Source organism: Oryzias latipes, chromosome 14 (assembly GCF_002234675.1).
Source record: "Oryzias latipes chromosome 14, ASM223467v1".
Lineage (NCBI taxonomy): Eukaryota > Metazoa > Chordata > Actinopteri > Beloniformes > Adrianichthyidae > Oryzias > Oryzias latipes.
The window spans coordinates 24,410,521-24,482,609 of NC_019872.2; the positions used below are offsets into that span (position 1 = coordinate 24,410,521).

Below are 72,089 nucleotides of genomic sequence, written 5' to 3' on the forward strand. Positions count from 1 at the left end.
TCTGCACATTGCTTTAGCAGGTATGTCAACAACTCACAGGAAGTAGCGCGTCCCCTCTCAAAGCGTTTTAATGGGGGGGCTGCAGGTGGCTGCGTGGTCGCATTATTGCCCCGTGAAAAAAACGCACACAAAGGCGCGCTGAGAGAAACACATGTGCACACAAACACACACACACTCTCGCCCTCCATAACATCTGAAAATTCCTCCGGATTAGTCTTAATTCTTATGACAGATGGACGAATGGAGCTGTGTGCACTTGTTGGTCTGTGTGTGTGTGTGTGTGGGTGTGTGTGTGTGTCCACTAGGGATCAGTAGGTGAAACCTGCATCCAACAAGCTGCTGAATGGGACTCCAAGACACCTGTTTGAAGCAACCCACCCCCACTCCTCCTCCGCTCCTTCACGACACTTGATATGTGGAAAGCGAGAGGGGGGGGGGGGGGGGGCACAGAGAGTGAAGTGGTGGTGGGGTCGAGACAAATCGAGGAGGACGGGGGAGCTCGGGGAAAAAACAGCTGGATCAACTGGATGTTTCCGTTTTCTGTTTCCTGTCGCAGAACTGTCAGGACGGCTTCGGCAGAACTTCCACTTCAGAACCGCAAAGCTGGGGCTGATTAACACCAGCAAACTGGGACTGCCGCATGACACCAGATGTCCGTACTTTCAGTTGTAACTGACAGCATTTGCTGGAAATTATGAATAAAGAAAAAAAAACCATGTTGTGAATATTGCACCTGGGAAATGAAGGCAGTTGTTTCATATAAATGCATAGGTGCCCCTCCCAACAACCTCTTAGAGGGTTAAACTCAAGTGGTAATCATCTTTTGATCTATTTTAACCCTTGTGCTATCTTGTGGGGTTCAGATGACCCCACCCTTACTTTGATGTGTTACCCCTACCATGACAAAGGTGGATAAAAGTGGAAAGATTTCATGTTTGAAGAAAAAAGGTTCAGCACAGTGTCTAGTGGGGTCCAGATAACCCTACTAGTGGGGTCATCTGGACCCCACAAGATAGCACAAGGGTTAAAAGTGTTCCTAGTGGTATTTTAATTTTGATCATGCTGTTTTAATCTGAGTTATTTTCTAGGACATAGTTTCTGCAGAGCAGCAGTACTTCAATAGAAATTCACCTTTGATCTGTGGGCGGGACCATTAACTCCACCATCACGTTGTTTACATGTTCTCCCGCTAGCTTACAGCCCCTCACAACCACAACCTAACATTACCGGTGCAACAAAAATAGTAAGCAATTATGGAGCTATCCAACCGTCCAGTTCTGAAACAGATGACAGCTCAGACGAGGAAAACAAAGACATACGTGAATCTATTTGTGTTCAAGCGGATGCCTTAGAATGGAGCGGAGCAGGAAGCTGCTACACGCTTTTTCAAACAAAATTTTTTCATTTGCTCCTGATTTACAATGACTTGTTTCATGGAGTTGAGACTTGACTCAGGTCACTTTCTGTTCCCAGAATTTGAGCTTTTACCTTCAGGCAGACGATTCAGAGCAGTCAAATACAACACAAATCGATTCAGATCTTCATTTATTCCAGCAGCGTCACCCTGCTGAACAAGAACTGATTAGTTCTATTTGCAGAAGGAAATCTTTGTAGAGCAGTTGTTATAGAAATAACTAAATTGGTGTTCTCAGTTGTTGTAAGGAGCTTATGGATTGACCATGTTGGGTTCCAGTCCCTGGTTTTAATATTTGTTGTATCTTAATGGAGAGTTATTGTTTTGCGAATTGTTAATGGATTTTACAATTTTTTTTACCAAGGTGGTTTTTTGGGATCGAATTAAACATTTTACAATTTTTTACTTTTTTACTATTCCTGTTCTCAACTGTGTGGGTCAGGCCTGGGGGGAAAATCTGTATACTCTGTTTTTATTTATTTACTATGTAATCGCTTTATGCTCTTTTATCATGTGTGTGATGTGTGAACAATGAAGGATGTTGTACAGTTTGCAGCTCTGTGGCCCAGAACAAATTTCCTCTTTGGGGAGAATAAAGTTTACCTTACCTTACCTTACTTTTTGGGGAGTGTTCGCCCATCTCTGTACAGTCTTGGTTACGGTCTACTGCAACCACAAAATAAAGGAACCTGAACTTGATCGTGTCTCTGCGTCTCCGTGTGGTGAAGGGATGCCACAACACATTTTAGAACATCATGTGGTTTGATTTGCTATCACACTGCACTTTCAGGAGAGGACCAAACATGTAAGTGACATAAACTACATGCTTGTTGGGGGGGGGGTTACTCCCCAAAAACAGCACAGACAATTCAAAAGTGTTTCTGCATGGCACAAAAACTTCACTTCAGTACTTCAAACGTCTTGATTTTGTTTTCATAAAGTAATATTTACTACAGTTGTAGTCCTAAAATCTTTTGGAAATATGTATTTTGTGATTTCTGAGCAGACTCTTGCAGAATAGAAAACAAGAATGAAGAAAAAACCAAACACTTTAGCTATTTCTCTTTCTTCACTCCAAGTCATCACTATCACCGTAATTTGTCCTTCGGTGTGGGCTGGATCCTCTTCCTGGATTCTCACTGAAGTGAACCGTACCGGAGTTCAGCAATGAGAAAACTGACACACTGGAGCTGAAGCGGGTCAGAGTTTGCTGTTGGGTCTGCACCAAAAATAAGGACCTGACGAATAAAGGAAGGAAACAAATTCAGGTGTCGATCAAGAGCATCAAATGTCCGTATTTACCAAACACCTTTCAAACGATTCCACTCTTTACCAAGTCCCAGACTTTATGCAGCTAAAACAACCAGACACCTCTTTCCTCAGCTTAGACTGTCCAGAGAAGAACAGCACTAAAGTTGTGGTCAGACAACAGGTGAGCGGTTACGCTCTCAGGCACGTCTCATTGATATTCTAACCTATTGCTCTTTCCCACAGAGAGGAATCCCCTGTGGAAACGCATTACTGCCTCGCAGCTCCCCTCTCTTTCAAGCTTTGATCCTCACAATGTGCATCAGATCACAGGCGAGGCGGGACGGCTGTTATTCCAACCATCTGAGAGCAGAGAAAGTATCTGTGCGCAAAGAGAAAACAGCTCTGTTCACCTCTTGAATAACGATTTTCATCAATTTGCTTTTATATCCGACACATTTTTTCTCTCTCAATTCCCATAAAACCTGCATATGTTCGTTCAAGTGCTGCTTTGTAATCAGCAGCTTCTTCTCCTCTTCATCAGTCAAACCTGAATAAAAGTGAAAGCTGCGATAAGGAGAGGAGGGGAGGCTCCCAGATTCACGCTGCGCAATTCCAGATCATGAAAGGAGGAAAGTCCTGAGCACACGTTGGAGTAATGGAGCCCTGTCTTCATCCAACACCTCTGTTTTGACTGACCTCTAAGTGTTTAAGGAGGCAGGGGTCACTTTTCTCCCCCACACTGTGGTAGGATGAGCTGCGGATGTGGGCTCGCTGTGCCGGGAATTTCTTCTTCACCTGGGGGGTGGAGGATGTGTTCCAGTAAGAGGGATTATGCATATTGCCAAATGCCTGGAGATGACACTCAGGAAACAAAGCCTGACCTAAAGGAAGACTTCCCCAAGATGAAAAAAAAAGGCTTTTGTGGAGAAATTATCAAATGTTTTCAGAACAAAAACTAAGATTTAATCTAATAATTCATACAGGTGCATATAAAGTTTCAAAAGTAAAACATACATTATCTTGTTCTGTATTTTTTTCTGACTTGTTCTGTCCAGCAGCTGAGCACACAGAAGCTGAAAGCCTCAAGTGTTGAACAGGTTGTGTTGTTAAAACCGGGTTTATGAAATCTTTTGACACAAGTTGAAAAGCTGTATGAACCCCTGTTGTATTTTAGACTAAACTTCATTTTTAATTATTATTTCATTGTGTCGCATTTTCATTCAGGCCGTGGACAGATGAATGAAAAGGAAGAACAAAGGGAGGAAATAAAGAGCAGAAAGACAGAAAACTACAGAAAGACATGAAAGAAGACGAGGATAGAAAATATATACTGAGGTTTATCAATATTTCTAACATGTAAATATTTACTGAACGTACTAATTCCACCTTAAACGACCTATATTATGCAAAATCAACTTTTGAGCTTTAAAGTCTATTATAATTGTTCATTCCTCACCCCCCAAAGCAGCATTTTGATCCATTCCCACCTTTTTGAGTATTCTTCTAAAAAACCTGCGCTCTGAGCACCAGCCCCTCCCAATCCACGATAAAAGCCCCCCCGGGTTCTCAGGGATTTGGATGTTGCTTGTTTTCATGGGCGGAACGCAGAAAGGCCGACTCTTCGTTGACGTCACAAAATGGGCGGCACCCATAGGAGCAAAAGCCGGTGCCTCAGAGATCGAGTCGTCTGGACTGTTGACCCTAGATACATAAAATCCTCCACCTACTTCACCTCTTCTCCCTGTAACCTCACTTTTCCACTGGAGTCCCCCTCATTCACACACGCTCCCCTAACTTTCCTCTCATTTCCAGGGCAAACCTCCTCCTCTATAGCTTTGTCCTCCACTTGTTCCCTGCTCTCGCCACAGATCACAACACCATCTGCAAACATCCCAGTCCACGGTGATTCCTGTCTAACTTCATCTGTCGGCACAGACATCACAGACAATTGTACGTTCCATTTTTTATGATGTCTCTTAACCCTTGTGCTATCCTAGGCACTTTTCCATTGGGAGTTGGGTCATCTAGACCCACTAGACCAGGGGTGTCAAACTCATTTTGGTTCGGGGGCCACATTTAACCCGTCTGATCTCAAGTGGGCCGGACCAGTAATGTAAAGGCAAAATAACAGCTTTGTTATAGTTTTTTACTCAGGTGGAAAAAAATGCCTCAACCAACATAGTAGCCTAATCACTTGGGTCCAATGGATCTCAAATAAAATTAATTTCAATTAAAGAAAAGTTGGTCTATTCAAATTAATACAGACGGAATATTTTACATCTGACACTGAAGCAATCCAGAAACTTTTCTTTATGGTAAGTCCCTTAGTGGTGCTGAATGTCATATTCTTTGAGCACTGCGATGTTGATGACATACAAAGCATTTGGGTTTTGCATTCAGCTTCGTGAAAGAAAGAAAAGACTCTGTCCATTTTTCCTGGAATCTCTTCACTCCACTTCACGTTTGACAACATTTTGGTCATTAGGGTGTCTCTAATGATCATCCTTATAGCAAGATAACAGCGGTACGGCTCATAGGGAACCAAGGTGCATCTTACCCAGACGCAGAGCTGTTATGTTTCGCTTTTGGCACGTGCAGAGATATGTTGTTTCAACTGTTTTGCCTTTCCTCTGCTCCCCCTAGTGGTTGAATTGCACATTTCGGTTATTTCTTTAAAAAATCATAACTCGCCACAGGAATGGACTACAAACTTGCTTTCTTTTTTAATCATCCCTATGATTTTTACTCTTCATGTGTGGGCCGGAGGAATCCACCTGGCGGGCCGGATGTTTGACATCCCTGCACTAGACAGTGCTCTGAACCTTTTTTCTTCAATGATTTGTGATCTTCACTGGTGTCCATGGTACATGAAATCTTTTCACATTTATCCACCTTTGTCATTGTAGGGAAAACACGTCAATGTAAGGGTGGGGTCATCTAAGATAGCACAAGGGTTAATGTGGTGAGCCTCAAACTACAGCTGTGCTTCTGCGACCCAACAACCTGCAGCACCCATAGGGGCCAACCCCCTCATACGGGTGCATTTGACTGAGGCTTTATATGAGCTCAACACAATCCACAAACCATTGACTCCATCACTGACTCCCAAAATAGGTTATTGATCCTATTTTTCACCGATTATGCAATCCTAAGTGCTCATAAAATAGGCAGCAGTGGGAGGAGCCATAAAGATGCTCCTTTTGCTTTATTTCAAAGACAAAATTAATAGTTTTCTGGAATTGTTGATTCTTCAAGTATTCAATTAGATAAAAAGCAAAATAACATTTTTTAGAATCTAGCAGAGAAAGTTGTACTTTGATGCAGAATAGCTCCCAGCTCAGTGGCCACTATGAGATCAGCCGTTTTTCAGAGGTTGTGGACCAGCCGTCTTCAAAGAGCCTCTGCATCCTAGAATAAACAGGAATTTATGCAGCTGGAGTAAAGAACACAGAACTTCATTACTGTACTCTTAGTAATGAAGGAGCAGCTTCATTTTTCTTTTCTTTAGAAAAGACTCCATGTCTCAAGCTCTCCCTCAGAGTCACCATGAAGAGCTTTTGTGTTTCAAATCAGGGGGGGATAAAGGAGCATGTTAGGCCCCAGATCCTTCCTAGAGGGTTTTAGGAATGAAGGGATCTTTTGCCTTTGGTGCTGATAATCGGCAGCTTCTCTCATTTCCCTTCAGCACAAAAAACTCCTCTGTTTGCCTCCTTATTCTCAGAGGGAGAGTGTTCACCTCCCCGGGGTGAGCCTGAGCCACCTGTAAGCCCGGATTTAAGCTCAGGGAAGATGAAGCCGCTGGCTTTTTAGCTTTTCTGGTGTTGGACACTTGTAATCCAGCATCTTTCATCAAACTTTGGTTTCTAGCTTTTACTGTAAAGCTGCAAGCTCAGAAATTGCAAAATATACATTTCTAACTTAATTTAGGATCATCACTGTGGTAAATGTGAATTTATAAAAACAAAATCAAGCTCTTTTGGGTGTTGAAGTAAGTATTTTGTGACATCTTGTCTATGGAGAAGTACATTTTAACTATTGGTGGACATAAATGATCGAAATTGTAAATAATTTAGTCTTACAAATTAATTCAAATTTAGCCATAAAAGATAAGGGAACTCAAGTTCCAGCAGAAAAGACCGGTTATGTTATATTAATCAGGTATCACCAGGTGTGGGGAATATGGGTTGAATAAAATGCACTAAAAGAAAACTGCCCATAAGTAGATATTGATTACTTAAATAAACGTAGAACTGTAAATCTAGAAGCAATAGAACATAACCTACAAAAAAGAAAGGGCGTATAATAAAAAATAAGCTTTTTCTTCCTTCGCTGCTTGTTAAAAATCTGATTTTTCATCAAACTGAGGACTTTATTCCAAGTTCAAAGCTTTTCTTTGCAAAGGACCAGTGTCTGAACAAACCCACCTATATGTGGCATTCAACCCAGAAAATATTTCATTTCACAGTCTAAAACTGTTTTTTATGCAGTACGTTAAAACAAGAATATGCAAAAAAGGTGGGAGGAGATTGTGGGTCAAGCTTAGCCACTCCTTCTCCATCACTTGGCTGGGGGCGTTCCTCCTAATTCTAGTCTTTTGGGTTCTTTTTGTGGCCCAGATAAAGATGTTGTGTTGTAGTCTGATCTCTCTTTTTGAGAAGATACAGAGGTTTGTGCTTCAGTCTATGCAGAAATCACACTGCTGCTTGTTGTTTAAAAGTTGGTGCTCAGTGTGCACAAAGCTGAACAACGGAGCAATGAAGGTAGCTGATTTTGAACAAAGGTTATTTTGTCATGTGTGAGGTTTTTGATTTATTTATTATTTCTCTGTTCCCTCAAAGCGGCAGATGTCTGCTGTGTGCAGAGTCAGAAGCTGCACCCTCTGAAGTGCTCTGTCCCCAGGAGAGTTTGGACTATCCGGATTGTTTTTTCCCCATTTCCATTTTCCCCAGAAATTTTTTTTTTTTTTTTTTTTTTTTTTTTTTTTTGCTGTATACTTGTAAGGATGTAAAAGTTTACTTCAGGTATCAGCATTGGCCTTTTAACTCTTTTAGATTGGAGCTTTAGCTCCAGTGTTGACCTTCTTTTGACAATGGTAACTCTTTATGCGATCAACGGGAATTGGTTGATTTTGTCGTGAAGAAAAGCAGCGCTGTTATGCAACACTTTACGTTAGCCCGTATAAAAAAAAAATTCTTTTCTCTGCGCCTGAATCAGCAGATTCCTGTTGATTGCGTAAATGACGAAGATTTACGATGTTTCAAACAACGTGAGTTATTTTGGTGTCACTGGCGAGATCTCTGGTGTTAAAGGGTTAAGGTGTCCTTTGAATTTGGACAGCTCTGGTGTTTGTGTAAAGATTCTGGGTTCAGAATCACTTTTATTAATGACACACTCATTACACTTCAAGCATTTAAAATTCCCTTCCAGATATGTTAAACAACAAAAAGTCCGACCCAGACCTTCTGATAGCCTTCATTGGAAAATAGTTAGTTTAGTTTTTTTAGTTTAGTTTAGTTTATTTTTTCACAATGTGTCAAAAGTAACAAATCCTCTCACAATACAGAATGTGGAAAAAAATGGACATCCTCGAAGCAACTGCTTAATATTAGGGGTCCAGCATTTTAGACAAGCGTAAAAGAATAAGAGATGAGTGGCGGAAGGAAAAGAAAAAAAACAGAAGAAAAGAAAAGAAAAGAATTGCATAAATAAAATACAATAAAAGTACGAGAAAATGATGGTAATATAGTGGAAAGTGTTGGACAATGAGTACAATGAATTTGAACAACATAAACTCAGGCGTGTGTCCATATAAGTGTCAAAAACAAAGAGAAATCACAAACACATTAATAGGTGGTTTTGGTCGGAGCAACATTTGTGGAGTATGTTGACAATGATTGCTATTTCAGTTTCCTTTTAACCCTTGTGCTGTCTTAGATGACCCCACCCTTCCATTGACGTGTTCTCCCTACCATGACAAAGGTGGATAAAGGTGGAAAGATTTCATGTAATCCATGGACACCAGTGAAGATCACAAATCATTGAAGAAAATAGGTTCAGAGCACTGTCTGGTGGGTCTAGATGACCCAACTGTCAACGTTAAAGTGCCTAAGATAGCACAAGGGTTACACATGTATATTGCAGCAGACTGTTTAACGTAAAATACTGGACATGAAATCCTTCCTTTCTTAAAATTCAGCGTAAATTCTGACTCATCTGACAGAAACTTCTGAGTGGATTCAAACTGGAACAGTTTACTCTTTTAGAGTTTTTTGATTCTACATAAAAATCTGAAAACGTGTCGTTGTTGTCTTTAGCAAAAGAACACAAAGAGTCTTGGTTGGCCTGAATACGTCCTGTTCCTTAAAATATTTCTGAAATGCAGTGCTGGTATCGAAAAAGGAAGTGCTTAATCTCTGTGGCCTTGGGCTGTGACTGATCTGCCTGCTTCGCTCCGCTCCACCCGCATGTGAAGGAGGAGACCTACAGAGAGCTGGCGACAGGCGGTCAGGCGGAGGTCCGAGATGTCAGACAGAAGCCGCGGAGGCCGCCGGCAGACAGGCAGACGGTTGGGACTGCAGACAGGCCGGCGGTGGGCGTCTCTCCGTTAACGAGGCCTGACAGTTTCCGTGCAGGCTCATGCCACAGTGAAAGGGCGGATCGGCTCAGATTTGGGGTGTTTGATCTGTTGGCTTGGGGCTGGTGTTTGAAGCTGCTTTTGCCCCTGTTTGCTTTTTGAAGCCCCGTGGTGTCAGACGGCCCCTTTGGGCTCAGGCCCTTACAGTATCTCACAATGCCATTCAAAAACAGACCTGCTCGTTGCTCGCCTACCTTGCTATGATCCTCATGAGGGTTTGTTTTTCTGCTACTTCTGGTAAATCTAATTGAGCAGCCGGAAGAGGGTAACTTTTTGTCTTTTTTCTTTTTTGGCTTAAGCCAGGAAATCCGGGGTTGGCGATTCATTGTCCGGCCAATCACTCACTGCTCCCATTGACGCTCTTTATCCATCTGTAAAATCTAGTTTGGTGGAGAAGTGTGTGAACGTGTGAGTGTGTAAAGATGATGTGGGGGGTTACAGGGGCAGTTATAAAACAAGATGCTACCCCCTCCTTCTCAGTTGAGGCGGGATGGGTAAAAAGGGAAGACGTATTGACATAGGAGGGATAAAACGCTGCCGTGTTTGCTTCCTGTCAGCTTCCACGCTCGGGTCTTGATGGCGCATTTCCCCTCTTCCACTGTGGACGTTCTGCTGTGGTCAACAAGGGGGCAGATTAGCATAACAGCCTCGGCAGGAACCCTGTCAGCATTAAAACACACACTTCCCAGTGGAAGCGGTTTTCTGCATAATCTGTTCCTTCCCCACCAGATTCCCCCTCCACTCCTTAACAGTAATACACCCCATTATCTCTCCCTTTTTGTCTCTCAGCCTAGAAAACAAGCCGCAACTGTCTTTTAGTTTTGTGTAAAGAACAACAAAAAAAAGACAATAAACCTGATTTCATTTCAAGTGCAGCCACTAGACAAACTTATGAAAGACCAACAAACTTTTTTTTTTGTTTTGCATTTTTGGATTATTTCCACTATTTTGTTTTACCAGGTTCCCTTATTTCTGAAGTCAAACTCTAAAGTTAGTTTTCAGTAATTCCATAACCAAACTCAGTTCAGTTTGTGTCGGCTGATGATTCATACAAACCAGGTTTAGCCCTTGTGCTATCTTAGATGAGCCCACCCTTACATTGAGATGTTATTTCTACATGACAAAGGTGGATAAAGGTGGAAAGACTTCATGTAATCCATGGACACCAGTGAATATCACAAATCATTAAAGAAAAAAGGTTCAGCGCACTGTCTAGTGGGTCTAGATGACCCAACTCCCAATGTTAAACTGCCTAGGATAGCACAAGGGTGCCCAAAATTTGATTAAAAACTAAAAGACTGTTTAAGAAAATATTTTTTAACCTGCATGTTGCATATATTAGAAAGAAAAGAATTCAGTGGATAAAACGATGATCTAGAGATTTTTGCATTTACATACTTAATGGTTTTACATCAGCATAGGAAGGGCTAGACCAAAAAAAAAACTTATGGATTACTCAAAGGGGATTGTTTTTATTTTTTTAACTTTTGTAATAACAGCATGGGTGGGACTATAAATTTGCTTCTTTTCACTCATTTTCCAGTAATAAATCAAGTTTTACTTGACTTTTTTTTTGTTTATTTTTACCATTCAATTCATCATTTTTGAAATGAGTTTGATACATCTGTGTGATTTTTTTTACCGTTATTCCTCCAAATAATGTTTGAAATAAACAAATCAATCAATATAATGAAACACATTTTGAGAAACAACAGATCAATCAAATAAGATCACGAATCACACAGACAACAAACCACATCAACAAAGCAATCAAAACATAATAAAGATCACAATGAGAATAAAAGTAGTGTAGCGACCTGGGGGTTAGCCCCGCCTTCAGCCCCTAAGGCTCATGGGAAGTGGGGAGCTTAGGGTGAAACCTTGAGTCAGAGGGCTGGAAGCTGAAGTGACCCTCCATGCTGTTTGGGCTGTATGTTTACAGGAATAAACAGACTTGTTGCTTAAAAGCTAATATTGCCTCTCTCTACGTGTCTTCCAACCTGAGACTGTCCGGGGTTGTGCGGTGTATGGGGCACAGACAGCTCTCCATTGGAACCTCTTCATGAGCAGTTGTATTTGCTTCCCCGCTTAAGTGACGGCCCGGCTGGATCGTTACAGTAGCAACAAAAAAAATTAAATTTTTTTTTAGAAATTAAATCAAATTCCAGGAACCAAACCCCAATTAAATTCACAATTTCAATTTGGAAATTGATTGCTGGAAATTAGTTTTATTTTCCAAAATATTCAATTTCTGTTTATTTATTTTTGTCTTTTGATTTCTGAAGTTTTGCTTTATTTTGATTTATAAAATGTAATATGGCATTTTTCCTATTTGTTTTTTTTAAATATTTTTTTTTATTGTCGTGATCTTTAACATGTTTTTTGCATTGAGTGATTTGCACTTCAGGGCCACCATGAAGTCTTTCAAAATAATTATCCTGTTATTATTGTATATTCCTATGATAGTATGGTGAAAAAACGTAGTTATTTATGATAATTAGTTGTTCCACTTCTTTAATACAAAAAATTGTATTAATGGTTTATAAAACCTAACACGTGGAAAACATTTGCATTCTATTTAAATAAGTTTTTTAACTTATCTGTGTCAAAAAAATTTACTTAAGAAACTTGCATGAGTCTTATAGTATCTGTTCTCTGCTTCAATGAGTTCATTTACAGTGCAGCTCTAAAGGCATTTACTGATTAATCTGTATGCTGCTGCTGAGGTGATGCATTTTCATATAGTTATAACTTCTTGATATTCCTTACCACGGTAAAAAGCTGGAGATTAACAAGTAACTTTAAAGTGAAGCATGATAGTTAACAAGGTATTTATGCAGCTGTTACATTGAAATCACCTATAACTAGAATAAAGAAAAGGTAATCATTAACTGCCAGTTTATCAAACTGAAATGAAAAAAAAAAACCTGTTCATTTTGTTGTTTCCAATCTTTTTGGCTCAATGAGGAAGTGGAAAGTTTTTTTTTTTTTTTATATTAGTGCCAGAGATCAGGAGTACCGGGTCAGCATGTGCTGTCTTTGACAACTGCGGCAACTGATAAGCTTTAAAATGTCAGATGGTGAACCGGGACAGCTTGATGTCTTTAGCAGTTACATCTGCCTGAGCTTTATTTGAGCAGCTGCTGCGTGAAACAGGAGTTGGAGCAGCTAAATCCCATTTCCTTGCTACTGTAAGAAGATACCGTTTGCTCTGCAACCCTAACATTTCTGCAAACCCCAACATTTCTGCAAACCCTAACATTTCTAGTAAACTTACCGTGTTGGCTTTTCTTCTGAAACCTGCAGCATGTTTGTAAGATCTGAGGTCAGAGCTGTTTTTGTGGTTAATCAGTTGCGTAACGGCAGAGAAAAGGGATTGAAGCGGAAATGCTATTTTTCTTCACTGAGTTTTCTCAGTCGAGGTCTTTGTGTCTGTCAAACATGAAATACAGGGGGGGAAAAAGCCAACAAAAACACGTGAAGTTAGCACATCCTTTTGTTTGGGGATATTTGACGCATATCAAGGCCTTTCAAAACCATTCGGCTCTGCCAAATTCCACCACAAAACCCATCCGGAGGGTGAGATGGCAGACTCTTCCGATGAGGATAAAAAAAAACATGATTTGTTTTGCTTGCAGAGTCAGTCATATTCTCATGTTCCCACATCCGGATCAGGAAGCAGCTCTGAGCGCGGGGAACAGGTGGATCCACGGCGCTGTCAGCTGGGGGCACTGATGTGCATGGAAAGGACAGAGAACTGCAAGGCACCTTTCTCACCATGAAAACGAAAATCTGTTTGAATTCAGCAAAGATTAGCATGTTTAAGTTATGAGTTATCATGATGGAAATTCTTTCCTGAAGACCCACACTAATAAGAATAGTGTTTTTAACATATTCTTGTGGCGTTTTTCTGATGATGGAGGACACATGTAAAGAAGATTAAGATCTGAGTCTTTCTTTATTCAAATTGTTGGGAATTAGGAGCAGATAGAAATGCAGTCGAAAAAAGAGCATCATTCTGATGCATCCACTAGTAGATGACCAGATCATGTACCTCGTCCGAGCTGGAATCTGGCTCAAAATTGTACGGCTAGATACTGTAGCTCCAATATGGCTGGCCATTTTCGTTTCACCTGTAGTGTTAGGTTGGGGATGTGAGGGGCTGTAATGGGAGAGCGAGCAAACAGAGAGCTGTCATCAAAGGGGAGGGGAAGGGGGTGAGGGTCCTCCACACAAGGTGATTTTCAAATGAACCCCTGCCGCTCTGCAGAAACTATGTCCTAGAAAACGACTTTGACTAAAAATTGCATCATAATTAAAAGACCCTGGGAACACTTTTACACTAGTTTAAAAGAGGATCAAAGTGAGTCTTTAATAACCAGGTTTGATTTTTCAATCTTTCTGTTTGGTCTTTTGAGGTTTTTACTTTTCCATGTTAGGCCTTTTTTTTATATTTGAACAAATATTTAGTGACTATAAAACAATAAACATGTACATACAGTTAGTAGTGGTTTGTTGTTACTTTGTGTAAATTTTTCTAAAGTAGGTTAATTCCCACCCTCCTTTTAGGTTAAAAGACCGACTCTGACCATATTCAGATATATTGTAAAAGCATTTAGAGTGGTCTTTTAATATTGATTATGCCGTTTTCAGCCAAAATCCATAAACCTGTCTTGTTTTCTAGGACAAAGTTTCTGCAGAATAGCAGAAGTTCACTTGAAATTCACCTCTGAGTTGGTGGGACTATTGGTGCATAGCAACCCCGCCCCCTTACCCGACTTGTTGCCAACGGTTCAGATCAGGGAGGTTGTTGCTCACCCGAATATTTCCTACGTCACAAATATGATCTTTTTTAAACAGCATTTTTTTTGTCTTCTCCTGATTCACATTGATTTGAATAAAGAAATACTCAGATATTCAATTTGGAGCTTTATTTTCTTAGTATATTCAATTCAACTTTATTTGTAAAGCACATTTCCTGCTACAGAGCATCTCAAAGTGCTTCCCATAATAAAATAGACATTATTAAGATAAAAATAGTGGTTAAAATAGGAAACATAGTAAAAATACTACTACTAATAAAATAAATTAAATAAATAAAAACACAAAAAAAGCCCAACGCCTACACATCCCACCAGTACAATCAAAATAAATCGAATTAATTGTTAATAAGATTTATAAAATCAAATGAAAACACAACGAAAAGTAAAAATTATGTAAAGGCTTCACTAAAAGGATGCGTTTTTAAGGTTTTTCTTAAAAACCTCCACAGTTGATGAAGCCCTCACCTCCTCAGGCGAGGCCCACACTGCTGAAATGAGGCGTCATCCTGGGTTTTAGTTCTGACCTTGGGACCACTAGCAGACCTCCACCTGTGGACCTCCACCTATATGTCCTCTGTCATCAGAAAAACGCTACAAGAACATGTTAAATTCACCAAAAAACATCGTTTTTTTCTGCAGAAAAAGAGCTGTTGCATTTGGCTGACTGTTGATTGAGATGGTCATGGGTGGACTCTCCAAGTGGTGGACGGACCGTGCTGAAGGCCAAGGCAGGGGGAAGCAGATTTGAGCAACAGTCGGAATGCACACTGTGGGCTTCAGATTTGGTTTCCCGCTCTTGGCCCAGAGCTCCGGATAGATTTCATTGCACCAACAACCTCAGGCCAAAGTTAATTAGCAAAATATCCACACCAGGATGTCAGTGTCCTATTTCTGCGTGAGGCGTCTCTGTCATCATTAGGAAGCTGAGGTTTCCCATCATGCCTCGGTATTTGCTAAGAGTAACGGTGATGAAAAAGACAACGGCACATGAGTGAGAGTTGTGAGAGTTAAGCAAATTTAGTTTAAAGTGAACTTTAGACTCAAACTATTCATGATGTCACAGAACCTCATGGAAAAAAAACAAAAACAATGCACAGGAACTGAAGGTTTGAGTCAAAAAACCACAGAAAACCTTTATTCCATGAGCTGGACAAAGAAAATGTAAAGTTTGTTTTTAAACTAGATCTAATAAATAGTAAAGAAAATAATAATAATAATACAAATTGAATTAATATTCAGTGTAAAAAATCTACGTTTAAAAGCACAAATTCTTAAGCCAATATTAGATTAAGGAAGAATGCAGCAAAAAAACACCCTTTTCTTTATGTTTTTAATGTTATATCATTTTAATATGAGACTAAAATTTCTTCTGTCTTGTCACCTGTTTGGAAGGGCGTGGCAACAGGAAGTTTGAAATGTTGGGCGTGGCCTGGAAGGAAAAACAGCTGAGTAACGAGTCTGGAGATCTGGAGCAAGACAGTGGGATTTCTGTAGATTTTCCTGAGAAATAACCGATTTAGATTCTTTTCCAACCCATTATTTCATTTTTGAGTTTGATCTTTTTGGACTCTCAGTTGTTGCATGTTGGATTTACCTCTCTGGACCATTTTTTCTCCAGAACCGCGCATCATACTTTGGACCGGCACCTCTCCATGTGACTTCCTTTGGTGAGTTTGATGATTTTGAGCTCTCAAAAGGGGCTTTCAAAAGCTATAATTGCTGGGTTTTGTTAATTGGTCATAGACGGTGTCAATAGAAATGGTGAGCCGCAATAGTGGGTTAAAAAAAACACCTGGGAATTTCCTTATTGTGAAAAACGTTTCTCATCTACATGGAAAGGCTTAACTCCCCATTAAAACATGGTCAGCCAATGGTTGTCAGCCTTACGCCTTCATAATGTTTGCAATTAACCTGAAGGGCAAAGAACAATTACGGTATTTTGGAGTAAATTATTTTAACATACTGCATATTCTTTGGAGATGTCATACTCTTCTGAAACCAGCCCCTAGTGTTTAAGGAGCTGCACAATGTTCTTTTATTTTTAGCGAGTCTCAGTTCACTGAACCAGGAGTGTCTGATGGGGAGCTGGACTCACCAATCCCTCTGGGGAAAAGGAGGCTTCCTTCAGTGTGAACATTTGAAATGGTTTATTTTAAGCAATCACGGAATAATGCACAAAACAAAACAATAGGCATTCATACATTCTTTCAAAGATCACACTTAGGATAATTAGATTTTTAGATCAAAGATTGCTTGAAAGGGAGTGGAAGGAAGCAAACTTGTATAACCCCACCCCTGTTCAACACATGTCTCATGTGTGATTGGGTTCCCGGGTTTGATTCTGTGAAATGTGTGAGCAATATTGTCAATTGTTCAGTGACAGTAGCCTGACTGACCTCTGAGCTTAATTGTCTGTTGCTTCTCACTCTCTTTTTTCTGTTAGACCACTGAGACACAAAGTTCGGCTGTGTCATGTTTTTCTGTTTACTGGTAACTATTAGTGCAAAATGAACATGGTATTCCAAAAGTAAGAAAACAAATACCCTGGTTTAACTTTTTTCACGGAAAAGTACAACAGTTCACCCCATGTCATCACAATAAAACCTGCACAGATTTAGAGTTAATAGTAGCTGCTTAAGATGGGTATTGTGATCTGAAGGACTGCAAGTTGTTTCTTGACTTAGTTTGAAAGAAAATAATCAAATATATCCATTTATTGCCAAATAAAATCCACTGAGGCATTACCCCGATTCGTAATTTTGGTAACAACTGCCTAAAGCTTGTTAGGGATGCAATATTGCAATCAAAAACAATATCTCTTGGAATAGACCACATATCTGTTGCAGGAATACAGCAAGAACTACCAACAAAACGCCATCTCTAATTGATCTAAATTAAAGATCGCCTGCCTGACGCTCCGTACAGATGTGCGTGTTTGTTTTCTCTGTGCATGCATGGGTTTTCTGCGGGTTCTCCGACTTCCTCCCACTGACCAAAAACATGTTATAGGTTAATTAAGGATTTGAAATAGTCCCTTAGGAATAATTGTAAGCGTACGAGCTTGTGGCTTAGTGGTAGACAGAAATGCACCCTGCCTTTGTCCAGAGTGTGCTCCAGGACGCCTCGTGACCTTGACGGGGACAGAGAAGGTGTAGATGATGGTTGGATGGCTGGATGGAGGCCAACTCTTAAAATGTCGAACGCTTTCTCATTGTTGAAACACTAATGAAAGCACAGCAGTTTAACCGATGTCAGTATGTTCGGCAAAAAACGGATTCAAACGTTTTCTGAAGTTACGAAGCGATATCCTTTTGCAAAAAAGGACAGTTAAAAAGCAGAAGCACTAAAAGATTTTTTTTTTTTGCAAGTTTGTATAATTTGAGGGAATAGTTTTAAGAAGAAACTGGTGGCAAAATGTCCAAATTGTGATGCTAACATGTTGAACAACACCAAGAGGAACTCCCATCTGTCTTTCAGGATATGTTGGAAGCTCTTGTGAGATAGGTGCAGCCCCATAAAAGAGGAGCATTTTACTGATGCCTTTTAAACAAGAATACAAACAGACTACAAAACAGTTTGCATCACGCAACCATCACCACACTCAGCAAGCATAAACACACACACACACACAGACACAGGAGGGCAGCTGAGAAGGAAAAGTTACAGATAAGTGGACTAGTTGTGCAATGATTGGAAAACCTGTGCAATAGTTGGATGAGCTGAGCAATAGGTGGACTACCTGTGCAACAAAGGGAAGCACTTTGAGCTGCAACGTGCGTTTTAATCAATAAAGTTTGATTTGATTAGTATGACGGGTAGTCTTTTTGTGTTGTGTTTTACTTGCCCTAATTTGCTTATTACATTGTGTTGTGTTGCTTTATTTTCTGTATACGTGACTAAAATGACACTCTGACACTTTCATTCTGCATGTAAGAGGTCATAGTTACATCATTATTCTATTCTATTTTTTCTTAGCAACAGCTCATATGACCTTAATATCTGTTGTCAAGATGGCGTGCAGCTTCATTTGCGTTTGTGGAACCACGATCAGCACACTTCCTGCCAGTACATGTGGCAAGAAAATGAATTTGGCTTGTTTGTTTGATTGATTTGAAGCACACAAAAAGTTGTTGTCTCAATCAGATTCCTTCACTACAACAACTGATGGTCTTTCTAACCAGTTCTTCAATAAGGAATCCCAAAAAGTGCTTGGCCGTAATGGTGTAACTTTTGGTTTTGTTTAGAAATATGAAACCGAAAATAGAAGAACATTTTGAAAAAGTGATTTAAGAAATTAAAATGTTATTACTTTTGGAAGTTTTGCCAAAACTAAAATAATTGCCATAATTCAGTTTCAAATTATTTTGCTCACACCCAAAGATACATTTTTTTCGTTCAAATTTTTTGTTCAATGCAAACAAATTAAAAATGAGGAGAAATGCAGTTTTCTTCCGGCGTGAAAATCCTTTTCAGCAGACCTCACATTAATGAATCATGGGATTTCTAGTCTGAATCTTGCCTGCAGGTTAAAGGTCAAAGTTTAGCGGCCTATGCATGACCACTGTGATCTTACCAGCAATGAAGCTCAGACTTTAATCTTCACTTGCAGGCGGACAGACTCACATGGTGGGAGCTCTTAATCGACCACGAAAAAACCTTCAAAAAGAGGAAAGCTCAGGTGAGGAGTGAATGAACACGTGAAAACATTGGTAGCCTTTAAATGACAACATACAGAATAAATGGTATTTGTGGTGGTCACAGTTAACAAACTTTGGAGATTTTTTGTTTTTGCGGTCGGCATTTGCAATGCAAAGTGCACACTTGTCAGAGGACAAAGTGCTGCTGCATATGTGAATGTTTGCAACCTGTCGGACAAAACTTGATCCGCGGTCCTCTCACCCGCCTTGTGCTGTTTTGAGCCTCGGGGGACACGGGATCAGTGTGTTTGTCAAAGGTCAAACACACCAAGCTCACCTTTCTCTGTCTAACAGGGACAGCCGCCTGGTGAGCTCCAACAGCAAAGAGCAATTCATGCAAATACAAACAAAAAAATGTATGTCTGTTACGTGTTTTACCTTGACTTTGCACAAAATTTAACTTAATACTTTAGAAATATATATTTATTTGCTCTATATTCATGGTTGGTTTCTAGTGGCTCCACAATAAAAAACAAACAAATGTATGCTTCTTTGAAATATTCAGGGTTTATTAGTTGTATCATTGGCTTGCTCTCTCTGTGGCTCATACTGGGAGTTCTGAAGCGAAAGAAAAGCCCAGCGGGACGGAATGATGGGTGGGAAAGCTGTGTCAAAGTAAAATACCGTTTAGCAGGATTGCACAGTATTAAATCCATTAGCATCAACTTTTGCAATAATTCCATACTTGTTTGAAATGGAGACTTTCCAGCTGCCCCGTGTTGACTTGGGCCTCAAAAGTGGCTTCCAGGGACGTGTGACCTCCAGGGTTCAAGGATCAAGGTTCAGGGAGTCGACACTCACCTTCTGTGCTGCTGAGATGAGGACAAAGCTCACATTGAGTTTAGGTGCTCTTAAAGTGTCTCTTTAAAATTTACTGATTTTCTGTTGCAGCAGGAAAACAACTGTATATTTTATGAGAGTAGGAGAGACCGCTCCTGTTTTCTGCTGCAACATTAGTCAAGCTGTGCTGTTGAAAAATGCCCACACTGTATTTGTTGTTCCAGAAAGGTTCATTTTTGCTACAGGCCTTGATTTGTAATGTTTTTATGAAGCCAAATTTGACAAAAGGGCCTGAAGGAAACCCCAGAAAAGGGCAGAGATTTACACCAGCAGTGAGGAAAATTCACGAATAGAATAAAAACAAGATCATTTCCTGTCATATGTATACGGTGGAGAAGGTCATAGAAACATTAGGGGAATGATGCTATTTATAAAAATGAAACCAAAAACTGCACATTTTTATTTAAAAAGGATAAAGTAAAAAAAAAAAAACATCAAAAAATGTTCTGATCTCAGGAACATTTTCTGGCAGCAGTTTTTTGATAGCTGGCAGATTTTTATGAGTCAGAATCTCTAGGCTGTTGCAGATTTTTGTATTTCAGCCACAGAAGTTTCTTCTAGTGTTAAAATGTTTAAGGTCATAAACCTGCGTCTGAATTAAAGTCCACAGTTTGACTTAAACTCCCCGATGCCTAAATTCTGTTGTTTCTTAAGGTCATTTAGGGACAGAATTCTTTAAATACTAATTCTATAACCAAATGGGTTTAGGTTTAAGGTCTAAAGCTTTTTGGTAATTTTTAAATTCTGCTTCTTACTGTAGTGCTACTCAGACCACACTTTACCAAACTGTGACTTGTTTCACACAAAATACTCTTTCTAGCATTTGTGACTAGAAACTGTTAGGATGTACAATTATAAAGCAAGTGCTGCTATTTACTCCTGTCAGCCACAAAGTCATCCTACATCCCCAACATGCAACTAGTCTGTTTTGCCTTTACATAGAACCAACAGGTCCTTTAATGCATCGTTGCTCAAAGGACATCATAACTAACTCTGTCATGTCTTACCCTCAAATCATAACCGTTTTCAAGTCCAGGGATCGATGCAGAGACACTCCTCTGCCAGCAGACTAAGTGTTCTGTGCTCCTGAACAGAACAACAGACACAAACAAACTTTGCTGCCAAAATGTACTGTGGCGCAGAATAAATGATGTACAGACTAAGTCCCCGATTCTTTAAGCTTTGCTGCTGTCCCAGACTACCAAACTACCACCACCGTGTTTAGGTATTGGTGTATTCTTCTATTGATAAATGCTTTGCTGGTTTCATATGTAGATTCAGATGATAGGAAAGCAGGTAGATAAACTAAGACAGCAGGTTTTGTTGTATGGTTATGCAGAATGTGGTCTAATTACCGAAAGGTCCTGATGGTGTCACCATGATGACGACACATCTGATTTAACACAGACACACACAGAGAACAGAAAGGAGTGGTAAAAACCCAGATTCTGAAATGATTTTATTCATGACGATAACTGATTCAAATGCAGTGCTTGAAATTTGGGACTTTTGCATTCATCAGAAGTTCCTAACCTTTTTCCCAGCCGTCTCAGGAACATCTAAGGGCTAGAATTTGACTAAACTCTGTTGTATTATCAGGACTTTAGTCAATATTTTTTCCTAATTATTTACATAAATTGTAGGGAAATCTTTCACACACTCCTTCTTCAACAGAGTCTTTAATCTAGGCCTTTTGTCCAGGTCCTGACCCACAGTCCTTCCACTCTCAGCCTTCAAAACAACAGCTGGCAGGGAGGAAGGGTGGGAGATAAGAGAGGCCAGACGGGAAGGGAAGTAAGTCCGAGTGGAGAACTGAAAGAGTGAAGTAGATCAGCAAGGATACCTTCTGGAGTAATGAAGATACAAGGGAGGATGGAGAGGGGATTTACAAGGAAGTGGATGACACCGTTAACATCCACCAGCAGGAGAAATTATGGTCCAGATGTGCTACAAAACTTAACTCATTTCCATCTATCCAGGCACCTTCTTCTAACAACTCACAAAACATGTCAATTTTATTTTCAGAAGTTAGACCTTCTGACTTAAAATAACCTGTAGATGTTTTTAGATTTTGGGAAAACTTATAGAAATGTCTTTAAAAGAAACAAAAAAAATTGTTATTTATTTTTTTATTTTATTTATGTATTTATTTATTTATTTATTTGTTTTATTCATTTTTAACATGTCCTGTCCAACAGCAGGGCAAACAGATGAGAGCTGAAGGCCTCTTGTGTTGGACATATTTTACTTTAACAACACGGGTTATTAATCTTCTGACAAACCAGAGGTATGTCTGAATAAACCCCTTTTGTAATCGAGGCCAAACTTTATTCATTTTAATCATATTTGAAAATCTTTTGTGTTGGACCGGACGGAAAAGGAAAGAAGGGAAGAAGAGAGAGGGATGTTAGAGAGGGGGGGGGGGTAGGAGGGTGATAATTTGTTCTATTTTTGTTCTCTGGAATTACTGTCAGATTAAGACATAAACATTTACATAAGAAAAAAAATACAGATTTCTGGTAAACTGGTTCAGAACTACCCTATACTGTATTTTCTTTGATGATTATAATAAGATATAAGATTCTACATTAATCACAGTGAAATTGAACACGTTAAAACAAATTAAAAACAACAAAGACCCAAATTTGAGTCTAAAACTATTCCCAATTATTTTCTTACATTTATTTTTATATTAAAAGTTATTCTTTTGTACAAATTTTAATTTTCTCCGAAAGATAGGAGCTTCTAGAAAATGGAAAATGAGAGTCTTTAATGGAGGCAAGTAAATTCAAAATTCTTCCTTTAGAAAATATACAGCAGGGGCTTTTAGAAGCACACAAAAGCTCCAAATCTTTGTATGAATGTCCATCTTTTTTTCTGAGCTGCCAATGTAGAGCTAAGCATTGGAGCGTGGGGGGTGGGGGTGTCGTAGTGCAATCAGATCCTTGGATCCCTCGCTGTATTTTGTCCCTCTGGCCTGTTTTTCGCTGTCATTACTCCACTTGAGAGAATTAAGAGGAGCCAAGTACCTGGAGTTCAGGAGGTAATAAAGCAGTCAAAGCATAATTAAAGCAACAGAAACACATCCAGTCAGGCGGGTTTCATTCCAGCCCCCAAACACAAGGATTCAGTCATGAAAGACGCATGCGTCCACTCATGACCAAAACAACAATGGCACCCCGCAAGATGTTTCAATCTACGACTATTTATCCTGTTATCTGTTATTTTCAAGCAAATGTTGTCAACTTGAATTAACTTTTTTTCTGTGAGGCCAATGTTTGGTTTTTCTGAGTCGCACACGGTAGTGAGGCTGAGCGTGCTCTGTGTTTTAGGGCTTATTTAATTCTTTCCCCATGAGTAATCTTTTTCATCCGATGCTAAAGCTCTCTCTGAGAGTTTCACACTCCTGTCAGATTCCTGAAAGGCTGACTGTATCTGGGTGGGAATCAGTTTACACCACTGCGTGATTTCTTTTTTTTTTTTTTTTACTGTGAAAGATGGTTTTGTGTGTGTGTGTCTGTGTGGGTGTGTGTGTGTGTGTGTGTGTGTGTGTGAGAGAGAGTTTGCAAGCAAGAGAAACCAGATGTGCAGGCAAAAAAGTTGACCAAAAGTTTAGTTGATGTGTGAAACTTGTAGGTCAATTCGTTGTATCAACAGTTGTATCTAGAAAGCCATATTTCTCATTTTTAATCCTGTCCACCCCAAGGTTTTTTGTATTTGGAACTGATTTATTTCAGACAGTCAGAGGAAAAAAACACTACAAAAGAGATATATATCTATAAATAGATATGTCAAACTCTGGATACCGACTAAAACTTCCAACGTTAAAAATAACCCAAGTTTGGTTGTTTTTAACCCTACTGTGAGGTTAAAAAGGGGCTAACTTTTTTCTGGGTTATTCTAACTTAGGAAAATGTTAAAAAGTCGGGAAAAAAACATTATTTGGGTTAAAAGGCAATCACTATAACCTCGAAAACTTAGTATTGCTCCAAAAAGTAACCCCAAAATATATACGCACATGAATTGGCCCAAGAATTGGGTTGTAGAAATAACCTGAATGCTTTAAGAGTGTAATAAATTGTGACTTGAGTAAGAAATCGAAAAATGAAAAGTAAAAGAAATACACATTGAAAAAAGGTTGGATAAACAAAGGACGGACTTACTTTTCCAACCTAATTTGAACTATTTACAGAATGAGTTTTTCTTGAATAGATGATTTCAGCACCACAATATCTAAAAAAAACACAGCTAACCTACTGTTTCCACTCAACTGGATCAGCCAGTGTCATCAGAAAATGTAGCACTAAAGTGATCTTTGCAAACCTTTGTGGATGACTGGGAGCGAGTCAGAACCCAGGGGATGCTGGGTAAACCAGAGACGGTCATAAATGCAGACAGCCTCTCACAGAGGCAGAAATGTTTGTTCATTATACAAATATCTGAGTGATGGGAGGGGACGGTGAGGTCTCACCACAGAGAACATTCAGCGGTTGAGGAAATGCGCCGCTCAGTTGCCAGTTAAAAATGAGGCCAAGCCCTGCAGTCAGAGTTCATCGTCTCCTGTGAACGGTCAACAGCTCAGAGAAACGACACAATCACTGTTGTGGACCCATCCTAACTCCAGGTCACCTCCTCTTTCACAATGTATTTATAAAACAAGAGAAATACCCGGTTTAACAGTTTAAAAATGTAAAAAAATTTCAACAAAGCTGTCTGCAAAGAAGCAAATCTCTCTTTTTCTAAAGTGTTTTTTTGCCATCCTTTGACCTTTTGAGCGGCTGCAAAACCTTTGAAGCAATCAAATCCCTTTTTAATGGAGCACATTTGGTTTGATTTGTTTGGCACTTTTGAATCCCTTCCTGAAGTTTGCTGAAGATCAAAAAATCCAGCGCTGGTCTGTTTCAGAACAGGTCTCGGCTCACTCGCTAAAATACTCTGCTGTGGATGCTGACAGGTCATCCAGAAGGCCAAAGGGACGAATATGTGGGGCACAAAATTACAAGACAATTCCACCACATTTAGACATTTCTTACCATGTGTGCAGAATTTATGTGGCTTTTTTTCAGTATTTATTACAAATAAAGAGTTATAATTCACTAAAGTTCATTGTGTCTACAAATTTAACTGAGTTCGTGTATATATATATATATAGATAGATAGATAGATAGATAGATAGATATATATATATATTCTTTTATCAGACACGGTTTGTTTTTGTCAAACGTACCTTACATGCTTCAGCGGAATACCTTCTGCCTTCGTCAGAGTCGTCAAAAACAAAAAATAAAATACACGGTTAGTTCAGGAATGGCTGGACATGATGAATTTGACATTTATAGCCCCCGTCTAGCATTTGTTTGTGTGAAGCTTCTGATGCTCTGACTACAGCTTCAGTCCACTCTTTGATGCTCCTCAAATTCCTGAATGGATTTTGAGATAATCCTCTCTAGGCTGCAGTTATCCTGGTTACTGTTCACATCATCCAACCATACTTTTACTTTCCACTTCATCTTCTATTAATCTGCTTGGATACAGCACTCTGTGAACAACCAGCTTGTAATGACCTTCTTCAGCTTGGTGACTCCATAAGTTTGACATTTTTTCACAATATTGGAATTTTCAGAGTCACTGAATTTTGTGTTTTCATTCCCCGTAAACCAAGATTGTCAAATTTAAGCTTAAAATGTTTAGATCTTAAATGCATTGATACTCTGTCATAAATAAGTTTGGCTTATTAAATTGACAAAAAGGATAAAAAGTTATTCACTTCTTGACAACACTCTACTTGTTTTAGATCTACCTATAGATCTTAGGCATCTTTTTCTTCTGATTCAATGTGATGGGAAAAGTATTCTCGTACACTTTAAAAGTTTCTCGGGTTTCTCCAATGTATTTGTTGCTGTTAACCAGCACTAATCTGCATCTTCCTGCATTTCCACTGCAGAGAAACCCTCAAACCACCTGTGCAGGGATGAGGTCATGTACATTTCTGCTTCGCTCCCCACAGATTCTGGGCTTTCCTTTCTGAATGGTTTCCACGGCAATATGGCTTTGTGATGCGAAGGGAGGCAGCTGTGCTCATGAAAACACATTAAATATTCATGAAAGTGAGATTCCACATATAAACAGAAATGTTTATGGGTTTTTGTTTTGCTGCTTAACTCTGAAGAAACTGTTTATGGAAAAAAAATCAAGTTTTCGAACCTTTGTACTCGACAGAAAATCCTTTTCGTCCACTCTCTGCAGTGATGTCCTCTGACGGGCTAAGTTTTCTTTTTTTGGTCATGATTTGCCGGGTAATGCGAGGCAGATGCGCGTAATGCTTCTGTGCGTGGCCTCGGAGAGAACGGGAGTGCTCAGGCCATGAGATAATGCCAGACGAGGCCAGCCTTGCTCCACTGCCACTGCGGCTGCTCTCTGTGTGTGACTGCACACACAGCCACACTAAACCCAGCAGCGGATGTTTAACATCCCCTTTCCGCTCAATTACCGCCTCTCAAGGTCACAGATATCTGTCCAAGATAACTTTGAGCTTTCTCGGCCAACTTCAGGTTCTTTTTTTTTTCTTTTTAGCATCGTTTCGATTGTAACCAAACTGTGAGTCAGAGGCAAGTATTTGTTTCCCCCTATAAATGGCTATAATGAGCACCTCTTCCTTGTAATGACTGGTTCTGAGGCCTTATGCATGTTGTACACATTGCTGTGGCATTCTTGGCAGCATTTTCAGGTCTTTGTGTATCTTGGCTCTTTCCTGATCTTCCGCGCTCTTTTTTTTTTATTGGATTCATGATCTTGCAAGTTTTCCTCCAGCTGTTTGTACCATTTGTTTGCTCATGATTACTTAATGGATTTAATGGGGGTGTGTGCATGAGCGGGGCGAAGCTGAGAGAAAGTGAACGTTAACTGGGAGCAGACTGTGTATTCAGGACCTGTGTGTGTGTGTGTGTGTGGATGTGTGTGTGTGTGTGTGTGTGTGTGCACATTCCTAGCAAAGACTCATCCGGCCTCTCCGGATCTCGGCGCAGTGCGTCGCTCTAATCCTGCCTTCCTGTTTTCCTGCAGGAGAAGTGAGGCGGAGAGGAAGAGGAGATCTGATAATTAGACCGATAACAGTCACAGTCAGACGGGCGAGGAGAAGGTGCAGCAGAAGGACAGTTGGTCTCTGAGCTCAATGGACACTTGAACCTTTTAACTAATTTGTGTTCGTTTTGAAATAGTCTTCATACTTGCCATATAGTGGGTCTTGATCTGATTTTTCCAGCTACGCATCAACATAGTAACAGGTAGAAAAAAGAGTGATTATTGGGTCAAGATAAAACAAATCTAGGTTTTTCCCAAAAAGCGGAGACTTTGCTTCAAGTTTCCATAAACAAAACACGAAAAATAAGTCTCTTAATCGAGATGTGATGCCCAGAGAAGAGTTGCCTATCCAAGGTAACCGCTGTTTTATCTTGGAGGATTGCAAACAGGAGCAGTGTGTCATCTGTGCTGTAGAAATGATCGATCCCACATCAGCAAAGGTGATGTTACTATGCAGAGGTAGAGCGGTTGACCTCTGATCAGAATGTCGAAGGATTGGTTCCTTCCTTGCCAGTCCGTGCGTCAAGGTGTCCTGGAGCAAGACGAGGCTCCACGGTTCCAAGTCGGCGCCACACAGACATTCAGTGTCTGTCTGCATATGGGTGGATGGGACTGTAAAGCGTTTTGAACCTTAAAGTAAGGCAGAGAAGCACCTAGTACAGCATTTACAACCAACGGAGGACCTAAAGTCCAAATCACATCAACAGATCACTCAAAGCAAAAACATTGTAAAGATCACAGCAACAATTAGAAAAGCTTAACGACTAACAAAAAAGCAACGTTGTGCTTTAGGGGACATCACTGATTGGAAAAATGACATTTGTTCACCTTCCTCAACACAAAGTTATTTGGCGAGCTCATATCGTCTTTCTTTAAGCTCCGGACCACAGTCACTGCAAAAGTTTGATGATTGCTCCATTTATAACAGTTCAGGCAAAACGTCCTACTGCTTCATCATCCAATCAATGACATATGATCTGTAAACATGGGCTGTGTCTCCATTCCCTCACTAATCCCCAGTGAGTGCACTTTATAGGGCATTCACCTGTTTACAGAGCTGTCCAAATCTACAATTTAAAAATCAAGTGTCCTGAAAATTTACCAGAAGTCTCTGCGAAAACGTGATGTGCATTGGTGCTAATTAGATTGGAGAATATGGACCAAAATGCATTGTTTAAACAATTTGTCATTTGAAAAAATGTATTTATATTTATTTGATATAAATCATTGTAAATTTATTCATCAGAACACAGTGAATTTATTACATTTTCACATTTTCCTCCCTTTTACAATTTTTTTTTTAAAGTAGTGAGAATGTTTTCGAAGTCCTGCATAATACCTATGGTCTTAGACATACTCATTTTAAAACAGTTTTTTAAAGGAACACTTCCGACTTCTTAAAGAAAGAAAAAAAACTGCCTCAAGTTAAAAATCTTTAAAGGGTTTATATCAAATAAAATCAACGTTTTGTTTATTATTATAATGTTCTTTTATCACACATTTTGATCCATTCACACATTTCTGAGTATTGCTCTGAAAACCTGCGCTTTGAACACCAGCCCCTTCCAATACACGAAAAACGAATGGGTTCTCGTATTGTGATGTAGATAAATGAGGAACAGCCCCTTCCAGCAGCGACCCCAGGCTAACACACCCACTTTCTCTGCAAAGCTAAACGGCTAAACACTTTTGTGAGGCTCCACAATCTGCACATCCATCTATGCAAAAGTTCAGATGTTGTTTTTGTGGGCGAAATGCAGAGACGCTGCTGAGGCCGACTTTAGGTTGACGTCCTGAAATGGGCGGTACCCACATGGAGTGAATAACTAATATTTAAATAAAAAAGTGTTCTTGAGTGTGCCAAAGGTAATATATTATTGATTACTCTGAAAGGCTTAAGAAAAACATGATGTAGGCCCTTCAAATAGATTTACATCAATGTTCGCTTAACCAATTTAGCCTGTTTTTGTTTATCTGTATTTTCAGTTTACATTCAGTAACTCATCAATTATCCAGAGAAACTGTTTTTCTAGTGTTTTACTCAAGAAGAGGAGCAGAAAGATTCAAAGGAGAAACTTCATTTCAGCACATCCTTCCCTCAATGCTTTACCCGCACACATAACACACACCCGCACACACCCGTCTTCCTGCTCATGTCTTGGTGTTCTCCCCTTTTATTTTTGAGGATGAGCAGAGTGAGCCGTGATGGTTTGTTTCTGCTGCTTTGACAGTAATGAAGTGTCTAATAGGGTCCTGTCAGCAGCTTGGAGACTCTGGTAACCTCGAGACACGGCGGAGACACGGTTCATGCATGCAGACACACATCCTTTATACAGTCAGACACACCCATCTGGTGACGCCGGAGCAATTACCCGCCACCACCAATTACTGCAGCGCACACATGGCCGTGCATCTGAAGCTGGTCGGCCATGTGTGGATCGACCTGTGATGTGGTCCACGCAGCACCAACAAACAAGAAGCAGAGATCCTTAAAGCGGTGCTGCAGTATGGGTGTCGCAGCGACTTTTATGAGCCTCTTTGAAAATTTGTTTGCAGTTTAATTTGTGCAAGTCAATTTCATAACTTTTTGTGACAATTTATAGAAAGATCAAAGCAAAGAAAGCGTCGCAAATGTGTTTTTACACTTTAGAAATGATCTGGAAACTCACTAAACTGGCTGGGATTTAACGGGTTACTCAATTATGCCTTTATGGAAAATAAAAAAGTGAAAAGTGAGGTTTGTATATTAAGAAAATAACTAAATTAAGATGTCTGACACTCATGACCAAACGTAAATGGTGAATGTATCCCAATAAAGAACAAATTAGTTTTTTCGTCTTAAACGTCTTACTCCAAAGATGTTTTGTGAAAACAGAAGGCCAAGTAAAAAGGGTTATTTAAAAGTATAATAGATTTCATTATTCATAAAATTACCAAAACAATCCTACAACCCACTCTTTTCTGCATCCTGTTTGGTTATTGACCTTTGTCAGTCAATCTCTTCTGTCATGTTTTCTATTTTAGTTTACTAAATTTACACATAATTTTGTTAGCGAGCAGATCTGTTTTTTCATTCTAATATTCTGGATTTTTTTTTTCCTTAAAGGTTTAACAAACCTCACCCTGACTGTGTCCTGCTGCTGCTTTGCTGCTTTGCTGCATCCTCTGTCATTCTGCTCACCTGGCAGGTGTGGCCAATGATCTTGATCAGCACCTGCCAGGTATTTAAGTCAGAAAGTCAGAGGAGGCTCAACCAGGAGGGCAGGCATGCATGCAGAGAGAGCAGAGCAGAGCGGGAGGCTGAGGAGCATTTTGAGTGTGCCGTGCCGTGCCGTGCCGTGCCGTGCCGTGCCGTGCCGTGCCGTGCCTCTTTTTTTTTATTCCCTCTTTGTCCTCAGCAGTCTAATACTGCTGGGTTTTGTTATTTCAGTTTGGGGTTGGACCTTGGTAGTCCTTATTTGCGGGCTTTGTTTGTTTCTTTCTTTAATCTAGCCACAGGGGTTGCAAGCCAGTTACTTCTGTGCCGGTCCCAAGCCCGGATAAATAGAGAGGGTTGCGTCAGGAAGGGCATCCGGCGTAAAAAATTGCCAAAATAACCATGCGAATCATCCACAACGCTTTAGACATACCGGATCGGTCGAGGCCCGGGTTAACAACGACCGCCACCGATGCTGTTAACCTACAGGGTGTCGGTGGAAATTTGACTACTGTTGGTGGAAGAAAGAGGGGAGGCAGAAGGGTCCGTGGCCAGAGAGAGAAGGGAAAAGGCAGGAACATAGGTTTGAGAATAGGGACTCTTAACGTTGGCACAATGACAGGGAAAGGCAGAGAGCTGGCAGACATGATGGAGAGAAGGAAGGTAGATGTACTGTGTGTGCAGGAGACAAGGTGGAAGGGCAGCAAGGCACGTAGTATTGGAGGAGGATACAAACTGTTCTATCATGGTGTTGATAGGAAGAGAAACGGGGTAGGAGTGATTCTGAAGGGGGAGTTTGTAAACAGTGTTCTAGAGGTGAAAAGAGTCTCAGACAGGATGATGAGCCTAAAGTTAGAAATTGAAGGGGTGATGGTGAATGTAGTCAGTGGGTATGCGCCACAGGTTGGCTGTGAGTTAGAAGTGAAGGAGAGATTCTGGAGTGAGTTGGATGAGGTCATAGAGAGTTTTCCCAGAGGAGAGAGAGTTGTTATTGGAGCAGACTTTAATGGGCATGTTGGTGAGGGCAACAGAGGTGATGAGGAGGTGATGGGCAGGTTTGGTGTGAAGGAAAGGAATCTGGAGGGACAGATGGTGGTGGACTTTGCGAAGAGGATGGAAATGGCTGTAGTCAACACTTACTTCCAGAAGAGAGAGGAACATAGAGTGACATACAGAAGTGGAGGTAGGAGTACTCAGGTGGACTACATCCTATGTAGACGAGGTCATTTGAGAGAGGTTAATGACTGCAAAGTGGTGGTAGGAGAGAGTGTAGCCAGACAGCACCGCATGGTGGTGTGTAAGATGACTCTGGAGGTCAGGAAGAAGAAGAGAGGGAAAACAGAAAAGAAGACCAAGTGGTGGAAGCTACAGAATGAAGAAACTTGTGAGGAATTTAGGCAGAAGTTGAGGCAGGTCCTGGGTGGTCAGGATGAGCTTCCAGAGGACTGGGAAACTACAGCAGAGATTATCAGGGAAACAGGTAGGAAGGTGCTAGGTGTGTCATCTGGAAAGAGGAAAGACGGTAAAGAGACTTGGTGGTGGAATGAGGAAGTACAGGAATGCGTCCAGAGGAAGAGGTTGGCTAAAAGGAAGTGGGATGTAGAAAGGACTGAGGAAGGTAGACAGGAGTACAAGGAAGCGCAGCGTAGAGTGAAGAGAGAGGTGGCAAAGGCCAAACAGAAAGCTTACGATGAGCTATATGACAGGTTAGACACAAAAGAAGGAGAGAAGGACTTGTACAGGCTAGCCAGACAGAGAGACAGAGATGGGAAGGACGTGCAACAGATAAGGGTGATTAAGGACAGAGATGGAAAGGTGCTAACAACCCAAGAGAGTGTACAGAAAAGATGGAAGGAGTATTTTGAGGAGCTGATGAACGAGGAAAATGACAGGGAAAGAAGGGAGGAAGATGTGGTTGTTGTGGAGCAGGAAGTAGCAGAGATTGGAAAGGATGAGGTTAGGAAGGCTCTGAAAAGGATGAAGAGCGGAAAGGCCGTTGGTCCTGATGACGTACCTGTGGAGGTATGGAAGTGCCTAGGAGAGACAGCAGTGGAATTTCTAACAAGGTTGTTCAATAGGATTTTAGAGAGTGAGAAGATGCCTGAGGAATGGAGGAGAAGCGTTCTGGTCCCGATCTTTAAGAACAAGGGTGACATGCAGAACTGCAGCAACTATAGAGGAATAAAGTTGATGAGCCACACAATGAAGCTGTGGGAAAGAGTAGTGGAAGCCAGGCTTAGGAAGAAGGTGGAGATCTGTGAGCAGCAGTATGGTTTCATGCCCCGTAAGAGCACCACTGATGCCATTTTTACTTTGAGAATGTTGATGGAAAAGTACAGAGAAGGTCAGAAGGAGCTGCATTGTGTGTTCGTAGATTTAGAGAAGGCGTATGACAGGGTGCCGAGGGAGGAGCTGTGGTACTGTATGAGGTCGTCTGGAGTGGCAGAGAAGTATGTCAGAGTAGTTCAGGACATGTATGAGAGAAGTATGACGGTGGTGAGATGTGCTGTAGGTCAGACAGAGGAGTTCAAGGTGGAGGTGGGACTACACCAAGGATCAGCTTTGAGTCCTTTTTTGTTTGCTATGCTGATGGACAGGCTGACAGACGAGGTAAGACAGGAATCTCCCTGGACAATGATGTTTGCGGATGACATTGTAATTTGCAGTGAGAGTAGAGAGCAGGTGGAGGAACAGCTAGAGAGGTGGAGGTTTGCTCTGGAAAGGAGAGGTATGAAGGTCAGTCGTAGTAAGACAGAATACATGTGTCTGAACGAGAGGGATCAAGGTAGAAGCGTTAGGTTACAGGGGACTGAGGTGAAGAAGGTGCAGGAGTTTAAGTACTTGGGGTCAACAGTTCAGTGTGATGGGGATTGTGGAAAAGAGGTGAAGAGGCGAGTGCAGGCAGGTTGGAGCGGTTGGAGGAAAGTGTCAGGAGTGTTGTGTGACAGAAAAGTGCCAGCAAGACTCAAAGGAAAGGTGTACAAGACAGTGGTGAGACCAGCTCTGCTCTATGGGTTAGAGACGGTAGCAGTGAGACAGAGACAAGAGGCTGAGATGGAGGTAGCAGAGATGAAGATGTTGAGGTTCTCCTTAGGAGTGACCAGGTTAGACAGGATAAGGAACGAGTACATCAGAGGGACGGCTCATGTTGCCTGTGTTAGCGACAAAGTCAGAGAAGCCAGACTGAGATGGTTTGGACATGTTCAGAGGAGGGATAGTGGATATATTGGTAGAAGGATGTTGGAGATGGAGCTGCCTGGCCGGAGGGCAAGAGGACGGCCAAAGAGGAGATACATGGATGTCTTAACAGAGGACATGAAGTTGGCTAACGTTAGGGTAGAAGATGTTCATGATAGAGTGAGGTGGAAAAGGATGATTCGCTGTGGCGACCCCTGATGGGAAAAGCCGAAAGAGAAAGAAGTTTGTTTCTTTCTTTAGTTAGCTTTTGTCAGGCAGCCTTAGCAGGGAGCTGCTGACTCCGACGGTCATGATGGCTGGGTCAGTTGTCTCCCTGACTTATTTTATGTTTGGCCAAGGCTCCAATCCCTCTGTTTTGTCTTTTGTTGGGACCAGCACACCAATAATTCCTTTTTGTTTTATGGGACACAGGTTATTTCTTCCACTCAATAAACTGTGTTCCTAAACTTATTGGTGTCCATCTTTCATATGAATGGCCCATTTGTGATTTCCCCTAGACTGGGACAGGTTTGCCTGTAGAGCCATAACAGCTATCTAGTTGTCCAGTCTTGATCTAGATTCTAGCTCAGACAAGGAAAACAAAGACGTTTAGGGATCTACTTGTCTAGAAGTGGCTGCATCGTAATGGAGCGGAGCAGGGAGCTTGTGGCCCTGTAACTGGCAGTTGTGTCGTTGCTACAGGCTTTTAAAAACAGTTTTTTTTTGTCTGCTCCTCATTCACGACCACTTAAATAGAGGAATACTTAAAAACTGCTAATTTAATCTTAATTTTCTTTTCTGTCCACATGTCCTCCAAAATGAGAACATGCTACAAGAACATGTTAAAAACACCAAAAACACAAGTTTTATTGTAGTGGGTGTTTAAACGAGAGATGATAATGTTCAAATGGAAATATCTGTCTGATAAAATAACATAGTGAGGAGTTTTACAGCCTTAGCATCTGTGATTCTACTGAACTTGTTCTTAGAACGTAACCTCCATGATAGATGAGGGATCACCTGTACATTTAAAGGACAATTAGTTTAATCATAGAAAATAATCTGTTGTCTTCTATGAGAAATCAGATTTTTTTAAAATGGGGACCGAAAGATTGCAACCTTTTGCCCCCTGGCTCCAGAGTTTTGTTTTTTTTTTGTTTTGTTTTTTGTGTAACACTTGGTAATTCCTGGTTTGCCTCCAATTTAGGATGTAGGGCGGGGCTTTGATGTAGTCTCCATACTGAGCAGGATCCTGGTGGACTGTTTGGAGGAAAACGCTACATGAACGAACAGAGAGACACATTCCTTCAAAAACTTTGAAAACAATCAACAAGAAAAAAATTGTAGTTTCAGAAAAAAACAGTTCAACTGTTATGAAGACACTTAACTCATCCACAAACAAACGTTCTTTTAAAGAGAACATTTGGGGAAACCAGATTGGAGCTTTATCTCCTCCGTTTTTTTCCATCTGTCATCGACTGACTCTCTGTCTGAAATTAAGCCCAAGGGGACGGCTGTTACTGCAGGCTATGACAGCATCCTCTGCTAATGTCACCTCACAAACTGAGTCTGTCTGGGCTGTACTGGGGTTCATTGATGCTATTGCACTGAGATAGCTGATCTCAGGAAGCAGCTGACCTTTGCTGAGTGCTGTCTAGGGGATAATTTAATTGAACCTCCTGACCTGAAGCCACTTAACATGGAGCTATAAATTGCAGAAATGTAATATTGACTTAATGTCACTTGGAAAAGGCTGTTTGCTTTGGCGCATAGAGACTGTTCTTGTGCACTGCAACCTTTACCCAATCTTCAAATAATGACATGTAATTTCAGTAAAATTTACATCCAAGCTGTGTACCAAAGGCTGTTATGTACTGCTCGGCTATTTTTGTTGTGCTTTCCTTAAGTCAAAGTCTAAGTCAAAATCGGCTTAATTTTTTTTGTTAATTGAAATTTCAAACTATTTTTGCAAAGGTGAGCAACCACCTGTGCTTGAGTGAGTGTTTATGTTCTGCTGAGGTGAATGATGGAATGTAAAAAAAGAGGGAGTGTGCCCAGTCATCCCAACGTCAAGACCCCTGCCGAAGCAGCAGTGGTAGCCGGGAACCCCCCCGCCCCCCTGCACTGTATAGCAGGAAGATGAAATCTGTCCCCTGGGCAATCACGTCTTACACCCAGACTGGGGCTAGCAGGACCGCCACAGGGGCCCCAAAGAGCGTTGTAAACATTGCCCGACTAGGCTCACCCACTGTTAGAATTTTGGCGAGGCCCAGTGCTCCAGGGCAAGGACCAGAACCAGCACCACAGCAACATGGACACCCCCCAGGCTCAGATGTGATGTGATCCCCGGCTCATGGTCTTGCCAGAGAACTCGGGGATCCCTGTGTGTGGAGAGAGGGCCGCCGGGCCCAGAAAGACAGCACCTAAAGGTGCCCTCGGACGTTCTAGAGGGGCTGGTTCCCCTGCCAGGGATAGGGTAGGGGACAGAAGATCTGAGGTTCTATCTTCCTTGCGAATTGTATGTGTGTGTGTGTGTTGGAGTGTATATTGTTGTGGGGTAAAGGATGTGTGTTCTAAAGGGTGCAGTTAAAATTGGCAGGCAGGGCACTGCTTGCTGGCAGTAATGTCCAAGCGCCCCCCTGCCAAGGGTCCTACATGCCCATGGACCAATTTAAATAGAGAGGGGAGGGGCCCCTTATCCATGCGGCAACCATGGGAGGGGAAAACTGCCAAGTAGCTCCTCCACCCAAGGTGCATCGTAGGGTACCCCACCGAGTCCAGGAGCCCCATCACTCAAATTGCCCACCTCCCCCAGGCCCCGCATTTCCCACCCCACACAAAGAGAGTGGAGTTTGTTTCATATTTAAAGCTGATTTTCTTCTGCAGCTTTTCTGATGAGTTAAACTTTTTAAACTTGTCAAATTCTGAAACAATTACGTTTTTTTAACGCAAATTTATAGCTATTCGAGTTTTAATTTAATTTGTTTTTATGTTGATGACGCCATCCTTTGAGTTTTTTCATCAGGCAAATGTGGTTGGGGTGTGTTGGACAATGTCGCTACCTCAAAGAAGAAATAATTTGAAACTTTTAAGTCAGAACTCATTATGTATTGCTAAAAATGTCTGTCTGTACTTGTTTTTTTTGTCAATAGTACTCTGTTATAGTCACACGCTCATCTTAACCTCTTGGAAGCCTGGTTTCCTGTCTCCGTGCTGCCTGAAATCCGAGCCAAATCAATTAGTCTGAAGAAATTACAGAGCAATAAATAACTAGGGGCCAGTCGGCAGCAGAGGAGTCAAGTAAAGGAGGAAACCAGAGTTATATGGGGCCCCTCCTGTCTGCATGTGCAGCCCATGATGCTGGGGCCTCCAAACTCTTACAATACAACAATACGGGTTTTTATGAGCTTCACTGCATGTTATTTACAGGGCGACCAAATCTGTTGGGAGCATTTCATTTAATGACAGAAACAGGAGACACAAGTTGTGTGCTAGATTTACTGCTTTATTTTAACATTTGAACCAGAAAAGGAGTTGAATGGCAATTCAGTTTATTCAAAGTAATACCAAAGAGTTTCTTCTGTTGAAAATTTTGAATAAAAGGACAAGCTCTTGGGAAACTGTAGATGCCAGATGGGGGTTTGGAGTTGACCCTGCACTGATGTCTGATGTTACTCGATCCAGCTTATAGCAGATTGTCCCAGTCAGTTCATCCGTCTCTAAATCACTCCAGAGATTTAAAATGTGCTTTAACCCTATATAACCATTTGCATCATATTTAAAACATGCATTTCTGAGACCCCTATCTCGTTAGCATGACACAAGCCTACCTTAAAACCCATTTTAAATGATTTGGTTCATGTTTTTTGCCTTGTAGTTCATCATCATTACAATAGAGACAGTAGAAGGACTTTTCCTGCTCATTTCAAAGTTGTTGCTTCTCAAAAACACTTAAGGCGGGACTATTTTTGCTAAATTTTAAAACTTTCTCATGAGAATCACTCCTCTATTGTTACTCATTTGTTAAATGACTGGTTGCTGTTTTAAAATACTGAAAAATATATTGACGATGAAGTCTTTATAACACAGTTACATGTGTGTGGATCAAATTTGAGCCATTGGGTAAATAAGGTGCTTTTTGTCCCAGAATACTCGTGTCAACATTTTTGTATCTTTCCAACTCACCCAACGTATTACATGTCTATTTTTGGGATCTACCTACAAAATGTGCGGCCATTGAATGGGCTTTAAAAGTGAAGCCAGTTTGAACTTTGACCAATCAGGGACTCAGATTTGGTAGTGACGTATGGATGGTGTAGGATGGCGTCCGTTTCAACTCACAGAAGGGTCAACCGTTTGAAAATTGTTCATGGAAGAGAAATTATTAATTGCAGTTTGTGTCCGGGCAGAACTATATTGCAATCATTTCTTATATACTTTGGAATAGAGCTGTGAAAGAAAAAACCTGGAGAAAGACTCACCAAATGTACACGATATCGTCATTTCGCACAAAGCATCTTCCAAATAGATGCATGCACTAGTGTCAGGTACCAACAGTCCAGTGCGAACACTACGGGCTAAAAGGGCGTTCGAGAACCTGCATTCACTGTGTCAAGTGTGCACATAGCTTGAGTGTAGTTTTGCTCCCAAAAGTTTCTGAAAAACTGAGTTTCATCAAATCTAAATTTTAGTATTTACTGATGGGGGGGAAAAGACCAAAATCCCATTATTTAGAATAAAAACAATAAGTGTGTAAAAGGGTTATGACAGTAAGGAAGGCTTGGCTGGACCCATGTCCTCCCCCCTGCAGGCTGTGTCAGCACTGACTCTGCTGTGGACCCACGTGGCTGCTTGTTGTGTTATGGCCGCCTCTCGGCGTGATAAGGCGCTTTTATGTTGTCCCAGTGTTAACTCAACATCCTGCACATACCCTCTTCCTGGCCTTATCACACACTTTGTGTGCAGACAGAATCACAAATACTTCCGGAGGTCAGTAGATAAAGTGGAGCAGCAAATATTGCACACACACACTGACACACACACACAGCTTGACTCAGTTGTGCACGCTGTGTTTGGATAGTCCAGGGTCCACGGTGCTGCAGCAGTTAAAGTTTAAACACTGATAAACTGAGAGTTGCTCCATGCCGACAGTCAGCCTTCCCAAAACCTGTACTGTTTGAGCACATTGTTCCTGCAAAACAGCCCATAATCAGGCAAGTTTATTGGACAAAGTTTATTCCATATGGAGAGGAGAATTCTAGGAAAAAGACACAATTGTGCAGACTTTATAATAGTGTGTGTGTGTGTGTGAATATATATATATATATATATATATATATATATATATATATATATATATATATATATATATTATATATATGTAATATTATATATTACATATATATATATTATATATATATGTAATATTATATATTACATATATATATATATATATATATATATATATATATATATATATATATATATATATATATATATATATATATATATATATATATATATATATATATATATAAAATCACATTTGTGTTTTCTGTTTGAAAAAGAATTCCCACCCATGAGATTAATGTGTAGCAGGATTCTAACATGTCAGGTGACAGGTGGGTCTTCAGGCTGTTGCTCATCCCTCCTGTGATTGGACAGGAGGCTGGGTGCATTCTCAATGGGTCAGGAGTCCATAAAAAACAATCAATCCCATTTCTGCAGAAAATCCAGAATAATCATTCAGCCCTACGTTGGGGACTTCAGAAGTAAACTTTTGCTCACATTTTAGCAAAAACAGTTGATAAATTCATTTGCATTAAGATTTTAGTTTCATTCACTTCTTCAAAGTCTTTATTGCTAAGTTATTTTGTGAATTAAAGCTGTTTTTAATGGTTAAACTGTAAAGATGGTTTGTATGTACTAGGGAGGCCCTTTGTAATACAGTTCTGCCTCTTTCCCTGGATTAGCATGGGTGCACCAATTTAAAACACAGCATTTATTAAAATATCTTATTTTAGTTTTCTAAAAAAAAATGCAAAAAACAAAAAACTTTATTATACTGTCATATTTTTTTCATCTGAATTGATACCAATCCCTACAATTGTTGTCAATAGAAATGTACATCAAGTTAACAGAATATTTAAAAGTTATTTATTTACTTGGGATGTAACGGTTCATTTTAAATACTATTTAATACAATATTTGTGGTTGTCGATTCGATTTACTTTCGATTTTGGTTCATTTTGAACAATCCCATTTAATCCCATTCACTGACCTAAAATCCAGGACATCTTTAGCCAAAACTTCAACCAGTGTAGCTCAGAGATAAATACCTGGTACTGAACAGTGAAGGTGAAGTTTTCCAGATTCCTTGTATTTCTGGCAAAATAATCAAGTGTAAATCAAACATATGTACAGACAAACAAGTCAACAAGAATTAATGTCAAATCGATTCACATTTTACTTTCATAAAGTTCAGCCTAATGTTGTTTTTCCACATAAAATAATCCATAGGAAACATTAGTATACATTCTACCACACAAATCTTTGATAGCGTTTCCACACATTGGACTTTAATGATGGACTGGTCATTTTTTGCTGTCATCACGCATGTGTTGTCCGCTGTGATGCACTTTGTCATTTTTACGTCATAGTAAAAGAAACCTACTGTGTGTCACTCCAAATGGTATTTTCCAATATGGATTTGATTATCTCATTTTGAAACATTTATATAATGTAAAGGTCAATTTGATTCGATTCTTGGATTCGATTGATCTGGTTGGATCATAGGACTAGACATAGATCATAGGACTAGACATAGATTCATCGATTAGTTGTCACATCCCTATTATTTACTAAAAATAGCTGCTTCACTCAGACTTGAGCATTCTCAAACTAAAACCTCTCAAACACTAAATATATATATTGTAAACACAATACACACTGTGCTACTTTGTAAAGTTCACTAAGAACAGATGACAAAACAACTCTGGTATTTATTGATCCTCAAAGGAGTTACAAAATGTGTCTCAAATGACTCAAAGAAGACAAGAATATCTCATCTAGTGGTTTGCAAAAGAACAAAGTAAAAAAACAAAAACAAAGTCAAGATATTTAACACTAAATAAGAGACTCAAAAACCCATCTCCGTTGGATAAAAATGTTGTGATTACATCCAGAACTTGGACTAACACTGATGGGACAGACCTTTAGCATGTAGGACAGAGATAAAAAAAAATGTACTAGCAGTCAAACCTTTTGGTGGTAGGTTGACGGTCTGGGCTACCTTTGTAGATTTGAAACCTGAATAACCTTTCACATTAAAAAATAAAAAAATAAAAATCTGCACTTTGCCACAAATTGTCAGAGAGATTTCTAGCCATTGGTTAATGGAGATCACTTGAGTCATTTAAAGGGTTGATGATCCAACAGGTCCAAACAAAAATCCCAAAGATCACTTAAAACCAAATGTAACAGTCGTTGCTCAACATTTGTTTGCTGCAGTCTTTTGCCAAAATGTGTCTTTAACAGAAAATCTGTGATAAAGTAACAAGTTTACTTGCTATGTGGATGCTCACATACTCTAGATCAACTCCAATCTAAAACCTAAATGGAATTAGCTTCATTTTAAATACTCAACATCCTTTTCATTTTATCTTTAATTACCTTTAAAAAAATGTTAAGGCAAGTTTTCAGGCAATTCTAAGTGCAAGTCTTTACTGTTTGAATTCCTCCAGTGTTGTGAGAACGATGAGTTGAGAAACACAAGACAGACATTGTCAGCAGTTTGTTTTATCTGTGGGAGACATTTTATTTGCTTGAGGATCAAAGCACCTCATCTTCATCCCTTCATAACAACTGTGATCCTTTGATTATTGGAATTTTCTCAGTGAAGATAGTTGCTGTTTGTTCAATAAATTCAGGCATGACTTCACTGAAACTTCATCTGTGTGAAGCTCAGGAACGGATTATGTTTTGACTCACAACAGACGCCATGAACCTCAGCCTCAACACGGTCAGTTCTTTCTTCTATCGGCTTTTCCCTTAAGGGGTCGCCACAGCGAATCGGCTTCTTCCATCTAACCCTGTCTTCTCTACTTAACACCAGCCCACTTCAAGTCTTCGTTCACTGCATCCCATGAATGCAGCTTCCTCCTCTCCTTCTTTGACTGTCACCCTGTCGATGAACAGCACCGATGGCGGTCCTTGCCAACCCGGGCCTCGACCGATCCGGCATGGATATTGTAGGTACAATTCACATATTTGGTTTGGCAAAGATTTTACGTGGCATGTCCTTCCTAACACAACCCTCTGAATTTATCCAGGCTTGGGACTGGCACAATGAGTTGACCATAAACTCCCTGCTCTGTTGCATCCGCTCGTAGACAATAAGATCCATGTACGTCTTTGTTTTCCTCGTCTTAGTTGGCGTCTTGCTCAAAACTGTATGGCTGGATAGCTCCAATATTTCTCACCATTTTTATGGCACCGGTAATGTTGCTTGCTCTGTGCCAATAGTCCCGCCCACAACTGTGCTGGAAATTTCTAATGAACTACTGCCACTCTGCAGAAACTATGTCCTAGAAAAAGACACAGGAGTCTCTCATTGAATTAGTGCAGTCTTCTTGGTTTAGTTTAAAGGCTTGCATTTACACTGTTCTGAACCACACCAGAGTTCACTTGCAAGTGTCCAGGTGAACCAAAGTTGGCTCATCAAAGTTCAGGCGATATTTCTCACCTGCAAATAAAGCTGTAAGAAAAAATTATCTCTGATTTGGGCCAAACAGCTCAATCTGAAAATATCTTCAGAGAATTGATATCAATGTAGACAAGAGGATGAAAGAAGCTGAGAGATGCAGATGTGGTAAGCAAGTAGCTGTTATTGGAAGTTTACTACCAGTTTTTGTAAATAATAATTGCAATGTAAAATGTTGAAATGGCTACAAACTAAGGAAAATGTTTTTATATTTGTAAAAATGTCAGCAGTTCAAACTTATACCGAGTTCTACTTTTGCTCTGAAATAAAACAATCTGTTCATGTCATGTCATTTGAATGACGTGTTAGAAAAAGGCATTGGCTTTAAAATAAAGATGAAAAAATAACCCAACATTCTTGCACTCAGCACCTAAGCACATCATAAAAGTCAGTAAGACCGTTGCCTGGAGGTTTCCGATTAGCCCGGGTGCTGGCTCATTTCACTGAATGCGAACTGGATTAGCTGTCAAACCCCCACAATAAAAACTGGACCCTTGCTGTCTAATCAGGCAAATCAAGGAGGAAGCAAGTCAGCAGATGTGGAACCCACTGAGTCAGGTGCTGCGCTCAAACACAGCCACTCAGAAAACAAAAAGAGAGAATGATTCAAGCGGCTGAGTGAACATATAGAGAAATAATTCAGAAGTGAGTCAAGGCATGAGGACTTTTACAAGATGATGAGTGTCACAAAAACAGGCAGATGGTTGGTTCCAAATGCAGCAAGGTTTATTGGCTCAGCTAAAACTCCACAAAGCTAAACCAGGGTCAGGCAGGAATGGGGGGAAATAACGAGCATGAGAGCATGGGAGAGGAAACTACAATGGTCAGGATCCAGGCGAGGTACGGGACAGGCGGTAGCCAAACGGAGTCACAGACAAAACAGGTGTTTTGAACATGTTTTGTAGCATTTCTTATGATGGAAGACATTTACAGAAAATTAAGATTAAAATGGCATTTCTGATTGTTTCTTTATTCAAATTGTTGTGGATCCGGAGCAGACAAAAAATGGTAATTCTAAAAGCTTGTAGCTGGCGGGAGAGAGTGTGAACAAAGGAGTAATAGGAAATGAGGGGGGAGTCTTACTCTGCACCACAACTAAGAGGCGAATTTCAAATACACTCTGCAGAAACATGTCCTGGGAAACAACACAGGTTTTTTGAATATGGCTAAAAACTGCACATATATATGCATATATTCATAATTAAAAGACCATGGAGAACACTTTGAAAATGGATCAATAGATTATTGGAGTTATATGTCACTTTAGGCTTCAATTTAAGCTGAAGCTCATTTGAAAATAAATGCCGGGTGTACTTTCTTACAAATATGAGCTATCAACTGTACATTTGGATGGACACAGTGTAGTCCCACCATTTGCTTTGAGACTGATCTAAAAACAGATTTTCAGCTACGCGGGCGCCTCCAACAAAAGTTGTTTCTTTGGCGGTACAACAATCTGCACACCATTCTGTCTTATCTTTAGAATTTATCTTTTAACTGCTTTTGGCAGAATCTGGACTCACGGGTGAACACGGTTCAGTAACCAACTGCAGGAGCCCCAAACGAGAGTCAATGGCAGCAGCAATATAATCTGATTTATGAATGCAGACAAAATGTGGTCTTTTTTTCTTGTTTATGTGTGCAGCCCACATGGTTGGCTGTGCTGATTATCCTACAAATCCATCATCTGTACAAATGTGGCTTTCAATTAAAAATGGAGATAAAAAAGTGTTTCTAACAAAATTAGATTTTTTATTTTATTTTGTTGTTGCCATAAATATTTGGTACAATAACAAAAAAGGAGCAAACACAAGTGTTCTTTTTATGCTAAATATGATTAATTTTTTCAAGTGGCTCATATAATTTTTTTATTGTCATTTTTCACCATAAAATGCTTTCAATCACAGATTTTCTTATTGTCATTTTTCACCATAAAATGCTTTCAATCACAGATTTTTAACTTTTTCAACTCTACAGGGAGCAATTGTTCTTGTCAGATTTAAGCTCAGCTTTCAGAGAAAAAGTAGACCACAAAAAGTAGACCACTTTTCTTCGTGTCCACACTGATGTGTGGACACGAAGAAAAGCAAAAGTCGAACAAAATTATGAGGAGAAACGGAGAGGTGGATGACAGACTGAGACAGGAGGGTAGAAGAATGAGGAGATGGGGTGAAAAGTCAAGAGGCGGGTTAAGGGGTCAGCAGTGATCCCAACCAGCCTCACTCTTTCATAATGGTGTATGTGTTTAATGCCTAAATGGTAGATGTGGCTAATGTGTGTGTGTGTTTGAGCATGACTGTGTGTCAGTGTTATCTCCTGTGTACACGGTGTGTGGTCTGTACATGCATGCATGCCTGTTTGTGTGTCTTATCTCCCATGAGCAATAAATCTCCAGAGTCTTGCAGCTCTCCGTGCTCCATCCTGCTTCATCAGATAAAGTCTGGGCCTGCTCTCCGTCTTCATCTCTTAAAGAAATGCTTGGTTTTGAAATACGAAGGGGGGGAATCAATGGATTTTTGGATCTCTCTGTTCATTGCTATATGTGATTTAATCCATTTTTGTTTGTGTATTTCATGTGAAATCGATATAGTCGGAGTCTCATTTCACCTTTTTGAAAATTGTTGTATTGTTGTTTTTGATTTTTATTTTTTTTTTATTTTCTGGGAAAGAAAAAAAACCATAAATAGACAAAGAAAAATCCCTTTTTTCTAAATTGTTTTTTACTTTTTGACAGAGGCTTGCATAACTTCATTTAAAAAAATAAGACATCCTGTGCCACATCCCACTTTTTTAACCCTTGTGCTGTCTTAGATGACCCCACCCTAACATTGACGTGTTCTCCCTACCATGACAAAGGTGGATCAAGGTGGAAAGATTTCATGTAATCCATGGACACCAGTGAAGATCACAAATCATTGAAGATAAAAGGTTCAGAGCACTGTCTAGTGGGTCTAGATGACCCAACTCCCAATGTTAAAGTGCCTAGGATAGCACAAGGGTTAAACAACACGAGTCAAATATGACCTATTCTCTTCCTTCTAGGTCTACTTTGGTGAACTGTCATCCTTTTCCCTACTTTCTGCTGCTGGCAACTTGAGCATAACCTTAAAGTTTTGATAGTATTTGAAATCTGTAGCAACAGCAGAGCGAACAAGGCCTCTTGATTTAATGTGATGTCAGCAGGGTGTACAAAACTTCGCAATTGATCTAACTGCTGTGGGACCTTATCAGCCATAAATGTATAAATCTAACTAATCTATATTGAAAAAAACGCAAGCTGAAACATTTTTAAAACTTTTAGTTTGTTTTTCCTCCCGCCAGAGAGTCACTATACGGGATAAAAGAGGCATATGAAGCTCCAGAGCCTAAGGTTGCAGATCCCTTATCTAAACTAAAAAGCCTTAAAACAGTGTAGCTTTCACAAAGAAAAAGGAAGCACGGAAATAAAAATAAAAAAATAATAAAACAGCAGTTTAACTCGGCTAAAATACAAATATGATGGCGTTAGTGTCATGGTTTGGGGCTACCTTGCAGCTTTAGGACCTCGTTGATTTGACACAATAAAGGAAGAAATGACTTGAGCTCTCTACCAGAGAATCATAGACTATACAAGTTATAGTCCTACTTCGATCATCTTTGGATCTATTGTGAAAGCATTCCCAATGGCATTTTAGTTATGATCATGTCGTTTTTGGTCACACAGAAAAAAAAGCTGTGTTGTTTTCTTGGACAGTTGCTGCAGAGCGGCAGTAGTTCATAAAGAATGTGTGCTTCATCCTTCTTATAGCACTGGCTCCATCCCAACTTGACTAATGCTCACTGAAAACCCCTCCATGTAGTCTGTTGTCTGGATTGAAATAGATGTTTGTCAGTTTGGCCTCATGTGAATGATCTAAAAGCACGCTTGCTCAGTGACAACCCCCTGGTTAAAATTCCAGCTAGGTTGGGAAGGGTCTGTGGGTTTTCTCCCTGCACTCTGGTTTTTTGCCCAGTCTAAAAGCGTGCTTCATAGGTTAATTGGTGATTCTAAATGGTCCTTTAGGCGTGAATGTGAGCATGTATAGTTGTGGCCTGGTGACCTGTCCAGGGTGGACCTCGCCTTCGCCCAAAAGTAGCTGGGATAGGCTCCAGCCTCTTTGTGATTCTGAAAGAGGGATTAAGCAAGTTTGGAAAATGGATGAGTATGATCTAAACTGGAATGGATCGATTTAAAAGATCATTTGTGTAGTTAATGCTTCTTGGCTCTTGTGCAGCAAGGTTGTGAACAGTCGGTTGGTTGTGAACCGTCGCTTTATAAATAAACAGGGTAAAGTTTGTGTTAACAGCTGCTCTTTCTGAAAGTTCTGCCCTAAAAACATTTTAAAAATAGTTTACAGTAGAGCACCACTGTGCAGATGAGAGAGGTCCTGCACCGCAATGACCACAGGCAACTGCCAGCAAGAACATCTGAATATAGAAAACCTAACTGTGCAGCACGGGGGGGTGTATGTGTGTTATTTTTAACAGGAGACACTGAAAGACTGTGACTAAATGAGAGTGTAGCAGAAGCAGAGACACACAGCTCATTTATTTTAAATTATACTTTCTTTCATATAAAAACAAAACAATAAACAAATAAATTAGATATTTCTAAGACGGCTCTCTTGAGGGACGTTTTACAAAGTGATCATTTAGAGTTTATCGGAGGGGGGGGGTGACTTGATAAAAAAAAAAACACTTTATGGATGCAAATTTCAAAGTAAGACTGAGACAACAAGATGATTAACATGCAAGAAATGCAAACATGTGAGGAAAGTAGATCAGAAATACTTCACTGGCAAAAAAACCAACCACTTTTGAAATGAAAACCTTCACTTTTCTCTGCAGGAGACAAAGGTTTGATCTCTTTGTTGGTGCTGCCCAGTTCAGTCTTCAATGCTCATATTTGTTTGGACTCGGATGGCGTTTCCATCCATGGGGGGGAATCAACTACAGCTGGTCCTGATAGCGATGGCAGCTCAGTCAATCTGAATTAAGATTTGGAATTTAAAAAGCTCCTGGGATAAAGAAGAAGGCTTATTACCATAATAAGAGCCTCTTCATTTGCACACAAGTCCAAGCTTGCCCCACAACACCACCCCCCCAGCACTCTCTCTGGTCCACAGTCACACCCATTAAGACTGCAAAGCCTTCATTGTCCAGTTAGACCGTGGACCTGAGGACCCCTCGCCACCAGATTGAGCTGGGTGAAGGGTTACAGCCAGACAATGAGGAGTCCCTACCCCTCCTCCTTTATTTGAAATCAATCACACAGGCTTCCACATTCACAGCCCCCCCCCACCCCCCCCCCCCCCCACCCCACACACACACACACACACACTCACTCACTCTGTCTCTCTCTGTTTTATTCTTGTCAAAGTGGTTTGGAGTGAGATTCCTGATGTTGGATTCTACTGGATGTTGGAGGATGACCACCTGACCACTGTGTTCGTTCGAACCCCAAAACCGTGGTTTTCCTCCAACAACAATAGCTGGCTTCCTCATTTCATTCATCTGTTTGGACATCTGCCTGCTGAAAAATAGCAAATGGAAGTTGTTGTTTTTTTTACAGGAGTTTAATGGCTTTCTACAACTCAGAGGAGTTATTTTTCCTTTTTTTTTGTTGAAGCCAATTATTCCCATCATCTGTTGTTGGTTTGCAATGTTGGTTTGCAATCTGAGGCAGATTTCTGCAGGCTAATAGATACAAGTGAGGAGTTTTGGAAGGAAGGATGAACAGGAAGCTAGCCTGACCGCTGCCGCCGCTGCTGCTGCTGGTTTGGCACTTTTGGGATTAGATTCCTCCTCTCCTCCTGCCTCCAGTACCTTAATTTTTTGCGTCATTCGGAATAACTTATAACACGCAAACGCCTTCCTTTTATTATTATGTACATATAATTATTTTAATAATCTAATATATTCACAGGAAATCGTCAGTTCAGGCACTTTGTTGCCAACACAGCAACTTAGCATGAGAGATCCTGAGATTTAAGACAGTTTTCTTCTTAAATAAGCAACACAAAAGTAAAATAATCTTATATAGAGAGATTTATATTCAACAATCAGCTTCTTACCTTTTACATAGCAAAATAAATCTTTCTTTCTGTACAAAAAATGTCTTTACGACCGAGGTTTCAAACCCTGGCTTTGGGTCATGTTTGCTGAGGAGGGGTGTGGGGTTGTCCATTGTCTTCCTCTGAAGAGGAGCTGGTGAGATTCAGGGGTGTCTTCTGCCTATTTTTTTGAGGTTCCTGTTCTTGGGCACAGCGCTGACGGTCTGTTTTTGTCCTCCTTTCTTCTGCTGGCTTCCTGCAGTTCTTCTCCACCTCTTGATGAAGCCGATGGCCTCAGTGCTCCATGTGCATGTGTGTAAGTATGAGTCTGTGTGCATAAATGCCTGCTTATATCTAAGGGCTTTAACTGGTGCCGTAATGGAGGTCCTGTTAAAAATAAAAATCTTTAACTTAATCTTTATAAATGCAGCAGCAGACCTTTAGTTTGGCATCCAATAGACGTGGCACTGTACAAGAGAAGCACTGGGCCACTCCAGTGTTGGGTTTGAGTTCCTATCGGAGAGCCGTCTTTGTGTCTATCCGGGAGTGCACGTCCTGGTAGCTCAGGAGGCAGGGATCAGTGGACAAGGCATCGTGGGTAAAAACGGAGTCGTTGTCAGATGAGCAGGAGCTGGACGTGTCCTCACAGGAAGGGGAGTACTGCTCGAAAGGCGTGGACAGGTCCAAGTACTGAAAGAAATCAGAGAAAAATGAGAAAAACGCTAATCCACATCGGTGAAATTGTCCATGCAAATGTATAGAATTTACAACCAATACTTTTTTTTTTGCTATCATGTTCACATAAACAAGCATTTCATGGTCTAGTGTCATTTGAAATGAATGTATGCAGTTAAACGAAACAATAACCAATCACTCAGATGAACCCCTAAGACATCTGCTGATGATTATATCGTAAATATCTGATGCTTGGTTTTTTTGTTTTATTGTTTGATGAACCCGGGAACTGGCTCTGTGGTGTCAGTGTGCATCTGGACCACAGATCGTCAGAAAGCATCTGTGTGCGTGGGAGGCCCACCTCGTCAGAAATGGAGAGCAGAGCCTTGTCCAGCTCCTCCACCAGCTTCTTGAACGTCGGTCTCTGGTTTGGAATGGCGTGCCAGCACTCGGTCATCAGCATATATCTGCAAAGGATCACATGTCACAAAAAATATTTCATCAATCTGTACAGACAAAGAACACTTTTATGCATACTTTCTGTTTCTTTCAGTGCATTTTCTACACTTTAAAAACACTTTCTTTTCCCTGTTTTATCACTCAATTATTCCGTGAACCTAATGCCACTTAAACACAAATGTATTTTTTGTTTTGGTAGACCATTTGCTCTTCCTCTTAATCTTCGTTTAGGTATAATTTGTTTAGGAATCAGACGTGTTCAGCAGCTGTTGCACTTGGACTATTTATTCATTAAACATGTTGCTGTTTGGCTAACACTGTTACCAAAAATGGCATCTGATAGAAATATAGATTAGAAAAATATATAAGCGAAAAAGTCAGCATTAATTAAAAATTAAATAAATATACAGGCCTGTAAAAATACAAAGCTTAGCTATTAGCATGTTACATTAGCTCCACCTACAACAAAAAAAGTAGATCACGTTTAAAGACGGGCAAAATTAACCTAAAACTAAGCTTTTACTCTTTGCATTACGAAGTGATTATATGATCCATACTTGACGGAGTGTTTCAGAAAACTGAGGGACATGGGGAAAATATTTAGTAGTTTAAAATTTTGTATGTATGCGTTTGGGTTAAATTGTTATATTGGAAAAATCCAGGGGAATGTATTCTTCTCACCAGATTTATAGCATTTTACTGCAGAAATACCATCCATCTTCTAAACACGTTTTGTCCCTTTCGGGGTCACGGGGCTGCCAGAGCCTATCCTAACCACTTGTTGGTAAAGCCAGGGTACACCCTGGACAGGTTGCCAGTCTGATGCAGGGCTACATTCACACACCATACACATTCACACACATTCACACACCATACACACCCGCATTCACACCTAGGGACAATTTAGAGTGACCAATGAAGCGTATTTTTGGACGGTGGGAGGAAGCCGGAACCGGGACCTTCTTGCTGTGAGGCAAAAGCGCTAACCACTGCGTGGTCAGAACTACCATTTTAGTCAAATTTGAAGGCAGTTTTTACAGTCCTCTGCATCAGTTACTGAAATCCAACTCTTTGTCAAACTTCCACCTCAACTTTTTGCCTTAAAAGGAGAAACAACACTAAGCTGTTTACTGTTTATTAAAATTTGATGCAATTGAGAAGAGAAAAGCTTCTGCTTACAGTTCATGTGTGCAGTTGGAAGGTTTGTCCATGCGGTGTCCCTCCTTTAGCAGTTTGAAGAGCTCCTCGACGGGGATGCCGGGGTACGGCGAACCCCCCAACGTGAAAATCTCCCACATAAGGACACCAAACGACCACCTGACAGACAAAGGGACAGAAAAGAATTTAGTGCTTCAGTAAAATATTTTAAAAAGCACAAATAAAAAGGATCCCATGAACTTACACATCACTTTGGTGTGTGTAGACTCTGTCAAACAGAGCTTCTGGTGCCATCCATTTCACTGGCAGACGCCCCTACAGAGAGAGACCATGAGATGTTGAGCATTGACAGCTTCACAGCACTCCACGTCTTTTTAACACTTGACTGTAACTCTCCAAATTCTTTCATTTCTGCATCATGATCCTCTCCCTCCCTCCTCATCTGCTGGTTTCCAATTAACTTCCATTAAGCCTGCTGCCAGTCAGAGGAAAACATCAGACATCTATCATGAGACGTTTCCAACTAAAAAGGAATTGGGCAAATGTGGTTTTAGGCAACTAAAACATCGATCTGACAATATGTGCTATCCTAGGCACTTTTCCATTGGGAGTTGGGTCATCTAGACCCACTAGACAGTGCTCTGAACCTTTTTTCTTCAATGATTTGTGATCTTCACTGGTGTCCATGGATTACATGAAATCTTTCCACCTTTATCCACCTTTGTCATGGTAGGGAGAACACGTCAATGTAAGGGTGGGCTCATCTAAGATAGCACAAGGGTTACATGAAGGTGGTTTATCCGAAAAGACTTGAAATGACCATCTGATACTGATTCAGTTCAAAACCAAAGGATGTCCAGCTAAGTGTGCCGTGTTTGTGTCTGACCCTCACAGAAAGCTCTCCAGAAACCGTCTGTTTTTTTTTACTAGAAATTCAAAGGACTGAATTCCTGAAAATGCGATTACACAAGCAGTCACTCACATTGGTGGTTTTCTTGTAGTAGTCAATCTGGTGGACTCCTCTGGCCAGGCCAAAGTCTGCAATCTTCATCACGTTGTCCTCCGTCACCAGAACGTTCCTGGCTGCCAGGTCCCTGTGGATGCACTGCAGAAGGAGACACGAAAAACAAACATAGGTTTCAAACATTTCAACATCAGAATTATGAAAACCTCTTCAGAAGCCAGACAAGTCTGTGATTTAAAGAGAGCAAGTGGGGGGGGAAAAGCCCGGAGAGTCTTAAATCTATATAGAAAAATCCACAAAAATATAAATGTCTTTTTATAGAAATCTCTGAGTTTTAAGAACAAACAACACATTGGGAAGGGGAAAAAAGAAAGCTTGCCTACACTGAATGCATGTCATTAAGTTTATTTTGGTTTTCATTCGAAATAGATGTGGGATTTGTGGGAACGTGCAAAATGAACCATTCTTGGTTTGTGGGTCCCCCCATAATGGAGGGTTACTTTCAGGCTCCGGCATTCTGAGGAGGCAGGAGAGCCAGAAACCTGATGCCAGACGATGTCTCTGCTGCCTGTTTGCTAACAGATTTATGGCAGCGCTTAAAAGGACAAAGCCCTGCGAGCGAAAGGACGGACAGATGGATGGAGAAGAGTAAACAGGATTTAAGCTGCAGCGACTCGCTGCTCTGGAATGCCTGTCTCAGACACCGGCTGGCAGACAAAGACGAGTCTATTAGATGCGCACACAGAGAGCATGCTGGGAAAATGACAGACCTTAAACATGGAGTTGAGGGTGGAGGGGTGAGGCACTGCCTTTGAGATTGACAGAAAAATCAATCTGACCTTTATTCTTCTGGTTTTTATGGTTTTGGTGACAACAAACACTTCTTCTCTAACCCTGGAGCATACACTTAGAAAAGAGATTTATAACAACCTCGGCTCTTTTAAGTGAACATACCCTTTTGGAGGCCAGGTACTCCATTCCTCGGGCCACCTGGTAGGCACAGGACAGCAGGTCTTTGAAGGTGAGCTGTTCCTCTGGCACTTTGGTCACATCAAAGGTGTAATCCATGCCTGGAGGTCGCCTGGCCCGCAGGTACTCCCTCAAACTGCCTTTGGATGCATACTCCACCAGCACATAAAGAGGGCCTGTGGAGGGGGGGGGGGACACACCAGCAGGATGAAGAGTGGGGGCTTCTATTGTTTTCACTGCCTCAAGGTATACATTTTACAAGTGACTTGAAGGCAAAGGAGACGTGCGTCTTAATTTGTGTCAGCCAGACGCTCACCGTCCTGTGTGCAGACTCCCAGCAGGTTTATGATGTTCTTGTGCTTGTCCATCACCTTCATCAGCTCCATTTCAGAGATAAGGTCAGCCAGGTCTTTGTCTGTAGCGTCATCTAAGGAAGCAGCGCTCAGATTAGTAATAGGCTCCTCCTCACACTCGGTAGAAATGAGCACTCTACCTACCTTTGAGCATTTTCACGGCCACCGTGGTGGCCTGCTCCGGGCCGTCCTTGTTGATGCCGTAGGCCTCAGCCCTAACCACCTGACCAAAGCAGCCTTCCCCCAGAGGCTTGCCAAGCGTTAAACTACAGAGTGAAACGGCAAGAAAAGAAAATTAGTACACCCACAAGAAAACTGCACAAATCCATAATTTAGCCTTTTGGTTTCTTGAACTAGGGGGTACACAAAGCTAAAAATGGGCTACAGGCCAGTCTATTTTAAATCTACAGAGCTACAATGGGTTTTGATCTAAGAATTTTCTTTCCAATCAGAGATTTTTTCTCTTTTAGTGAATTTTAAGTTCATACTCAATTCCAACACATCACCTGCCCCATCAGTGATGGTGTAAAGTCTTACTTCTCTCTGGGGAACTCCCACTCTGGATCGTAGGGAAGCTCAAACTCCATGACTCCTGCCAGCATGGGGGAGCAGCTGGACGAGAGGCGAGCCACCCTCATCAGAGAGGCGCTGGACTTCCCTGATGAGTTGGACTCCACCGAGTACTAAAGGGAAATATTTTTGTGAGCATGAATGGAGTTTCTGGCTGCAAAAGCTTTTTCTAAGACCTCTTCAAAAAGTCGTACCTGTCTACGAAGAGGGAATTTGGAGAGCTTCTGAACTGGAAGGGCATCAAACGGCTCTCGTCTGGGCTGGACCTGCATCCGGCACAGCACCACAATGATGACCGCCATGATTAAGGCCAGGAATCCACAGGCGTAAATGACGATGTCCGTGTATTTGGTTTCCATGGTTTCCATGGAGTCAGCTGCTTCTTCTTCTGCATGGACACAGTCAATGAGTCAAAACTGTTTGTCCATGTGTCTCATGTAACAAATAGACCTCCTTTAAATTTTCTTGTCTACAGATAAAGACTTTTTTTCCTGCAATCTTTAATTTCTAACCAACTCGCCAGGTAACCGTAGCAGATTTTGGGTCGTACATTAAAGGAAAGAGAAAATATAACTGCTGGTAAAGAAAATCTGTGAAAGTAAAAGACCTGTAAGAGCAAGAACTTTTATTGGTTCTGGTTTACCTGACAGCACAGTAAGCCAGGCAGACTGGTGGGCGTAGCCAATTGAATTTCCAGCCAGACAGGTGTACTCTCCTGCATCCTCCATGGTAACTTTTGACAGGTAGAGCACCTCCACGTCGGACATGTTCAGACTGCCTGTCTGCTCGACACAGAGAAAAGGAGCTCATGAACATGTGTAATTTTAAAGCCAGAACTGTGGACGTTGGGGCCAACATTCCCACCTTGAGGACGTTTACGTAGGGAACCCCATCAGGGGCGAAGCGACTGCCGTTAATTTCAATGTGCTTCAGCCACTGAATGTGAGGCTGGGCATCGCTGTAGACCTTACAGCGGAATTGAACGTCACTTCCTATCACTGCTGTGGTATTGGCTGGTAGACCCGCCTGCAGAATGGGCCTGTGGGGGGAGCGCTCTGGATCAGGAGGGGAAAAAGGAAAAGGTTGAGTAAATGGAGCTCAGTATTTTTTGAGTAAAATATACAAATCTCGAGACACGATGGACAGTGGAATCAAACTTGTGTTTAAGTGAAGAACAAAAACATGCCGACATGTCAGCTTTTGCCATCTGGCAAACACAATTTGTAAACATGAGTCTTAAAGTAGCCAGCAATGGTCCCAGTGTCTATGTGTTTATGTTGTTGCAGAAGAATGGGAAATGCCATTTTGGGACAGCAACTGGGTCCATTAGCCGGCGCGGCTGTGTTTCTGGTCTCTTTGATCTGTGCTCACAATCACTCTCTGATCTCGTTAGCTGTCTCGTTAGTCCTCTCCCTCCCGTCACTGGGCACGGAAACTGACCCTTCGGTGGACAGCCAGCAAACAAATGAACAAACGAACCGCAAAACTCCTCAATTTCTTGTCACAGATCAGGTAGAAAACGGGAGTGGACACTTGACTGTCTAAGTCCTGATTTTAGGGCAATTGCCAGGGGTCCTTGTCACTTTTTGTCCTTCCTTTCCTGTTGGCCCATCCCAAAAAGTGGTCACTTCCAACAATCGCTGTTCCAAAATCAAATCCTGAAAGCTCCTGTTTAACTAAAACTCTAAAGAGTGCTTTGTGTCTCACCCAGAACATCCAGGACATAGTTATGGGAGATGGAACCGTATTCGTTTTCCACCACACAGGTGTAGTTTCCTCTGTCCGAGGGCACGACGCTCTCCATCACCAAGCTCCAGTGCTGGTGCCGCAGCTAACCAAAAAAGACCCAACAGAATAAGCATGGAAACAAAAAAGCATTGCTAGACCTCAGCAGGTGAACCTCCTGACCTTGATCCCCCCGATCCGATGCTCTCCTCTGAATTCCCGTCCGTTTTTCAGCCAGCGAATAGTTGGGATTGGGGTGCCCATGGCCGGGCAGCGAAACCTCACTGTGTTGCCTGCAGGGACGGCGTACAGCTTCTTCTCCATACGCTGGGTGTGAGTCCAGAAGGGACCTGTGCACAGCAACACCAGCGATTAATACCTAGGTCATAATGTGTAGGGGAGATGTTAGATTTGGTTTGAAACTGCAAACCTCTAGAAAGGTACACTTGGTCATTTTCACTCTCAGCAGATGAATCTCCCAATCCATTGTCCTCATCATCATCTCCAGACCCTAAATAGTCTAAAAAAAATGAGTATAGACAAAAATCAAATATGAGACAGCTTCATGGGTCAAAATTAAGTTGTATTCTGGATATAACAGAAATGTCACATTCTGGAAGCTATTGGAAAATACAGGATTTATTGGAAATGAATGAGATTTCATTTAGAAAATTTAACTAACAAATTTAACTTTGCAACTTCTTATTAGTGCTCATTTGTCTCTTTCACTATAGCTGCTTTAATCCAGTGAGATGCTAGCCAAAGTGCTAAACCTGGTATCTGATAAATCAAGATCAAATGTGAAGTTATTCTCCAGGAAGTTCTTTCATTCTGTAACCTAAAACAATAAATGAAGTCCAGTGAAGGGGCAGGTCAAACACGGGGGATTTTCTTTTTAACGTCCTTGCCTGCAACAGTGATGGTGAAGTTCCTCACAGGGTGTTTGGTTCCTCTAAGCGTGCAAACATAAACTCCTGAATCCTCGTAGGTCACGTCTGTGATCTCCACCATGGCGCCTCGCATCTTGATGCGTGTCGTGGCCAGGAGCCGGACACCCTCCTTGTACCAGGTCACAGCAGCGCTGCGCCGTGTGCTCACATCGCAGCGCAGCTTCAAAACATCACCTGGCTCCAAGACAAGATGCTCTGTGGTGTCCTCACTGAGGTCCTCCAGGACATCTGGAGGAACCAGACGAGAGTTTTTTGGGCGTTCATGGTCTCTTTTCTCTAATATTTTTAGTGTTATTGTCATACGCTCAAACATGCCGCTCACCTAAATCAGCCTCTCTTTCAACTTCGACCTCCTGAACCCATGTGCGTCTTGTTTCAGGATCTAAGGACACAGGGACAATGAAATCCCCATAGAGACCAAAAATCCTGATGAACTGACCCCCTCTTTTTTTTTTTTTTCAAATTTAGTTCCTCTGAGAACAAAGTCCCTCCCCTCCCCAGTCGCTCCAGAAAAGAGGAGGAGAAAAGAAAAACACAGAAGAAGAGAGGCAAAAGCTAATGAACATGTTGCAGTGTGACAGTGGAAGAAGAGGAAACTGAAGAGGCGGTGAAGGTTCACTGGAGATGTAAGTGAGCGAAGAGAACAGGGGAGGAGAGTGTTTTTTCAGCCCACACAGACGGTCACCAGCAGCAAAAATCCCAGCTAATGCATTTGAAAAAATGAAAAAATGAATTGTTTGTGCGGAGAGACCCTCAATAACTCATTTTTTCTCTGTTTCTACTTGTAGAAGAGGGCTCTTGGATCAATTTAGATCTAAGGTCATTGAAGTTGATTCATTTTCTACAGAATTTGTGATTTAAACTGAAAAATAAACTTTTATAAGATGAAGAATTCCTACAGTGAAAAACTAACCTGCTAAAGAAAAATGATGCCACATGAATAGAAGGGATTTTACCTGGAATGACAGTGAGCCAGGCGGTTTGGAAGACAAAGCCCGCTGAATTTTCGGCCCAGCAGGTGTACGCTCCCGCATCATCCGGGCTGACGTTTGACAATGACAACACCTCCATTTCTACCCCGTGATTAGAGTCGGAGCTGCTCGTCTGTGCAACACAAGGCAAGAGAAGAGAACCTCAATTAAATCAAAGTCTAGAAGATGTGTTTTAAGATTCTTTCTGGAGCTTCAGGTACTGACTTTAAGGATCTTGACGTGGGGACGACCCTCGGGGGAGAAGCGACTGCCGTTTATTTCCACGTGCTTCAGCCACTGCATTTTAGCGCCAGAGTCACCGTGGACCTTACACAGAAACTGAGCATCACTCCCTACCACTGCTGTGGCGTTTTCAGGCAGACCGGCCTGCAGGGAGGGTCTTCGAGGGGGGAGTTCTGCTTCCAGAATAAGTGAAAATTTTATGAAGCATTTGTGCTTCTATGTGAGGACATTTACTGAAATTGGAAGGTACCTGGAAGGACATCTGCTGAGTTCAATTCTAAACCTTGGGAAGTGCTTCCTGTTGGACGGAGAAATAATTTAGATTTAGAAAATAAAGAATTTATAATTTCAAATGATCAAAATGACTCACCAGGCAGGACCTGCAGCCACGCCGACTGCATGGCCTGGAGAGTCTCCCCGGCATGGCTGCTCTCAGCCACGCAGATGTATTCGCCTGCATCTTCCAGCGTGACATTGGACAAGTGAAGAGTTTTGGTTTTGGAGGAGCTGCTCTGCAGGGGCTGCATGAGGAAAACATTAAGTCAGCGACAGAAAAGTTGTAAATCTGCTTTTTTTTTTTGTGGTGTGAAGACCTGATCTCACCGTCAGAGCTTTGATCTGAGGCTGGCTTGCTCCTGTGCTGCTGGATTCAGACTTCAGCCATTGCACCTTGGTGAATGCTGGCTTGTGGACTTTGCACAGCAGTCTTGCCTGACCACCCAACTCCACTGTGGTGTTCCTGGGGTAACCTGGCACAATTAGAGGCCTAGACTCCTGAAAATCTACAAAAAGGGAGGATTCCATGTTGAGGATGTCACGTGTGCACCAAGATTTGATCCTAAATTGGTTCCTTTAACCATTAAAACAAGTGGACAGTGAGTCTCAAATCGCCCAACAGAACAAGACAAAAGCTGCTCAGACACATTGAGGAGGTTTCAGTTTACCCCTGAGAGGTCCGGTAACAAACCCTCCATGTTCCTGAATGCTCACTGACATTTAATGCCACCAGGATCTGGTGATAGAGTGCCCTGATAACCCAGCTGTTCTGTGGTGTCACCGGTGCCGTTCATTCTCTGGGTCACTTTCTGCGGCCGACCTGCCGGCGTGCTCTCCGGCCGGAGAGCGCGCTCGCTGCTCAATCACTCAGAACGAGCAATTTTCCGGGGCAATTTTCTGTCTGATTGCTTCCTGCGAGCTCTGAGTGAAAAGGCAATCTGTTCCTGCATGGCAGTGAAGTGCTGCCTTCTTCTCTAATCACCCAGAGTGCATGCAGGTAATGCTTTCAGGAACAAATACACTCTTGCAAACCATCTAAGTGGAAAAATCAGGCATGGTTCCTCCTCACAGCGAGGAAAACAAACTGAAAGACACAGGCTGCTTTGAATCCGCGCACATTCTGAACAAAATATGGAGCCGCTAGTCTGTGTTTCGAAAGGCCCGCGTTGATCAACTCTCAGAAACGCTGCCCTGCAGTTGAACTTGCCACAGAGTGTGAATTGTCACCTAGAGGCGAGGGGGCAAACACAACACAAAACACAACACAAACAAACAGCTCGGCTGCTGAAACCCGACCGGTCAGACAGCCGACCCGTTTGCTGGCACTGGAGCCCCGAGCCGGGACAAAGATGTTCTTCATGTCCCCGAATGAGGCACAGACAACAAATGTGCCCACTCTATCAGATCAGTTGTTCTGCCAGGAAGCTACACAATCCTACAGAAGCGCCCTGACCTGTTCCAGACCGACTCTTCGGAGGAGAAAATTAAGCTTATCGGTGAGGAGGAGGTCAGCCTGCAGCTGTGCTTCACCACAGGAGTTGCAGGTGCGTCCCACAGGAAGGGGATGGAGAAGCAGCGGACTGGTTTCCAACTTGAGTGGCTGCTGGTAAAACACCAGTGGAAGGGCCCTGCCACCCCCTCTCTGTCCCACAGCTGGCATGCAGCCAGTCAGATTTACATTTCTGAGCCTTGGGGCCTCGGAAGGATCCGGTGGCGCAAAAAACAGTTTCTAATTTCGTTTCTCCTTGACCACTGCCTTCACCTGGACTTCTTTTTCAAATACCATCTTTCCCAGAAAGAAAACAATCACAGACACAAAATCTTTCAGTTTAACCAAATGGACACACTCAAACCCAAAAGGTCTACCTGCGATACATTATTAAAATGATCAAACTAACCTTTATTTCTTGTCTCTGCAACCGTTCTGGCTGCAGCTCCTCCCACCAGACAGACCAGCAGCATCCAGAAAGAACAGACCTTCTCCATCTTCAGGAAGCAACGAAGTATCGATTAAAAAGACAGAGCTGGAGCGGCCTCACAAGCCAGTGTCTGGCATCGGCAACCTCAGGAACCCCTTAATCTCTGAAACCTGGATCCTGCAAATGCAAAGGAGGCAGAGGATTGATCTGCTGATCAGAGACTTTCTGAGCTGAGAGGAAAACTCTTCTGCTCACTTTTTCAGCAGATGGCAAAAACACAAACAAATTGCTGCAGACAGAGCCGCCTTTGACTGTGAGCAGCTGTATCCTCAGCCAGATGTCCCGCTTACTGTCTCACTCCTCTGCCTTACATTGTCCAGGCTCTCCTGTTGTTAATGGGAGGGGGGGGGGGGTCTGTTACTGCCTGTTGTCAATGGATGGAGCTCGCTCTGTCCAGGGATAATGGGCCCTTACTAGGAAAACACTTGAAACGTGCCAGGAAGCTGCAGAATCCAGAAGAGCGGTGAGCTCTGAGGAGCGGACACTCATCTGTCTGTTTGCTATTTTAGGGTAAAAGTTTTAAAAAAATCCAAAAACTGTTAAAGTTATTTGCCTTAACTGGCACTTTTATTATTCTATTTAGTTAAGAATGTCATTTTTTGATCAACTTCTCCTTGAAAACTATCTTAAAATGGGTTTTGTCACAAATTTGGGTCACACAAAAGAAATAATTAAATGTTTTACTGCCATAGAAGACCATTAAAGTGCGATCGTTTCAAAATTTCATTTTATTTTAGAAAGTAGTTTTGCAGGAAATACGTGACCCGATTATTTCCCATTGGAGTGGAGCTGACTGTGTGAAAGAAAAGTCACCTTCAAGGTGAAGCTGCTGCTGCTGCTGCAGACTGTAAACCCTGACGAGCCGTTAGAGACCTGAAGGGACGTGACAGTGATTTTTCTGTTCCACGCTGCGCCAACTGAGCACAGGCGCCAGACGCTGGTGCGCGCTCCAGGCACCCAGGCGACGCACACACATCCAGCACGCGCACTCACGCACGCAGCCTGCTCGTTTAAAGAAAAGACTTGCTGAATGAATCGTATTTGTCCTCCATTAAGGACAGGAAACATTTTCCTCCATGTGTCCTGCTGCTGCTGCTGCTGCTGATATTTGCGCTTTCAGCTGCGCAGCTAAATCATATAAATCGTTGTTTTCACCTTTAAACCCAAATAAAAAATTTTTTATCTCCATAATAACACATTTCCTCAAAACGCGATAAACTCGAAAGCTGTCAGGAGTGACTGGACTCAGTTTCTGTTGGTCTTCTTGCGCGTGCGCGCTGCTTTCAAGCACTTCTAACACATAAATCAGATTATTAGTTTGGTTTAAAACAGATTAGAAGTGAAATTTAACCAAAAGTTTTAAATAAGGCAAACTTTCAGTGCTTCTTAAATCAAACAGCCCACAACAACCTCTCAAAATCAGAGACATGGATTTCTGATTTTACGCAGAGCCAAAGTTCAAACTCCGCTTTGTGACAGTACGGCCTGTTTTTTTCCCTGACAAATGCTTCCCCATTGGAGCTTCATGGTTGTCCCTTTTTGCCTCAGTGAAAGGCAAAACACACATTTTTGCCGTGAAGCTCCTGTTTTGAGATGACCAGACTTGATTTCGTTGAGTACAATTAAAAAAGGCAACAAACAACGAAGAGACGGGGCTTTTTACGGCCAACCATGAAGATATCCGCAGTTTGCATTAACCTGCTGAACTTAAAGTAACTTTTTTGATACGCTAATCCTCTGTGCAGCCTGAAACTAATGAATGAAAGAGCTGCTTCATGACTGTTCTCACCCGCCTACCTTTCCTCCTGGTCAATCCTCCTGAAGATGACTGGCACCGCGAGAGAAAATCACTCCTCTTCCCGGTCAAAACGAGGGAATATTGAAATCCTCATTTTTAAAACCGGGATGTCATTCTCTTCCAAAACGTCAGGGTCTGATTTGTATCCGGTTGAAGTTAAAAGTCGGTGTTACAAATCCATCCAAAGCAGCTCCTGCGACGTGATCGGCAGCTGCGGGGAAAGAGGTGAGATCCTCGGGGCAAAGTCCTTCGCCTACAGCGCTAATTCCACGGATTACAACAGGGTTCTGAACCCAGAAGATGTCAGAAATCAGCGTCTAGAGTTAAAAAATAAAAATGTTTAAAGGATCCAATGAGTCCACATAGAGCGCCTTTCTTGAATGCTTCTTATCGTGCGTCTTTACGCAGAGACTTTACAGCCTCTCTACTGCAGGATACTGTATTTTAATTTTGCAGTATCTCTCCACTGGAAACTGAGAAGTGAAGCCCAATCTCCTCAGTCCGTTTCCCTTTAGCTGCGCTGAGAGCAGCGAACCGTCCTCCGCGCACCAGACCCGACACAGGCGCTCTGACTGCAGCTCTCCGGATGGCAGTCACAACAACAATGGTCTGAGAGCCGCTGAGGGGGGAGCAGCAGAGGGAGGAGAAAAAGACGGGAGGGCTAAACCCCCGTCACCCCCCATGTACAAAAACACCCCCTTCCCTCCACAGAGCCGGCACACACAGGACCCTCTGGCTCTCCCTTCTCTCCACGAGCGCGCACAGATCAGCTGCTGCCCAAAAACCAAAAACAACAGAAAAAAAACGTTTCCCATTTAGGAAAAACTTTCCCAAAACCTCCCAAAGCCTTATTGTCTTATTTCTGGTTAACTTCGCGCTCAGTGACACCCTGTAATAACACAACTCGCGCCCCTGAACGACTTCACCATGAAGTCGCGCATTTTATTGCGCGTTAATGGCTCAGAGGATGCATTCAATTAAGCCGCTTTTGTGAGCCCGCGTGTGGAATCGCCTCCATGTTTTAATTGCATCAATGAAAGAACGTGATTGAATAATCCCATTAGCTGCAGAATGGAATCAAGATAAATCCTGTGTTTTATCAGCTTAACGCGCTGAGCCTTGTTGTCTACCCTCATTCAGATGGAAGCTTTGTTTCACTTCAACTCCTCGGATATTAAACTATACATTTAACAGAAAAATGAATCCAAGCTGCTCCGACGTGACATTCTGAACTCTTTGAGCAACAAGAGGAAAAATGCACAGAATCGCTCCTCCTTGCCTTAAACTGTCCACTCCTTCCCCCGTTTAAACATCCTTCATCAATAAAAGCAGGAAAACATCAACAGGAGTTGTATCCTTCAGAGTAATTATCAGATTAACTCTAATCCCCCAAATGAGGAGTAGATTTAATACTTTTGGTACAACCCACGATGTCTGTGGGCAGTAACAAGTTATTCATGTACACAGTTACATTTAATCAGGTAACGTCTTCTCAAACTTGTAATGGTAGGAGTTCCTTTCTGGCGCTTGTGCTTATATTTATGATTAAAAAGCACAACGTGTTGTGTTCCTCAACCTGTATTACGACTACAACAAACTGCATGTCTGCAAAGCAGCACTGATGAGTGTGTTTGGGGATAAAATCGACACAAATTTAGGACTTGAATATATATATATATATATATATATATATATATATATATATATATATATATATATATATATAGAGGGGGTGCTTGGTGTTCTGTTCTTTATAAAGAAACGTATGGATTAATTATTGGATGTCCACATCCACTGATAGGATTTAAAAAAGTTGGTTTATCATGCATTTATGTATCTTTTTACACATATTTCTGAGCTTTCCTATTTCTTATTTTTTACATTATATGCAAATTTACTTATTTATATGTTTTTTGGTTTAAGATAAATTACTCAAAACATATACTCTTAACTATCTGAGGTACTGCTAATCTTACTAGAGTAAAAGTTTTGGATTATACAACTGCATCTTTGTGTCCCATTTTAAAAGGGAATCTGTTTTGAAAGAACTGCTATATTTTTCTGCATCTTTAGACACTTTAAAGCAACATATTATACAACATAAATGTAAAAAATAAACACATTTTATCCCATTTCATCCTCAGTTGCATTCGAATCATGTCATTCACTAGAAATTTTAGTCGTTCACTAAGAATTTTCTTTAAAGAATTGTTTTGCCTCTGCAGGACATGTTTTTTTTTTTTGTTTTTTTTTTGCAAAAGTCCTGGCCCTCGTTTAGTTTTACCTGCCTAAGATCAATGAAGCACTTGGCCTCACATGGAAATGTCTGAGTTTCTAAACGCCTGCTAAACTCAAAACCAAACAGATCCTGAAACGGTAAAAAGAAGCCGCTCGCTCCGCTTGTGTTTTTATTTGCGGGTCAAACTCCCGGAGTATGAGTGTGCTGGGCAGACATTTATGTGCTGAAATGAACTCCAGATTTGACCTTTGACACCTCGCAGTGCCGCTCCGGTTCAGACGGAGTCTTACAGCGAAAGTCAAAGTACACAAATATGCGAGTTCTAGTGGAAGTCATAAAGCAGATAAGAGCCGTGCTAATGCCAGCCGGCGCTGTGCAGACGACCGCTGCGCCTGTTACGCCCTACCCCTGTGTTTGTGTGTGGGGCTTGAAGTCACTTTACAGCTTCCCGCTTTTCCCTCATTTCTGAGGATTTAAAGACGGTGCTCAAATATTTGAGACACAGACTTTGTCAGTGCGCGTGCTGAATGTGTAAATCGTCAGGTTCTGAGAAACTTCCGCTCATATTTTATTCTCTGAAGTGAAGGGGCACAGCCTGTGCGTCAGTGTGTTTACTGACTGCACAACAGATTCAAGTTGATTTCCAAGTTTGTCTTGAATAGGGTTCAGGCTGTCAGCAATAGACTCCCGTGTGTTGGGAGGGGACGGCAGTCTCTTAACGCCATTGAACCTTGTTGTTGTGCAAATGAAACACAGGTAGGATTGCAGGGGCCTAAATTGCTTCACATTCACACATCACTCACAAGATCCCTGTAATTAAGGCCCACGACACACCCTCAGCCTGAGTGTTTGTAAATAGACCATGATGGGGGGGGGGGGCTTTATTAGTTGAGGATCCAAAGATGTGCCAAGAACTAAATGACTGGACTGTTCCACTTTGATATAGCAGCCCGCGGTCAGCTGTAAAAACTCGATTCAGTTTATTTATTATTGAGAAAACGTAGTTCAAGGAGCTATTCTAAAAAATACCAATACAGGGAAAAAAAGCGAAGGAAAAACAGGTTAAACTAGGATATATGTCATGAGTTTCTCGTGAACTTCTGCCGCTCTGCAGAAAGTCTGTCCTAAAAAACAACAGTTGTTTTTGATTTTGTCTAAAAGTGGAATACGTATAATTAACAGAAGCTTTAACATTAGTTCAGGAAAAGGCTTAGAGTGGGACTTCATTGAGTTTGAGCAGAAACTCGTTTTCTTTTTAGCTTTAATCATCCAACTAGTATTATTAAAAGTAAAACTAGAAAAATCTGATTAGTACTATTGCAATTAAAAAGTAAAAACACTCAAAGAAAAAAGATAGTTATGGTGCAATTTGGTTTTTAAACACATTAACATCCCTTTCATACCCACTTGTAGAAAGAACACATTTGGTTAAAAATGTTTATTAAAAACAGTTAACACAGGTATCAAATGTTGCTAAAATAATTGTACTTTATATTCGAAAACCTCTCTTGTCCTGTATGAAATCATGATTGTTTTAAAGCGTATTTTCTTCAAGCGTCTGCAGAACCAGGCCACAGATACTTTCTATGCCGGATTTTCAACAATCAAGACATTAAGAATAATGTGACTTTTATTTTTTCTGACACAAAGAAGCAGTTAAAGTTTCTTTCTATTTCTTGCAACTTCTTTAGCTTTAAAGATTTTTCTGTACCAGTTAAGGCTCTGTTAACAACTTCAGTTTGCACAGAAACCAAAACGAGAAGAAATCACGAGAGTTTTGATGTTTATCCAATAGTTAGAACTCTGATTTACTCAATTTTTAGCCGTAGTCTCTGCTAGTCTTTTAGCAACAAAATAATCTAAATTAATCTAATTTCCAAGAGAATTTAGGCTCCAAGAGTATTTCTGCCTCTTGAAACTTGAAATATAAGGTTTTTCATCATTAATCCTGGCATTCTCTTTTTTAAATCCTAGTTTACGTCATTATTTAAAGGCTTAGTCAGGATAAAAGAACTTTTTCAAACTTTGTAAAGTGGACCCCCCCCCCCCCCCCCCCCCCCCCCCCCCGGCTCCTTTACCAAAACCCGCCTCTCGCTTTTATCTGATGACATCAGAGTCAGAGCAGATCCCGGTGCCCTCAGGTCCAGATAGCATTGATAGCCTCCTGCATACTGATGGAAATGGGGAATACCAGGGCCGGTTGGTGCCTGACAGCTGATAGCAGATTGGGATGGGGGTGTTGGGGGGTGTTGGGGAGTATAATTATCACTCAGTTGTGGTGAGGTGGTGTGTGTGTGCAGAGGGAAAGTGAGGTGGAATAAAGGTCAGGAAGAATGTGTGAGGTGTGGTCAGTCGCTCATTTGCCTGATTCCCAGCAGGGATGCAACATAGACACATCAGCCTCCATTCATATTTAGATTTCTGTCTGTTTTAAAAGAGGCTCCTGTTCAGGCAAACAAGGGTGCACCATCCCTTTGTTGTGCACCAGGAGCTCCTATGATGATTTAGAAAAAAACATTTGCAGGGAAATGAATGTGATAAATGATTGCACTGTTAGTTTTAATGCAGCAGTGCTCCCTCCTCCTTTATTTTTTAATAATTAACTAAGCTCTGACAAGGGAAAGATGGACATTTATTCAATTTGGACACGTAAATATCCTCAAAGGCTTTCTGAAAGAGTTCACATAACTTTTAGATTCCTTTGTCAGAGGACAATATCACAAAGTCAGTGAAATTACTCATTTAAATGAAGAACTCTGTACAAGAAAATGCAAGAAAACACTGAATCCCGATGAAATTTCAGTTGTTTATTCACTTTTTGATCCATACATGTAGTCATATTCCTCCTGTCAAATGTCCATTCATTTTTCATTTCACAGTATGTCAATAATAATGTTCATAAAACCAAAAACAAATGTCAGAGCTCAGGTCTGCTGTCCAGATTTCCGTTCAGTCCCACTCTGGTTACCTCCTGAACTCCCATTGTTGTGTGTTTACGTTAATCATTACCTGCGATGTTCGCAGCACAATGGGATGATCTGGGAGCAGAGTCTTTGTGATGCAGGGAGTGCTGCTGCCAAAACACAGCAAGCTGGGAAAAAAAACAGGCAGAGGAGGAGGAGGAAGAGGCGTGGATGGGCAATCGAGGAGGAGGAGGAGCATCAAACCTGGTTGCAATCTGCGGAAAAGGCTAATATACTTCACAACCTTCGTCTGGTTTAGTTTACTTTCAAAAACGTTATTCTCAGAAATGAATTTCAGTGGATCAAACCAAGAAACTGTAGTTCTAAGCGCTTGTCCCTTGGGGCGATAATGCCAGATCGAGAAAAGCATAAAGAAAAACAACAGCCGGTTCCACCGATCCTTCCACCGATCCGAAGTGTCTGTAACTCACAACACCACGTTTACCCTATCTCAATTTTGCGTTGTGTGCTGTCATTTTTTCTGCAAACAAGGCCTAAGCTTCAGTTTCCAAACTTTATGCAAAATTTAGTCGCACTTGAGGTGGCAGTTCCTTAAAAGCCCACTAGAGGAAGGCTGCAGATGCCAGCAGTTTGTCATCGACTCCCATGGAAGTCAGATTTTATGTGAAAAAATAAACGTATTTGCGGTGTAATTTAAAAGCCCTTTTTTTATGCTTAGTAAAGTAAGTAAAGTCAATTTTTTTTGTAAATCTTACAAAAAAGCGATTCAAATAGTTCTTGGTGTGGAGAATGGGTCGCATACGAAAGCACCGTTTTTAAAGTAAAGTTTATTGAAATTATTGGAACCAGTGAAACTTAAACTTAAACCTTTGAGAAAGAAAAACTGTAAATTAATGTATCTGCAATACAAGGTGTTGTAAAAAAGGGTGGGAACATACAAGATATTTCTTCTGCCCCCTTCTTTTCAAGCACATTGATTTGTCGTATTTGTTTAATTTTAACTCTTGCGTTTATTTTCATTTTGTGTTTGAAATAAATAAAAAAAAGCGAATACAGCAAATTTCTCAGATCAAATCACAAAGTGCTTCACGATGGAAAAAGGGAGCATGGAAACAAACAGAATACAGTAACAAGAAGTTAGAACAGTTATCACATAAACAGGACAAAAACAGTTTGAAATCAACAAAAAAGCTCTTCTAAATGAAAAAGTCTCGACATCTTATATAAGAGAGTTTATCTGTGGTAATGATAAAGCGAGGAAAATTCCAAGCAAAGGGCCAACCGCTTGGACTGCAATTGATTTTATGGCAAGTTTCAAGGAAAGTTACAAGTTTTCGGTTTGTGGACTTCAGAGGTTATTGCTTATTGCTTCATCTTTTATGAATGAGAACTGTGAGGATGAAGAACTATGAGGATCCATCCATCCATCCATCCATCTTTTGAACGTACCTTATCCCTTTTGGGTTTATGGGGTTGCTGGAGCCTATTCCAGCCACTGTTCGCTGAAGCCCACTTTGGACGGTTCTCCAATCAGTGTGTTTCAGGGCACACCAGGTCCATCAGACTTCCTTTAAGTTGTTCATAATAACCTACGATAGACGGTCATGTCAGTGTGAACGCGCCCTAAAACACCTGTGACCATTCAAGCACATACCATGCAACAAACTTTAATTATAAAATGGGGCTAAACTCTACAACTGGGAGTTAAAACTTTACATGAGGCTACAATGTTAAAACAAAATTCTCGTATCAATATTTAAGATGTTTCGTATTGTTAGTTTAATTTGTTTAATGATGTGAAATGTGCAAAGCAGAAAGACAAGTGTATTAATGTAAAGAAAATTGAGCTCAAAATTGCATTTCTGAGGATTTCTTTATTCAAATTGTTGTGAATCAGCAGCAGACAAGCACATATGTAATGCAGAAAGGAGGAAAGGAGCGCTTTTGCAACGTAGAAAATACAGTGGAAGGGCTGCTGTATGTTCTTAGCAACGGCGAGGGGAAGGGGGAGCGGCCCCCACCCTCAACTCAGAGGTTAAGTTGTAATGAACTACTGCCATTCTACAGAAACTATGTCCTAGAAAATGACACCGGCTTTAGGATTTTAGCTAAAAGCAGAAAGAATGGAAACACTGGAGCTAAAATTACAGTATTCAAGGATTAAATGAGTAACTTGTAAGAAAAAAAACAACATATTAAAGATGAATTTGTTTGATGCAGAAAAGGGTTTTGCAGCAGCCCACTAATACCTACTGTAGCTGTTTACATGAAGACGAATATCAATAACAGCCTCTGTTTTTCCTCGCCTCCTCTCCCTTTCTTCTTTGATTTCTTAATCACATGGGGGGTGGGCCGGCACTCCAGTCCAGCCCTCGTCTCACACAGAAGGCTGAACCCTGCCTGAACCCTGCAGCTTTAATTAATCTCGCTGACTTTGTTAATTATTTGTTTGGTCGCCTGTGAATGCATCGGAGCACATCCCTGCTTTGACGCGGGCGGGACGAATGCCACGGCTGAAACAACCAGGCTGGCACTGATGACCTGGAGCAGATGCACTCCACTCCTGCTGTTTTTTTGTTTTTTCTTTCTCCAATATTTTCATTAGTAAAGATTTCTCACATCTTGTGGCTTGTTTTATGGGAAGTAGCTCTGAAGTTAACACAGAATTGAAGTGACCCCGTAAATTGCTGCTTGGGCCACTCGCATCCAGTAAACAGGCAGATCGACAGCATGTGAGTCAAACGATGGTAACTAACTTACAGACTGTGTGTGGTCTGACTTTTTGAAAGAAAATGCTCATTGTTTGTACTGTGATGGGATACTGTAATCCTGCTAGCACCAATATTTTAGCACAAAGGTTGAAAATACAGAAATACATGAAATAATCTCTAAATCAAACTGTTTCCTTCCAGAAATGAGCATTCTGAGGTACAAATCCCTGTTGGAACAACAAAACAAGCTGCCACTAAACCCCAAAAGGCTTGCTGTAGTGTTCAGTCCTTCTGCGTTACGGCACACGTTTTACCTGAGTTTTACCCTTAAAGTCAAAACGGGTTTATTCTCCACGCCTGATGAGAGACAGGCGTCGCAGATCAGGTTTTTCACCAAACTGAACTCCCAGCTTCTTGGTCTGGTCTGTTTCAAGCTGTCATAGAAGTGTTATCTAACGCTTTTCTTTTATAATTGAAACATCGACAGAAACGTCTCTTGTTGGTTCTGCCGCTAGCGTTCAAACACTAGAATAAAGCGAATAAAACAACAGTTTTTTAAACGAACGGTAGCATTTCATTGAAAACAGTTTTATTAACTCTGAAACTTTTCCATTTGGAAAAAAAGCATTTGAAGCTTTGAGGCTTCAGTTAAATAAAAGCTGGGACATCTAGCGTCAATCTGAATCCAGAGCAAGTCGGACAAACTGACACTGATTAAATTATAATTATAAGTGTTTTTGATCATTTTTATCTATAGACTCACTCTGATTTTGATCTATTGCAAAAATGTTTCCATTGGTCTTTTAACTCTGATTGTGCTGTTTTTGTTTTTTTTAAAGCGTCGTTTTCTAGGACATCGTTTCTGCAGAGCTCCAAGCATTGATTAGAAATTCTCCTCCAAGTTTAGGGCATGACTGTTGGCGTGGAACGACCCCGCCCCCCCTACCCCTCCCTGTTACTGAGAGCTCTGAGCCAGGTTACAAATAAGCTCTTTTACATGCTGCATTTTTGTGTCTTCTCCTGATTCACAATGATTTAAATAACGACCTACCCAGAAATGCAATTTTTGAGGCTAAATTTTCTTAATATATGTTTTCTATCATCAGAAAAATGCCACAAGCACATTTTTAAAGCACCAAAAGCACAATATTTATCGGTGTGAAACTTGAAAACTTGCAATAAAAGTCAAAACTAGAGGTTCTTTCATTACTGCAGCCTTAAAAATGGGTTTATTTGGTGTCTAATTGGTTTGTTCCAAGCAATTAAAATGACAATGTTTGAGTCAACAGAAATAGTTTAATCCAAAAATGCAGAACTAGATAGATACTGTCAACATAATTCAGACTAATTGTCAAAAAAAAGGTTGCAGGGCGGATGTTTTTTTAACTGGATGTTTCTTTTTATTGGGGATAATGCTGTAATCTGTTTACACAAAAACACTGGATCTGCTAACTTTATGTAATTTCAGCAACAAACCCACTGCAGAACTTTTCCACACATTCCTGATGGCTTTAAGCCCTGATCCCAGGATTCTCTGACCCGCATGTTTTAGATGCTTCCCTGCTCCATCTCATCTGGATCAAATGAACCGGTCGGCTTGTGCTAATCTCTGCAGAGGTCTGAAAATGACCAGTTCATTTGAATCAGGTGTTCTAGAGCGAAGAACCTCCTCAAACAAGCAGGTCAGGGATCTTCAGGAGCAGGTTCTTTGAGCTTGTTTTGGGGTGTGGAGCTCACAGCTCTGTGGTGCAGGTTTTGTCTGGAGTCTGCACACAATTTATTGTGTCTTTATGCATTAAGACGCAAATGGAAAGTGAAAAGGTTTCATACAGAAACAAGGAAACCGCTTTTGGCATCAGAAGATTAGATTAAGAAATGGAAGTTTACAAAGCACCATGAGACATAATTGATGCAGATGTGTGTTGTTCCAGAGCAACAACTCAAAGACACTGACAGGGCCCGGATGTTCGTGCAGGCATGTGTTTGGTTAACTGCAGCACTGCGGCTTGAGAGGACGCAGACTCCCAGCTGCTGTATTCAGGAGGAAATCCGGTAACATGTTGCATATGGGAGGTATTCTTCATGATTACAGTTCAATAAACAGAAGGGGAAAGACTGGAAACGGATCTGTGAGCTAACTCTTCCTCTTGACCTCACTTAGCCAGGAATCATCCATTTTCTCCTCTTTAATCCTTTTTTTTTTCCGGCTGAAGATTTTTTTTCTCACTCTTTTTGGACCTCAATGGAGCCTCTTGGTGAATAGAAGCCGTGGATGGAGGAGGACTCGGTTTTTGTGGATGAGGCTTGCTGCTCCTCTGCGATGAAGACATCAAATGTGTCACAGTAGCTTTTTCTAATTGAACCCCCTCCCCACATTAAAGCCACATTCTTCATCCCTCCAATGAAAGACAGAGTCTCTATTTAAGCCTTTTAGCCTCATTAAACGTTTGTCTCTGTCTGCGTATTTGTCTGCATTTCTCCTCAATAGAGAAGTCAAAGAAAGCGTCACTTAGATATTAACCAAAAACACATCGTTTGATGAAAAGTTAAGAACGAATCTGTGACGCTTATTTTAAGACGCCCAACAGTTCACCCTCAGCCTGGGTAAGATTTCATTTCTGATTCTAACAAACGTTAAGACCTAAAATGTTTATACTCAAAAAGATTTTGAAACAAAAGACTGAAGAAACACAACTTGTTCAAAAGCTGAAAAAAGCTTTAGCAAATGAAGTACAACAAAAACTCATCAGCATATGTAATTTAGGGTAACACTTTATAATAAGAGGCCCTTTATTAACATTAGTTAATGAATAATTAGCATTATTTCACTATTTAATAACATGTTAACTTGTTTGTGCATTACTAAGTATATTATCCCACCAACAGACCCTACAAAACAATCAAAAACCTGCATAAATGCTCCAAAATGTCCTTTTTTTGTTAGAGAGCAAATTGATGCCAATGAAAAGATGAAAGAGCTCTCAGGCTTATCATCACTTAAAGCTGAATTTGTGTGATTATCCGTTTTACATTTTTGGATGAAGGACTCCGTTGGTGTGAAATTTCAGTTCACCGTGTGTGGAGTGACCTTCTCATGAGTCATTTTTACTGTACCTCCTCATTTCCCAGGATTCTTCCTACAAACAGATTCTGCTCACGATCAAACCTGACAGCCGCTGAT

At 41.2% G+C, this 72,089-nt stretch overlaps 1 protein-coding gene and 1 long non-coding RNA gene across 4 annotated transcripts; one reads left to right on the forward strand and one right to left on the reverse strand.

Annotated features, from left to right (window-relative positions):
• The first annotated feature begins 15,541 nt into the window (after positions 1 to 15,541).
• Positions 15,542 to 59,279, forward strand: LOC110016416. Its single transcript, XR_002874593.1, has 3 exons — positions 15,542 to 15,789; positions 56,236 to 56,393; positions 59,192 to 59,279. It is a non-coding gene; the product is annotated as an uncharacterized LOC110016416 (long non-coding RNA).
• On the reverse strand, positions 47,505 to 59,324 carry LOC100049521 (fibroblast growth factor receptor 4). Of its 3 annotated transcripts, none has more exons than XM_020709111.1 (23): positions 59,156 to 59,324; positions 57,585 to 57,763; positions 57,352 to 57,502; positions 57,232 to 57,279; positions 56,964 to 57,154; positions 56,724 to 56,871; positions 56,090 to 56,149; positions 55,726 to 55,995; positions 55,248 to 55,337; positions 55,001 to 55,167; positions 54,800 to 54,923; positions 53,957 to 54,147; positions 53,736 to 53,874; positions 53,287 to 53,480; positions 53,060 to 53,205; positions 52,667 to 52,788; positions 52,486 to 52,596; positions 52,155 to 52,345; positions 51,219 to 51,341; positions 50,481 to 50,551; positions 50,258 to 50,395; positions 48,981 to 49,086; positions 47,505 to 48,634 (listed from the first exon to the last, which is right to left on the reverse strand). In XM_020709111.1, the coding sequence occupies exons 1-23, from the start codon at positions 59,241 to 59,243 to the stop codon at positions 48,458 to 48,460; spliced, it is 3,225 nt and encodes a 1,074-aa protein (XP_020564770.1). In that variant the 5' UTR covers positions 59,244 to 59,324; the 3' UTR covers positions 47,505 to 48,457. The 3 variants fall into 3 exon arrangements, with proteins under 3 accessions (XP_020564770.1, XP_020564771.1, XP_020564769.1); XM_020709112.1 differs by having other exon boundaries at positions 53,287 to 53,477; positions 56,964 to 57,157; XM_020709110.1 differs by having other exon boundaries at positions 56,964 to 57,157.
• Positions 59,325 to 72,089: the final 12,765 nt, after the last annotated feature.

Excerpts from the sequence above, each read along its gene's own strand:
- LOC100049521 (XM_020709110.1), bottom strand. The coding sequence starts at position 59,243 with ATGGAGAAGGTCTGTTCTTTCTGGATGCTGCTGGTCTGTCTGGTGGGA. Across the intron at positions 56,150-56,723 it reads CTGGCTCACTGTCATTCCAG|ATCCTGAAACAAGACGCACA; the intron begins GTAAAATCCCTT and ends CTGTGTCCTTAG. Across the intron at positions 54,148-54,799 it reads CTATGTCCTGGATGTTCTGG|AGCGCTCCCCCCACAGGCCC; the intron begins GTGAGACACAAA and ends CTCCTGATCCAG.